This window comes from Pristis pectinata, chromosome 10, assembly GCF_009764475.1.
Source record: "Pristis pectinata isolate sPriPec2 chromosome 10, sPriPec2.1.pri, whole genome shotgun sequence".
NCBI classification, from domain to species: domain Eukaryota; kingdom Metazoa; phylum Chordata; class Chondrichthyes; order Rhinopristiformes; family Pristidae; genus Pristis; species Pristis pectinata.
In genome coordinates, this window is record NC_067414.1 from 38276043 (window position 1) to 38348131 (window position 72089).

General features: G+C 41.9%; 1 protein-coding gene across 3 annotated transcripts; it reads right to left on the reverse strand.

Annotated features, from left to right (window-relative positions):
- Positions 1 to 27482: 27482 nt before the first annotated feature.
- Positions 27483 to 49986, reverse strand: LOC127575350 (glycoprotein endo-alpha-1,2-mannosidase-like). 3 transcript variants are annotated; one of them, XM_052025166.1, is made up of 6 exons: positions 49877 to 49986; positions 43893 to 44359; positions 43268 to 43736; positions 36920 to 37029; positions 32638 to 32711; positions 27483 to 30347 (listed from the first exon to the last, which is right to left on the reverse strand). In XM_052025166.1, exons 3-6 carry the CDS (start codon positions 43635 to 43637, stop codon positions 29711 to 29713), a joined length of 1191 nt encoding a protein of 396 aa, XP_051881126.1. In that variant the 5' UTR covers positions 43638 to 43736; positions 43893 to 44359; positions 49877 to 49986; the 3' UTR covers positions 27483 to 29710. The 3 variants fall into 3 exon arrangements, with proteins under 3 accessions (XP_051881126.1, XP_051881124.1, XP_051881125.1); XM_052025164.1 differs by having other exon boundaries at positions 43268 to 44359; XM_052025165.1 differs by lacking the exon at positions 49877 to 49986 and adding an exon at positions 46829 to 47039 and having other exon boundaries at positions 43268 to 44359.
- Positions 49987 to 72089: the final 22103 nt, after the last annotated feature.

Consider the following 72089-nt stretch of genomic DNA (forward strand, 5'->3'; position numbering starts at 1 on the left):
TGCGGTATATCCCATCTGGTCCCGGGGACTTAACTATCCTAATGTTTTTCAGAAGCTCCAACACCAGCTCTTTCTTAACCTCAACATGCTCCAGCACATCAGTCTGTTTCTCACTGACCTCACATTTGTCGAAGTCCCTCTCCCTAGTGAAAACTGAAGCAAAGTATACAATAAGGACCTCCGTACCTCCTCCGCCTCCAGGCACATATTTCCCCCTTTATCCCTTTGTTGAAGCTTCCCCTCAAATTCATTTGAAATTGCCAAATGCAGTTTTCCATTGATGAATTAGGCATGGCTTTAGGTCTTCATGTAATTTTAGAAATCCACACTACAAATGTTTCATGTTTTAAATGATAATCATGTGCACTTTGATTATTATTGCCCAATTAAAAAGAATGATCAGACATTCTAGTCTTTATCAATAAGTGAACTGATTTTAAATATATGACTTCAAGAAATTATACAGAACTATTGAAGACGAAAGAGATTGCAGATGCTGGAATCTAGAACAAAGGAAGAATGCTGGAAGAACTCAGTAGGTCACGCAGCGTCTGTATAGACTGATGCAGGGTCTTGACCCAAAACTTCAACATATACTTTTTGCCTCCACAAATGCTGCACAACCCACTGTGTTCCTCCGGTGTTCTGTTTTAGGATACAGAACTATTTATTGGTTATATTGGTGCTGTCTGTTTCTTCAATAATTGAATATTTTTACAGCATCCAAATATATGAAGTTTATGTATTCATCTTCTTGCACCAAAAAATAATTTTAATTTGCAAGAGCTTTCTTGAAGACTTACAGTTGAATATCATCACTGTAAAGTTATCATGCTCATTAATTCATTCTGTGGTGGGCTAGGAGTTGCAGCTTCCAATGTGATGCTTGTAGCAAGCACAGAATATCATGGAAACTTGATTTGTACCAGATGTAATTTGCCCTTGAAATTTCTTGATCTTTTGTTGTGTTTCAGCCGACTTTGGGAAAATTATGTCAAACAAAATAGCTCTGTACACCAAGCAATCCAATTTATCAAATTCTTAGGTATTCCACAATGAGGGTACAGATTATTTTGATTCTTTTAATGAAACAGATACAGCAGTTTCTTTACATCAACACAATTCTTTGCTTCACCCAAGAATAACATCACAAATGAGGTCTTTTTTTCACAACTAAGTGCCTGCAGGCCAAGTCTGACCCACAACAATATCTGATCAGTCCTGGCAGATACCTTCATTCTGAAATGTATCAAATAAAATAAAAAATGTGCAAAAATTAAAACACTGTAAATTAGAGAGGAAACTAAAATGTTTTCCATGTAATGTGTATTAACAATGCCCTTTGATTAGTTTGAAAAAGGCTGTTTAAAAATCAACACACAATCTGCTTGATGCGCACTATCCTTATTAAATTGCTCATGTTAGAAATTATTTATTTCAGCCTGCAGCAAAGCAACATAACTGTAATAAAATGTGACATTTCCCAGGTTTCCAAGCCATTATTGCTGTGTTCAATAGTCTTTCACTTCCACTCAGGATATAGGAGTTGGATTTTCTTTCCCTCCAAGCTCTCAGAATGACTCCCTGACAGCCCAAGGAGAGGCTGAGCTACAATGACAAGGAAGATCTTAGCCTGTTATGCAGGGGTAGGTGCTGAAGTTAGGCTTGGCATTGCTTAATAAGGAAGAGGAAAAGCCAGCAGGGCTTCTACTGTATTTTTTCTGATGGAAATGAATAAGGACACCATTAGAATCGCACCCGCATCTCTGCCATTTCCCGCACCTCTGCTCTCACCCCCACCCCAGGCTGGTGGGATGAAATGTGAGGACAAGGTCCCCCTTGTCCTCACATTTCATCCCACCAGCCTACGTATCATCCTCATGGCCACTTCCGCCATCTCCAACGGGACCCCACACCAAGCATATCCTCCCCTCCCCACCCGTTTCTGCCTTTTGCAGGGACCGCTCTCTCGGCGACTTGCTGGTTCACTCCTCCTTCCCCGCCCATCCCGGTCCCACCCCGGGGACTTTCCACTGCCCCCACTATAAGTGTAACACCTGGTCCTACACGACCTCCATCACCCCCATCCAGGGACCCAAACAGTCCTTTCAGGTGAGACGGAGACTTACTTGCACCTCCCTTAATATCATCTACTGCATTCGGTGCTCTAAGTGTGGCCTCTTCTACATTGTCAAGACAAAACTCAGACTAGGTGATGTTTTGTAGAGCACCTGCGCTCCATCCATAACAGTGATCTGCATCTCCCCGTCGCCGGTCACTTCAACTCCCCCTCCCACTCCATCACTGATATGTCAGTCCTCAGCCTCCTCCACTGCCAGAAGTCCAAACGCAAACAGGAAGAACAGCACCTCATTTTCTGTCTTGGGACCTTACAGCCTAACAGCATGATGAACATCGAATTCTCCCACTTTAAGTAAACCAAAACCCCTGCCGCCCACCATACCTCTTCTTTTCTTCCCTTTCCTAGCCCCTCTCTCTTTTTTCTTCTCGCTTTTTTTTTCCTCCCCTTCCCACATGGGGCGCCTGCCTTCATACCTTCAACCCATCCCCTGGTGGATCTGCTCTCCCCTCCTCTCCTGCATCTACCTATCACCACCTTGTGCCCACCCGACCTCCCCTCTTTTGTCTACCTATCACTGCTCTGCTTTTCCCTCCTATATACTGGGCTTCCCCTTTTCCTATCTTCAGTCCTGAAGAAGGTTCCTGACCCAAAACGTTGACCATCTGCTTTTCTCCACAGATGCCTGGCCTGCTGAGTTCCTCCAGCATCTTCTTGTTTTTTCATCTAGATTCCAGCTTCTGCACCATTAGAATATATCTCTGCCATTAAACGTCAAGGCTAATGTGTGAATAATAGCAAGTTGGGTGGATTACTCTGGTCTGGCAGACCTCAGTCAGTTAGAATTGGTCATAATTTTTCATCCACCCTGACCCTCAACATTAGTGCTCATGAGGGGTTGCATGCTTAGTCTCCTGCTCTGCTTCCTGTATACCCATGGCTGTGTGGCCAAATATAGCACCAGCTCAATCTTCATGTTCACCGATGACACTGCTGTTAGCAGCTGGATCAACAACAACGATGAGTTGGACTACAAGAAAGATATCGCAAACCTTGTGTCATGGTATCAGAGCAACAACCAAGCCCTTAATGTCAGCAAGACGAAAGAGGTTGTTGTTGACCTCAGGAAGTGGGTGGTGAGGGGGCGGTGGTGTGGGGTTAGGGTAACGGTCATCATCGTGCCTCATCAGCAGAGCTGTTGTAGAGATGGTCAACAGCTTCAAGTTCCTTGGCATCCACATCACCAGCAACCTCTCCTGGTTCCTCTATACTGATGTGGTGATTAAGAAAGCGCATCAGCTTACGTACTTTTCTAGGTGTCAGAAAAGATTCGGCTTGCCCACAAAGATTTTCTCGAACTTCTACAGATGCTCTATGGAAAATATCCTGATGGGTTGCATTTCAGCCTGGTACAACAACTGCACTGCTCTAGACTGACAGAACCTGCAGACTGGTGAACACTGCTCAGTCCATTGGAGGCTCATCACTTCCTTTAATCCAGTCCACCTTCATGGTGAGTTGCATCAGGAAGGTTAACAGTATTGTCAAGGATGTCTGCCACCCTGGCCATTTGCTTTTCTCCCTTCTACTTTCCAGGAGAAGATACAGGAGCTTGAAAGCCTGGACGACCAGACTTAAGGACAGCTTCTTCCCCACTGCTATCAGATTTCTGAACCAATCACCTCTTTCACATTATCTTCCCAGGGGTGCTGCCATGTTCTCAAACCCCTGATTCTACCTCTTCCACTATTGTCACTTTAGCATTTCTTTTTGCACTACTTCACTTTTCACCGCTATACTTTGCAACATTCTGTTGCTTTGCGCTTATTGCTGAATTTTTTGTTGTATTTATTATTACTGTGTATACTGTCTACTTTGTGAGCTTCACATGAGCAGGGAAATTCATTGCACCCTGGTGTATATGACAATAAACTAATCTGAATCTGAATCTGCTGGAGATTTTGTGTGCTGGAGCATACAAAATGCTGGAGGAACTCAGCAGGTCAGGCAGCATCTATGGAGGGCAATAAACAGTCAATGTTTCAGGTCAAGACCCTTCATCAGGACTGGAAGGGAAGAGGGCAGAAGCCAGAATAAGAAGGTTGGGGGAAGGGGAGGAGCACAGGCTGGCAGGTGATTGGTGAATCCAAGTGAGAGGGGAAAGGTAGGTGGATGGGGGAGGGGGGATGAAAGGGAGTGATGTAAGAAGCTGAGGTGTGATAGGTAGAAGAGGCAAAGGGCTGAAGAGGAAGGAGTCTGGTAGGAGAGGACAGTAGCCATGGAATAAAGGGAAGGAGCTGGGGAATAGATAGGCAAGTCATGAGGGTGGGGGAAGAGGAAAGAGAAGAGGTGAGGGGGCCACAGGAAACGGAAAACGATGGGGGGGAAAGGGTGGACGTGGGAAAGAGGGGAGAGGTTACTGGAAGTTAGAGAAATCGATATTGAGGCCATCAGGTTAGAGACTACCAAGGCAGAATATGAATCTGAATAGTTAGATCATGGAAACTTAACCCATGGTGTAATTCCCCTGAAATTAGTGACTATGTGCAGGATAAGGCAGAGAAGAGAATGGATGAAGAGAAAAAAAGTTTGCACATAGTCCAGGCCTGAATCATTTCATCATCTCTAAATATTGATCTGACTTCCTTTTGTCAATTATGATTCAATACTCTGGGTGAGCCAGTGAAGCTCTCTGTCAGCATCAGTCTCCATGGAACTTTAAAGGAATTTTGATTTAGATTTGTATAGATATTCAGTGTTAAAGACATTATTTTCTCTTATTCTGAATATCAGCTATTGAAGTGACATTAGTACATTTGCATTGTCTGACTATGATTCACCATCAAATTCTGAATAACAGGATACACAAAGAATATTGAAAAAAAATCAATATGTTTGAAATAAAATTCACTGGACAGAGAAAGAACATTTCTGGTCTGAACTCAAGAGCATGTAACTCACAAATAAAACTCACTGAGTTTTTATCTGTGTGAAAACCTTGGGTTTAATGGAAGCCTTGAGGGTTTACGATATCAAGCATTGGGAAGATGGGTATCTGTTTGGAGAAAGGTCTTTTGTCTCATTGAAAATGCATGAAACATGTTAGTATATTTAAAAAAAATAGATTAGGAATGAATTGGTGAATAGTTAGTAGTATCATATTTTCGGAATTATACTCAACTAATGTGCTTGCCTCCTAAAATGTCACAGAAACCACAGCAAGAATCAATGGCCTGAAATTGGATAAATATCCCATTGATGCCCTTATGCAGAAGGTTCTGAAGAGAGTCAATTAAGAAACAAAAGCAAGGAATTACTGTCAAGATGCTTTTGTGACAAGCTCCCATTTAACCACATGTAGAATTATCTTGATAGTAATGCGAAAGACAGTTCTAGCATTCTTAATTTTGTTTTCAATTTCTTCTGTCAGCAGAAGAAGCTATTTTATTTCCATCCAGGAGACTATCTATTCAAAATTCCAAAGGTGATGAAAATGTAAAAGGCAAACCTGAGATAATATGGCACCATTACAGGAATGTATTGCATTATATTAGGCAGGAACAGTGGGAGAATTGTCACTGCAGGTGACAGAAACTCAACAGAGTCAACTTCACTCTGACCTGCTGAGTTCTTCCAGTGTTCTGTGTTTTGTTCCCGATTCCAACAGCTGTAGTTTCTTTTGTCTGAGACTTTTGGGCCCTGGGCATGTATTGGCCTGCAATCCCATCATCTTCCTGAACACCTTTTCATTACAAATATTGATTTCCTTCTGTTCCTCCTGCTCACTAACATCTTAGGTTCCCTAACATCTCTGGGAGTTTATTTGTGTCCTCTTTTTGAAGACACAGCCACAGTATTGTTCAAATGCTCTGCCATTTCTTTGTTCCCCATTATACATTCTCCTGTTTCTGCCTGTAAGATTGCCTTCACAGTACTGTAGTGGTTACTGTAACGCTACTACAGCGCCAGTGACCTGGGATCAATTCCAGCTGCTGTCTGTAAGGAGCTTGTACATTTTCCCCGTGTCTGCGTGGCTTTCCTCTGGGTGCTCCGGTTTCCTCCCACATTCTAAAGATGTGCAGGTTAGGAAGTTGTGGGCATGCTATGTTGGTGCTGGAGGCGTGGCGACACCTGTGGGCTGCCCCCAGTACATTCTACATAAAGATGCATTTCACTGTGTGTTTTGACGTACAAGTGACTAATAAAAAACATCTTAAAAAAAATCTTTTTCACTTTAAATATTTATGAAAGCTTTTAGTCACTTTTTAGCTTTCCTGCAAGCTTACCCTCATACTTTATTTTATCCCTCTTAATTAATTCCTTGTTCCTCCTTTGCTGAATTGTAAACTGTTCCTAGACCTCAAGTTTTCCGCTCTTTTACTCCAGTTTATATGTCTTCTCCTTGGATCTAATACTGCCCCTAATCTTCCTTGTTAGCTATTGATGAGCCACTCTTCCTGTTGGACAGGAATGAACATGATTTTGTGTCATTCATCTTATTATGAATACTCCAAGCGTTTGGAGTATGGGTTTCCACGTCCCTGCCATTGGAGTTTAAACCTTCCCTATAGGACATCAGTTCTTGTCTCGCCCAAAGAACAGCCCATCCAGGTAGGCTGGTCCTAATGCCTTCAGAACTAGTTCCAATGTCCAAGGAATTTGAATCCCTTCCTTTTCCACTATTCCTCTTGACACATATTCATCCGATATGTCCTGCTATTTCCATTCTGACAAAGAAGCGACATTGATAGTTGTCCTGAGATTATTACCTTTGTGGTCCTATTTTTCAGTTTTCTTTCTAATTCCGCCTGTTCTGCTTGTAGGACCTCATCCTTTTTTTTTAAACCTATGTTGTCTGGACCGATATACAAAATAATTAGTTGTTCAACCTCCCCTTCCAGAATGTTGTGCAGCCACCCTGAGATGACTTGAAACTTAACACCAGGAAGGCAACATGCCATCCCAGGATCTCAGCTGCAGCTGCAAAATGTCCTGTCTTCTCCTCTTACAATGGAACCCTTTATTAGTGTGGCTCTCACTCTCTTTTTTTCTCCCCTTCTGTAGAGCAGAACCACCTGTGGTGCCACAAACTTGGCTGCTGGTCTTTCCATGAGAAGCTATCTCCCTGAATAACATCCAAAATGAGAGGGATTGCCTCTGGAGATTGCTGTGCTGCCTCCCTTCTTCCATCATACCTGACGGTCATCCATTCCCTTCCCACCTTTATCCTTAAATGTGCTACCCATGTACATCTCAGCATCATGGATAATCCACAACAAATCCATTCAAAGTTTTAGTTCCACAATGCAGTTTTCCAACAGCTGGATACATTCCCTGCATACATGGTCAGCGGGGATGGTGCAAGTATCCCTGATTTCCCAGCATGCCACTGGCCAAACTCTCAATCCATGATTTATCCTTTAATTACCATAAATTACATTAAAGCCTATTAATTACACGAAGACTTTTTTTTATTCTCAGCAATGACCACAACTAGGAAGAGAAACAAAGGACTGCAGATGCTGGAATCTAGATGAAAAACACTATGATGCTGAAAGAACTCAGCAGGACAGGCAGCATCCATGGAGAAAAGCAGGCAGTCAACATTTTGGGTCAGGACCCTTCTTTGGGACTGAAGATAGGTAAAAGGGAAGCCCAGTATATAGGAGGGAAAAGCAGAGCAGTGATAGGTGGACAAAAGAGGGGAGGCGGGATGGGCACAAGGTGGTGATAGGTAGAATACAGGTGAGAGATAGTGATAGGCAGGTGCGGGGAGGGGGGCAGAGCAGATCCACTGGGGGATGGGTCAAAGGTAAGGACAGAAAGGAAAAAAGAGAGATAGGCTAGCAAAAGGAAGAAGAGGAGCAGCATGGTGGGAGGGGGGGGGGAGTTTGTGGGGAAGGAGTGTGGGGATTATTGAAAGTGGGAGAATTCAATGTTCATGCTGTTAGGCTGCAAGGTTCCAAGATGGAAAGTGAGGTGCTGTTCCTCCAGTTTGCGCTTGGAATTCTCCTGGCAGTGGAGGAGACCAAGGACTGACACATCAGTGATAGTGTGGGAGGGGGAGATGAAGTGACTGGCAACAGGGAGATGCAGATCACGGTTACGGACAGAGCGCAGGTGTTCACCCACGCTAGAAAAATGTAAAAGTGGAAATATTCACCTGCGTTTACTTACCAATCAGTTGTCTGTCTTGCCAAACGTCACTTTAGGGAGAGAGTTCTGGTTGGCTGGACTGTTATGACTGGTAGTTCTAGAACTGATATACAGACAGATCTTGGGGTCCAAGTCCATAACTCCTTGAAAGTGGCTGCACAAGTTGGTAGGGTGGTAAAGAAGGCGCATGGCATGCTTGCCTCTTTTCGTTGAGGCATTGACTTCAAGAATTGGGAAGTTATGTTACAGCTTCATAAAACTCTAGTTGGGGGGCATCTGGAGTATTGCATTCACTTCTGGTCGCCCCATTATAGGAAGGATGTGGAGGCTTTGGAGAGGGTGCAAAAGAGGTTTACCATGATGCTGTCTGGATTAGAGGGCACGTGCTTTAAGGAGAAGTTGGACAAAGAAGGTTTGTTTTCTCTGGAGCGGTGAAGGCTGAGGGGAGACCTGACAGAAATTTATAAAATTACGAGAGGCATAGATAGAGTAGACAGCCGGTATCTTTTTCCCAGGATTGAAATGTCTAATACTAGAGGGTATGCATTTAAGGTGAGAGGGGGAAAATTCAAAGGAGATATGCAGGGTAAGTTTTTTTTCACACATAGGTGTCTGGAATGTGCTGCTGTTGGTGATGTTCACTCCTCGGAACCTGAAGCTCTCAAACCTCTCGACCTCAGCACCATTGATGTAGACAGGTGCATGTACACCACCCCTTTTCCTGAAGTCAATGACCAGCTCTTTTGTTTTGTTGTCATTGAGGGCAAGGTTGGGATATGGACTATTGAACAGTTCACTTATACAATGAGATGGACTATGACCTCACGATCTACCTTGTTGTGACCTTCTACCTTGTCGCACTACACTTTCTCTGTAGCTGTGACACTTTACTCTGTACTGTTATTGTTTTTACCTGTACTACATCAATGCACTCTGTACACCTTAAATATTTTGCGTAGTTTTGGTTTCCTTACATAAGATTGGTAAATTGGTTTATTATTGTCACATGTACAGTGAAAAGCTTGTCTTACAAACCAATTATACAGGTCAATTTATTATACAGTGCAGTTACATTGAGTCAGTACAGAGTGTTTTTCCTACCATAATGGATAACTTCATTTTTACCTGCATTGTACTGTATATGCTACTTTATGCACACTCACTCAACTTGCCTATACCACTCTGGTCTCTTTTGACCCTCTTCACAACTCACAATTCCACCCAGATTTGTTTCCTCCTCAATATTTCAAATATTACATTCATTTTCCTCATCAACATCATTGATGTATAGCGTGAATATCCTGGCCCAAGCACTGATCATTGCAGTCCCGCACTAGTCACCGCTTGCCATCCTGAAAAAGATCCGTTGATTCCCACCAGCTTTTTCCTGATTACCTCTTCTAGTACTCTGGGATGTAGATAATCAGGCCCCGGTTATTATTGGCTTTCAGTGCCATTAATTTCTCGTGGCATTCAGTGAAGAATGAAACAATGAAGGAGGAGAAGAAAGAGTAAGCAAGACTTTTAACTTAGTGGCAGCTCAGCTGAGAAGCTTTGAGAAATTTTTTATTTAGTTTTGAAACCAAAGAAGGTTTGTGTCGGTCAATTGTATAGAGCTTCAGCTTTACACAGTGTCCACAACCAACTGCATGGTTTGCCTGAATGACCTTGGGTATCATTCTTCCGAATTTAAACCAGTTCAGCACGAGGAAATGATCTACAAGTTTGTAGAAGCAATGCCCAGCTAATAGAATTGTTAATATTTGTTATGAGTAATAGGTTAACCTTTGACAATTTATATTTATTTTAATCAAAAATAAATTATCAAGGTGTAGTCAGAATTCCATTTGTAACACCATAAGATAAAGGAACAATCTATTCTTAGTTCTAATTATATGGTGTATACTTATAGTGAGGTCAAGCACCTGTTCTTTCTGGTTGATTAACCAAATTTAATTAAATGCCAAGCAAGCAAAAGAGGCCAGTTAATAGAGCAAGTCTGCTAGCAACTAAATCATCCACCCAAGTAAAGAATTAACCTGTTACATCACCAAAGACGTGATTGGGCAATTAAATTATAAACAGTCAAACATATCTCAGTCTCCACCTCCCTTTGCCTTCTCCAGTTTCACGCATAGTTAACTTTTCTGTTATTTCTCTGTGTCTACAGTAAAACTCTGATAAATCCGCTATCCGGTTGTTCGGAAATCCCATGGTTTGGTATCTGGCTCACCAGGGTCCTGTCGTCCTTTTAAACTCACTGGGTTCTGTTACCCATGCATCCTTTAAATGCTATTTCTTACATTCCCTTTAAACTCAACCAGGGCCCCATTCCTCATGCTCTCTTTAAGTTCACCAGGGCCTTGATTCCAGCACTTCCTTTAAACTCATTGGGTTCTGTTTCCCATGCTCCCTTTAAGCTCACCTGGGCCCTGTTTCCCATGCTTTCTTTAAACACACTGGAACATTTGGAGCAAACAACAGTCTGCTTGATGAACTCAGCAGGCTGAGCAGCATCTTTGGGGGAAAAGGAATTATCGACGTTTTGGGTCAAGACCGTGAATTGCACTGAGAGTGGAGAGGGAAGATAGCCAGTATAAACGGAGAGGTGAGGGTCAATAGAGGGTCCAGTAGGTGATAGGTGGACTGAGAACCCTCTCCTGCTCTCCACCTTGTTCCATCTGCCCGTCATCCTTCATGCCTCCTCAGTCCACCAATCACCTCAAGCTCTTGTCTCACCACTTCCCCTATCCTGGTTATACTGGCTTTCTCCCCTCTCAGTCCTGGTGCAGGGTTTCAACCTGAAATATTGACAATTCCTCCTCCCCCTCCAGGTGCTGTTTGACCCACTGAGTTCCTCCAGCAGATTGTTTGCCATTGCCACGGGAAGCTCAGGGTCGCCCCTGCAGACTGAATGCAGGTGCCCCACAAAGTGATGAACTAATGTGTGTTTGGTTTCTCCAGTGTAGAAGAGACCAAATGGTGAATAGCGAATTCAGTACACTAGATTGGCAGAGGTGCAAGTGAATCACTGCTTCGCCTGGAAAGAATATCTGGGTCCCTGGATGATGGGAAGGGAAGAGATGAAAGGGCAAGTGTTGCATAGCCTGTGGTTGCAAGGGAAAGTGCCACAAGAAGGGGGTGTAGGTGTGTTGGTTGGTGAGAACAAAAGAGATATTACAAAGGGAACAGACCCTGTGAACTGCTGAAAGGGGAAGAGAGGGAAAGACATGTCTGGTGCAGGAATCTCTTTGAAGGTGGTGAAAACTATGAAGAATGATTTGTTGAATGTGGAAGCTGATAGGATGGAAGGTGAAGACCAAACTCTATCCTTGTGCTGTCCCGGAGGAGAGGGAGTGAGAGCAGAGGCATGGGAAATGGATGGGATGCAGTCAAGGGCTTTGTTAACAATGGTACAGGGCATGTCTTCCTGCTCTGCTTTTTGCAACTCTCACATTTTTTTGACTATGTCCTCACTCTCTAACTGCTCCCATTCCTCATTGACCAGGTAACTGTGATTACAGTTTATGCCCATGGTCACCCTGGTTTTACCCCATCAGACACATCCCCCTCCCCCTCCCCCACCCCCACCCTCACTGCAACTTAACAAGCTTCTTTTATCTCCTTCCCAGTTCTGACAAAGGTATTGGTATTGGTTTGTTATTGTCACTTGTACCGAGGTACAGTGAATAACTTGTCTTGCATACTGATCATACAGGTCAATTCATTTCACAGTACAGCTACATTGAGTTAGTACAGAGTGCATTGAGGTAGTACGGGTAAAAACAGTAACAGTACAGAGTAAAGTGTCACAGCTACAGAGAAAGTGCAGTGCAGATAGACAATAAGGTGCAAGGTCACCTATTAAGAGGAATAGATAGAGTGGACAGCCAGCACCTCTTTCCCAGGACACCAATGCTCAATACAAGAGGGTATGGCTTTAAAGTAATGGGTGGGAAGTTCAAAGGAGATATCAGAGGAAGGTTTTTTACCCAGAGAGTGGTTGGGGCATGGAATGCGCTGCCTGGGGTGGTGGTGGAGGCAGGTACATTGGTCAAATTCAAGAGATTACTAGTTAAGCATATGGAGGAATTTAAAATAAAGGGATATGTGGGAGGAAGGGGTTAGATAGTCTTAGGCTAGGTTTAAAGGTCGGCACAATATTGTGGGTCAAAGGGCTTGTATTGTGCTGTGCTGTTCTATGTTCTACGTCGCAACAAGGTTCCCTTCCCACAGATGAGACCTGACCTGCTGAGTATTTCCAGCATCTTCTGCTTCTTTTTTTTTACTACAATGTTTTTCCTTTAACTACAGGATTAATTTATAAGGAAAAATGTGTTTTAACACTTTGTATTTTATCTAGCGCTGACAAAACATAGTGATATAGGAGTGACAAACAATTGGCTGAAGGTACTCAGTGGGTTGAGCGGCATCTGTGGAAGCAACGGTATCGTCGACGTTTCGGGATGAAACTCTGCCTCAGGACTCATTCCTTCCCTCCCACAGATGCTGCTTGACCCGCTGAGTTCTTCCAGCAGATTGTTTGTTGCTCCAGGTTCTAGCATCTCCAGTCTCTTGCGTCTCCATGTGACACAGGAGTAGGTAGTTCCAATGAGCTTTTTCCCACTTTATTAGATTATGGCTGATTTGGAGCTCAACTCTTTACCCGCCAGTGATTGAGATTCTTTGATACCTCTACCTTATAAAAGTCTTTGATGTGAGACTTGAGAATTTCAACTGCTCAGCATCGACAGATGGGAGAAAGAGCTTAAAACATCGATGAACCAGGTTACTGATGGCAAGGTCACCATAGCAAGAATGCGGCATATCTAGATGGGGAAAATCTGCCCGCACATCTGCTTATTGTAATATAAAACATGTGGCCCATCTTGTTGGGGTTAAATCTGCACAGGCTGTGCACCCACCTCCCTTTCCCATCTCAAGTGCTGCACAATGTTCTGGGAAAGGCACAGATAAAAGTGAACTCTCAGGCATACATGGGAAAGAAAATAGATGCAAGGAAATTCCTCTCCAACTGACCTCATCCTCTGACCCACATCCTAAAGACATGCTGGTAAGTTAATTGGCTGATGTAAATTGCCTCTTAGAGTAGGTGGAGGGGAGTTGATGGGCAAGTGAGAGATAATAATTTATAGGGAATTACGTGTGGTGGGGGTGGGACTCTGAGAGCCAGCATAGAATCAATCAGCTCAATGGTCTCCTTCTGAAGGGGAACCAATATCCTCACCAGGAGGTTTGCTAGTGCTACTCAGGAGGGTTTAAGCTAGAGTGGCAGGGGGATGGGAACCACAGCAACAGGTATTGGTATTGGTATTGGTCTATTATTGTCACTTGTACCGAGGTACAATGAAGAACTTGTCTTGCATACCGATCGTACCGATCAATTCCAGTGCAGTAGTACGACAAGTAAAACTGAAAGGAAGGACAGCAACGGACAGGCTAATAAACATGGTGGGACTGATGGACTGAAATGTGTTTATTTCAACACTAGAAGTATTATGCGTAAGGAGGATGAACTTAGAGCCTGGATCAATACATGGAATTACAATGTTGTTGCCATTACAGAGACCTAGCTGCACTAGGGCCAGGACTGGCAGCTCAACATTCCTGGGTTCCGTTGTTTTAGACGTGATAGAGTGGGGTAAAAATAGGTGGAGGGGTTGCACTAGTGATAAGGGAGAATGTCACAGCAGTACTCAGAGAGGACACACTGGAGGGCTCATCCACAGAGGCAATTTGGGTGTAGCTCAGAAATAAGAATGGTGCAATTATGCTGATACGATTATGCAATAGGCCCCCCAATAGCCAGTGAGAGGTGGAGGAACAGATATGTAGACAGATTATGGAAAGCTGCAGAAACAACAGGGTTGTCATAGTGGGGGACTTTAACTTCCCCAGTATCGATTGGAACTTCCTTAATACAAGAAGTTTAGATGGGGTGGGATTTCTCCAGTGCATCCAAGAGGGGTTCTTGAAAGAGTATGTGGGGAGCCCAACTAGAGGAGAGAACATACTGGATGGACCTAGTTTTGGGAAATGAGCCAGGCCAGTTGTCAGACCTGATAGTGGCTGAACATTTTGGGAATAGTAACTGCAACTCATTATGTTTTAAGATAGTTATGAGTCAGGATAAAATTGGATCTTGCGGAAAGGTACTAAATTGGGGGAGGGCAAGTTATGACCAGATAAGACAGGAGCTAAGGGGATTGATTGGGAGCAGCTGCTGTCAGGCAAGTCCACATCTGACCTGTGGGAGTTGTTGAAAGACCAGCTGATCAAAGTTCAGGATCAGCATGTTCCGGTAAGGAGTAAGGACAAGGATGGTAAGGTAAGGGAACCTTGGATGACCCGAGAAGTCCTAAATTTAGTCAGGAAGGAAAAGGAAGCATTCACAAGGTATAGGAAACTAAAATCAGACTGGGCCCTTGTGGGATATAAAGATAGCAGGAAAGTGCTCAAGCAGGATATTAGGGAGGCCTAAAGGGGCCATGAAATGTCCTTGGCGAGCAGGATCAAGGAGAATCCCAAGGCATTTTGTACATTTTAAGAAATAGAGGATATCTAAGGAGAGGGTAGGTTCACTCAAGGATAAAGGAGGAACGAAGTTAGGGCAAATGGCTAAGGTACTAAATGAACACTTTGCATCGGTATTTACCGAGAAGAAGGAATTGGAGGACAGTAAAAACAGAGTGGGGCATGCTAATGTGCTGGGACATGTTGAGATTAAGGAGGCAGTAGTGCTGGGTCTTCTGAAAAGTATTAATGTGGGTAAGTCCCCAGGGCCTGATGGCATATATCCCAGAATAGTGAAAGAAGCAAGTGAGGAGATTTCTGGGGCTTAGGCAAAGATCTTTGTATTCTCATTAGCAATAGGCAAGGTCCCAGAGGACTGGAGAGGAGCAAATGTTGTGCCTTTGTTCAAGAAGGGAAATAGGGATAATCCAGGTAATAATAGGCCAGTGTGCCTCACATCAGTGGTAGGGAAGCTATTGGAGAGGATACTTAGGGATAGGAATTATGCTTATTTGGAAAGGCATGGCCTGCTTAGGGACAGTCAGCATGGCTTTGTGTGGGGCAGGTCATGCCTTACAAGCTTGATTGAGTTTTTTGAGGAGATGACGAAGGTACTTGATGAGGGTAAGGCATGGAATTTAGTAAGGCATTTGATAATGTCCCTCATGGTAGGTTGATTCAGAAGATAAAGATGCATGGGGTTCAGAGTGAATTGCAAGTTTGGATTCAGAACTGGCTTGGCCATAGAAGACAGAGAGTAGGGGTGGAAGACTGTTATTCTAGCTGGAAGTCCGTAACCACTGGTGTTCCACAAGGATTGGTTCTGGGACCTCTGTTGTTTGTGATATATATCAATGACTTGGATGAAAATTAGAGGTGTGGATTAGCAAGTTTGGTGGAGTTGGAACAGTGTGAAGGACTATCAAAGAATACAGTGGGATATAGGTCAATTACAGATATGGGCAGAGAAGTGGCAGATGGAGTTTAATCCAGGCAAGTGTGAGGTGTTGCACTTTGGGAGGTCAAATGACAGGAGAAAGTATACAGTTAATGGTAGGCCCCTTAATAGAATTGAAGTACAGAGGGATCTTGCGGTCCAGGTCCATAGTTCTTTGAAAGTGGCTACACAAGTGGATAAGGTGGTAAAGAAGGTATATGGAATGCTTGTCTTCATTGGTAGGGGTGTTGAGTATAAGAGTAAGGAAGTCACGCTGCAACGATATAAAACTTTAGTCAGACCGCACTTGTATCATGTGCAGTTCTGATCACCCCATTATAGGACGGATGTGGAGACTGTGGAAAGGGTACAGAAAAGGTTTACCAGGGTACTGCCTGGATTAGAGGGTATGAGCTCTAAGGAAAGGTTGGACTAACTTGGGTTGTTCTCCCTAAAGCTTCAGAAGTTGAGGGGAGACCTGAAAGAGGCTTTTAAAATTATGATAGGGTAGACAATCAGAATCTTTTCCCCAGGATAAAAATGTCAAATACCAGAGGACATGCTTTTAAGGTTAGAGGGCGGAAGTTTAAAGGTGATTTGAGCGGCTTTTTTTTATGCAGAGAGTGGTATGTGTCTGGAATGGTTTCCCAGCAGTAGTAGTGGAAGCAGGCAGTTTGCTGGAGGTTAAAAGGCTTTTAGATAGACACATGAATATGAAGGGAATGGAGGGATATGTATGATACACAGGAAGAGGACATTTAGCAAAAATTGGCATCAAGATCAGCACAGCATTGTGGGCCGAATGGCCTGTTCAGTGATGTACTGTTCTATGCTCCACGTTGCAAGGAAAAATGAAATCACATTGATTTCCATCACTAACCCTATCTAACCAGTCACCCATTATAATTTAAATGACAGGAATTATCAGCTCCCATAACATTGCATATATTGCTAACTTGCACAAGTGCAGATCAATAGATATAATAAAAGAATTACCATAGCTGCTAAGAAAGTCATATGTTGAAAAATTGGATTAGTTGGGGCCATGTTTTTGTAAGCTATCCTATTCAATTTTAATGAAAAATAAAATCTAATAAAAATTCATTGATTTACTGTGAGCTCTTTGATACATATTGGGCAACACTTCAGGGATTTTGTTAGATGTCACTGGTAGCTTGGTTCATTCACAGACCACTTATGTAAGAGCTGGTCTCACGTTCTTTCCTGTCACATAAAAGGAGGCTATTTGGTTCATCAAGTCCATGCCAGCTCTTAGCAGTAATTTAGCAGTGTGACTCAAGGGGGGTCTGACTGAACAGGCCTCGTCTGGCTCTAGGACTGTCTCTTGAACCTCCCATACCAGTAGCTGATGTACTCCCTTTCTCACTAACAAATTGCTGACCTCATCAAAACCCTTCCAACCAGTGATCAGCCAACCCTTTCGACCACTAAAGCCCCCCCCCATCTTCCCAGACTAGCAACACACCTGATTGCCCAATCAACCTTAACCCTGAACCCTCTACTAACTTCTCTACCCAACCCACTTTACCAATCCTAGACCTGCTCCCTCTACATACTAATAAGCTCCAACTTCCCTTCTGATCTATGGCCTTCCTTCACCCTAATCTCCACCTCCTTCCCACACAATCTCATCCATCTCACCCTACTCTGAACTTGATCTCACAGCCCCTTACTCAATACCCTTTGTACAGCAGGCAAATGGGAGGCCTTTGATTGTGTTAGGGCTGTTCATTCATGCACAATGCCATAAGGCTTGTCTGCTACCAAATTTCCCAGCAAACAATCTATTTGCTGGCATGCCATGAATTGGTAACTTAATATACTTTTAATTTCTAGAAAATATTAGGCATTTTACACAGTGTACACTGATGGCATAAGATTGGCACCATAATGGAGAATGGGATTGGCTCAATAGTAATCAGGACTTGAGTTCAAACCTCACTTTGAGTAACATTCATGTAATACAACTTCCAATAGAAGAGAATCTAACCACCTCCCATTGAAATTCAAAATGCAAAAACCGCAGATGCTGGAAGTCTGAAATAAAAACAAAAAATGCTGGAAATACAAAAAGGCCAAGCAGCATTTGTAGAGAGAGAAACGATTAACATTTCAGATTGATGACTTAACATTTCAGATTGATAAAACATTATTTCAGCATTTTCTGTATTTATTCTCCTTGAAGTTCAATTGCATCAACTATCAGTTCCTTCACTAACAGCATCCTGATGGTCACCACTTACCAGAAATATGACTGGACTAACCACATAAGTATGTGGTCACAAAAGTAGGTATAAGCTGGGTATGTTGGAATGGATATTTACTCCTTGGAGTCTTTTGCTCTAAGAAGGTACAATGATGGAATACCCTCCACTTGAGAAAGTGAGTGCAGGTCCAACAACATAAAAGAGAATAAAACAGCCTGTTTGATTTGTACCCTATTAACATAGAACAGTACAGCACAGGAACAGACTCTTCAGCCCACGATGTATGTGCCAAACTCAATGCCAAATTCACTTAAATCTCTTTTACTGGCACATTATCCATAAACCTCCATTCCCTGTATATTCATGTGTCTATCTAAAAGCCTCTTAAATGTCAATATCGTATCTGCTTTCTCCACTACCCTGGCAGCCCATTCCGGGCACCTATAACTTTGAGTAAAAAACTTACCCTGCGCATTTCCCTTAAACTTTCCCCCTCTCAACTTAGATACCTGTTCTGTAGTACTTGACATTTCTACCCCAGGAAAAAGATTTTGACTGTCTACCCTATCTATGCCAGACTCTGATTCTCTATCCTATCTATGTCATGCTTACCATCTTTATGCCTATTCACCACCTTAAACATTCACTTCCTCCAACATCAAAGGATTGTGGCTGTTGTGTGCAGAACTTAGAAAGATGCACAGCAACAACATAACAACAATCTTTGCCATTCTGAAGTGACAAAGGCAACAGGCACATGGGAATCCCCTCACCTCCAAATTCTCCCCAGGTTACAGCATGACGATAAGGTAAAAATACTTCATCACTGGCTCAAAATTCTGGAACTTGCTTAACAGCACTGTGGGAGTATTTTTCTCAAAAAGACTGCAAGAATTAAAAAAAAGATAACTCACCACCATCTTCTGAAGGACAATTTAGATAATAAATGCTGGACTTGCCAGCCAATGCCATCTCAGGAATGTTGCATTGTTGGAGGTGCTATTCCTTGGATGTGATATTAAATGTGCACTGTCTGCTATTCTGCTGGATGAAAGAGATCCAGTCAATTTGATGAAAAGCTGGAGAGTGCTTCGTTGACTTAAAATTCATTATAGGCAGGCAGTATATTAAAGGCCACAAAGTAGGTTGAAGTTAATTATGTTTAAGCACCAATTAGTGTGAGCTACAACACAAATCTCCCTGCACAATTTGCAACTGGAAAACTAATCTTGTAATATTGTTGACCATAAATAAGTACCAACTAGGGTGGCTGCTCTTGGATTTGACAATGTTCACATTGGTTTAATGGATGACGCTCTTCTAAGGTTGGGTAAAATGATCGACTTTTAAAACTCTGTAGGCATTGGCATATTTTGGGATCTTCACAATTTTACTCTTCAGTCATTAGGTTTTTTCCCTTACTTCTGTTGTAACAGACTAACACAAGCCTTTTTGTCCCCCTGCAACAATACTGTTTTCCTGTGAATAGACTTTTGGAAATCAGGGGCCCGCAGGAGTATTTTACACTTTTCAGGGATACCAGGGAATGTACTCATATTTGTTTATAGCGAATGGTATTCAGACCTCAATTCAAAATATTTTCTTTGAGAAACTTTTTAAACTGCACGCATGCTATTTCTCACCTGGTGCTGCTTTACACTGACCATTTTGACAAACCCAGCAGAAAAATAGTCATGAGTAAAAAGGGGTATTCATCATTCATAGCTACAGCATAGCAAGGCCTTGGCAGTTTTACTGCAGATCCCACTATCACTGGTCACGAACTGAATCATTCCATTATGCTCATCAATGGATCCATGACTTCTAGTGGATGCAAGGGAAAGAGATGACTTGGACTGTGCTGACTTTCAATGGTGTTAGTGAAGAAAGGAATTTTGCCTCATTTCAAAGTGAATAAGAAACATTCTACTATTCCTGCATTATTATTATTACTATGACTTTTCCATTCTCTACATTTTCTGGATCAGGTACTTCAGCATTGAAGGCTTGAAGAGCTTTCAAGTGGCAGACTACAAAAAGATTAGGATTTGAATTGAAGGGAAAATACAATAACATAGCTTTGCATAAGATTCAATAGAATTATGAGAATGAAAGCCTTCTTTATTTATCCCTCAATTCTGAAGTCTGCATCATAGAGGTTAAAAAAACACCATCTATCATTCATTGAAAAACATAGAATCATGTATCTGGATGCATACATCAACCAATTCCAAGTAGACTAAGAAAAGATAGAACATGGGCTTTGTTTGATGTGATTCCTGAGTGAAATAATAAAAGGGATTTGGATAGATAGTTTTTTTAAAAAAAGAGTAAAGAAAAATATAAAAATATGAGGTGTGAGTTGGCTAAGGTAGATTAAGAAAGCGCAAAGATATGATAGTAAACAATTGATGAATAATATTTAAAGAATTAATACATAATTAACAACCCCTAGTAAAGACAAAAAATGAACAGTAAAAGTGGTCCATAAGCAAAAAAATGTTGGAGACACTCAGCAGTTCAGACAGATTCAGTGGAATGAAAAAACAAGCTAATATTTCAGGTGCAGATCTTTGGAATTTTGTAAAAGTAGTCTGGATGTCTAGCTAGGGGTACAAACAGGACATTCTGTGGCTGCAGAAGAGACGCCAGGGTGATGAGTTGCCTCCCGGGTACCAGGGTCAAGGATGTCTCTGAGCGGTTGCAGAGCATTCTCAAGGGAGCGGTCGAGCAACCAATGTACACAATGGTACAAATGACATAGGTAGAAAAAAGGGATGAGATCCTGTGGAGTGAGTACAGGCACCCTGACATCCATAGTAATGAAATTGTTGGAATCTATTATTAAGAAAGCAATGCAGCTCTTAGTAAATAACGATAACATACAGCAGAATGAACAGGGGTTAAAGAAACAGAAATTAAGCTTGACAAATTAGAGTTTTTTGATATTGTAAATAGCAGAAGAGGTTAGGGAGAACCAATGGACATGATTATTGGACTTTCAGAAGGCCATCTATATGGAGCCACATAAGAGATTATTAAACAAGATTAGAGCAAATGGAATGGTGGTAAGGTACCAGCGTGTTTAGGGATTGGCTAATAGACAGAAAACAGAGAGTAGGAATACATAGGTCATTGTTTGGCTGGGACACTGGGACAAGTGGGATACAGAAGGGATTTTGAAATTTTATCATCTAGTTCTAGATACCCCCACTAGGGAAATATCCCCTCAGTATCCACTCTGTTGATCCATCTCAGAATCTTAAAATAAAAACATCCAGCATATCAGGTGGCATCTGAGGAACAAGAAACTGAGTCAATATTACAGTTCCTTTACAAGAACTGGTAGAGAGAAAACAAAGTTGCAGAGAGAGTGGGGGGGGGGGATTGTGGGGGGGAGTGGAGACAGATAGGACAAAGGAAACATCTCTTATAAGGTGAGGCCAGGGTTGCCGAAGGGATAAGCTGCTGCTGATGCCATCAGGTTGATAGGCTAGTGATGGTACTAGAAGAACATAAAGGAATATGTAATTTTTCCCCCCACACACTATTTGGCCCGTTTAGTGTTTCCAGCTGTTTCATTTTAGCTTTTCATTTTTTTCATTCATTCCTCTGAATCTTATATGTGTAAACAAGATATTGTCTCAGTCTTGTGTCCTCTAATAAGTAATGGCTCAACTTGCTGAGAGTATGTTCAAAGTCCTTCACTAGTTTGACAGTCAAGAAAGACTAAGGGTGTAGGTTAACTAGTTGTCAAAGTTATTCCAATTGTTTAATGATTGGAGCTTGTTCATACTCTTAGATAGGATGGTTGCCTTTTGAGACCAGGATAGCTTTGGACTACAAGTAGACTTCAATAGGTCCAGTAAAGATAAGTTCATCTTTACCCTGCTGTAAAGAGCAAACACAGGCAGCTGACTGTTGATAGTAAGTTTTGGCCCAAGGTTTGTCGTACTTTTCTGCTTCAACTTAGATCTTGCATTATGTTTGTTGACTTTTCTTTAGCCTTATCAGTCACTAGTTTTCAATATAATGTAAAATTACTTAATAAAAAAAACTGATCATTTCATTGTTTAGCAAAAGATATAACTCTAAATGAAAGCTGTCGAGAAATGAAAGCAAAGCTAAACATCAAAGGCATTTAGATCCTAGAAAAGCAATGTGATCAAGATATGCACTATACTTCATGTTCAGCTTTTCTTATTATCTGTGTGGTTCATAAATCAAGCGTACAACTTAGATTTTAAGAATGACATACAATCACAAAGCTGTGGTTGAAGAGAATGACAATTTTGAAATAAGTCAATAAAATGTGTGAGAAGTAAAAAAGTGCCTGGGTCCCAACCTGCAGACAATCCATCCTGGATCCTGGTCTGAAGGAAACAAACACAAATTCCTGCTTCCGAGAGGGGCAATCATTCAGTACTCCTGTTCCCTATCACTGTCCATTGATGCCAGATTAGAAAGGCAGTGGAAATTAACCATGGATTCTACTCCCAATTACGGTGCAGTCACCCACGGGTTAGGGTGAGTAGGCTGTCTTTTGATGTATTCCCACCCAAACCCTTTGGTAAAGTCTCCCAGAATAATTTAACCTTGAACTCTGTGGGTGAATTCAAGATGAATGTGTGCTGCGTATTTGCATCATTGGGATAGCAGCTCATTGTTGACCCAAGCAGAAGGAAGCAAAATAGTTTCTCTGGTGATGCATGGTTGAAGGTGGGCTGCGTGAAGGGATATTCTCTACATCCATTACTGCAACAATCCCTAAACAAATCCCACTGTCCTACTCTCTCTCCTCAGCACTGTATCAATCCCAAACTTGTCCCACTCTCTCCCAACAGCCCTATATCAATCCCAAACTAATCCCACAGCCTGGCTCTCACCCCACAGTGTAGTAATCTTTGGGACAGACAGTGGCAAAGTCATGGTTCCTGATCACGGCCCAGTAATACCTTGGGCAGTGTCGAATTCAGCCAGGGTTGCTGTTCCCAATCACTGCCCAGTGACCCCTGGGTAACAGAGAAGGGCAATCAACTAGGGTTCTTGTTCTCAATCATTGTCCAGTGATCCCTGGTTTTCAGAGTGGGAATATCAGTCAGGGTTCCTGCTCTCCATCACTGCTCAGTGACCTCAGGGTTAGAGAGAGAAGGGGAAATCACCTAGGGTGCCTGCTCCCCATTATTGCCCAGTGACCCTTGGGTTAGAGAGGGCAGCAATGATGTTGAATTGTGGAATAGGTTCTAGTGAATGGCCTTTTCCTGCTCCTTATGTTCACTGGCATTGCATGCCCACTGTTCACATTATGCATAGTTATTTTTAAGCTGCTTGTCTAATGTTTCCTTTCAAAGGATTTCTGACCCAAAATTTCAAACTTCTCTATTTCTGGTGCCAATAGAGCTGGTGATCTTTCCTTATATTTTAAGACTGCCAGTTTTTAGCAGTCTTTCCCAATCTATAAATTGAAGCTCGGAAGGGACATTATGCTTATTATCTTTGCAATTAAGAATTCAGCTATTAGAATGGACTCAAGAATCTTAAATTCACCCAACTCCCGGCATTCACAATGACCTAAGCCAAGCACCTAGAAGGCAAGGTGCACGTAATGTGCATTGGAGCAGTTGTTGGCCTTTAACAGTTTTGTGCGAGGCCTTCAGGCAACATTCTTTCACAAATGAGGCCCAGGATACTAGATCTTCATAGGTAGGTCTTATGCAAGGACACAGATAGAAATACCTTTCTTTCACAATATTTTTCTGTAATGGAGATACAATGGTGGTTGAGCAGTACTGTCAGAAGTCCAGTATGATCAGAAACCAAAATTGTATCTAAATTTAGAACACAAAGAATGAACCATTATTCAGTAAAATTCAATGTTCACCTTCTTTTACTGACTAACCAGAATTAAACATTAAAAGTTTTTTTGAACAATCTTGATAATAACCTGAGGAAAAAAAATCTTTTGAAATAACAAAGAGAATTTCCATATTGATGAGCTAATCTATGAAGAACCTCATTGTCTGGGCCATATTAACATCAGTGCAAAAATACTCTTTTTAAATTAAGTGGCTATTTCACGGTTTGCTTTTGATGGCAGATAGCTTCAAACTGTGTGACCACATTGACAAAATACATTTGTTTTTTGATTTGAATAATACTTCACCTAGATCGCACTATTTATCTTGATACAAATTTCCCCAAGTCGGCACAAATGATCAGAAAATCTGGCACAAATGTAAATGCAATATTTACAATATTATTAGAAGCAGCTTGAAGATTAATCTCCACCTCCCTTCCCCCCACCCCCAGATGCTGCCTGACCTCCTGTGTTTCCAGGATTGTGTTTTTTTTTGGGGCAAGGTTGTTTATTAGACCAGAGGGCAGTGAATAGTGGAGATCCCCAGGGGTTGGTAGTAGGACCACAATTTTTCTTAATATATCTGTAGATAACATAACACTTGAAGGTACTGTGAATAGTGTGACAAGTAATAGCTTCCAAATAAATATAGATATGCTGAAGGAATGGGCGAATGGGTGGCAGAGGAAATTTAATGCTGAGGATTTTGATTGGCTGGCAGGCATAATTTGAAAAGTAATAAAAAAAGATTTGGTGGGAGGTATGCATTGTTTGTTGAAAGCAGCAGGACAATTTGAGAAAGTGGTTAAAAAAAATTCGATCCTGAACATTATAAATAAAAGGCATTGAATCATGATGGACATTATAAAACACTGGTTCAGCCAAAGCTGGAATATTGCGTCCAGCTCCAGGTACTGCACTTTAGGAAAGATATCAAGGGCTTCGAGGGAATGAAGAGGTTTATTAAAATGATTCCATAGATGAGGGGCTTTTATGTCAATAGACCAGAGAAACTGGGGTTATTCTCCTTGGAATAGAGGAGACTGTAAAGGCAACTGGAGGTGTATGAAATCATTGGAATTGGTTTATTATTGTCACTTGTACTTAGGTACAATGAAAAACTTCTCTTGCATACCGTTCATACAGATCAATTCATTACAGTGCATTCAGGTAGTACAAGGTAAAAATACTGAATTCAGAGTAAGGTGTCACAGCTACAGAGGAAGTGCAGTGCAGGTAGACAATAAGGTGCAAGGTCGTAACAAGGTAGATTGTGAGGTTCATCTTATTGTACAAGGGAACCATTCAATAGTCTTATAACAGCGGGATAGAAGCTGTCCTTGAGCCTGGTGGTACGTGCTTTCAGGCTTTTGTATCTTTTACTTGATGGAAGAAGGGAGAGAATGTCCAGGGATATCAAGGAGGATATAAACAGTAGGTAAGAGACAAACAGTTCCCATTAGTGGATATACTAGTGACAAATATTCATTACAACCCCAGAATCCCACAATTATCTTGACTATCCTCCTACTCTGCCTCGAGGACTCCATTCCAAAAACTTTAAATAGGAATAGGCTACTTGTCGCCTCAAACCTGCACCTGCCATTCAATATGATCATGGCTGATTTGCCCCACACCTCAACTCCTCTTCTGCACCAGATCCATCAAAAATGTATCTACCTCCTCTTTAAATACCTTTAAAACGGTATCGCTACTCCAAAATCATCCATGGGAGAGAATTACAGAAATTCAGCACCCATCGCAAGAAACTTCTGCACAACCCAGTTTATATGACGACTCACTTACCTTGTAACTGTGTTACCTCATTCAGGACTCCCACAAGTGTAAATATCTTACCAGCTAGCCTGACATGCCACCTTATGATTTTACATATTCAGTAAGATCACCCCTCTTCTGTCTCAACTCCAAAGAATACAGGTTAACCTTTTTAGCAAGTTGTGATAGTTTAACCCTCATCCCAGGAATTTAATTATGAACTTCTTGCACATGCTCCCAATGTTAGCATACTCTTACTTAAATAAGGGGACCAAAATTGTGCACGATATTCCATATGAAGATCACAAACATCCTGTAAAATTGTAATAATACTTCTGATTTCTCAACTCCACCTCTGTGCCATTTGCTATCCTCACTACATGCTGTACCCGCATGCTAACATTTGTGTTTGATGCATAAGGATACCTAGATCCAGCTTTGCTGTATTACCCCCCCCCCCCCCTCCAAGACTGAATGGAGGTGTTCTCCAAGGTAGTCACCCAATCCACGTTTTGTTTCTCCATCATAGAGGAAACTGAGCAACAAATGTAAAATATTAAAAATGGAAGTGCAAAGTGAATGGCTGTTTCACTTGAGAGGACTGTTTCGGGTCCATGAATGGCAAGAACAGGTGTTGCACAGGAAAGTGCCACGGGAAGGAGAGCAGTGGATGTACAAGTGGACCAGGGAGGAATGATCCTTTAGAATTCCAATAGACAGGAAACTAGGTCAGTTACTATTAACTGAAAAGATGCTGGAATATATAATCAAGGAAGAAATAGTTTGTCATTTAGAGTTTAATGCATTCAAATCAATTTAGCATGGTTTTATGAAAGGCAAATCATGTTTGTCAAATCTACTGCAGTTCCTTGAAGGATATGCAAGGAATAGCATCTGACTTTCCATCTGAGTCTTATGGATTCAATATCAAATTTAACAAGGGCATTTCCAAGTCTTTTCTTGGTTTCTGTTCTGTCTGGCACATTGATGTGTCTCTGTTTTCCTCTCTGTTCTCATTGTTCTATCAACTAGACAGCTTCATAAACAGCATATTGCCATGATAATCCTAGGCTTCACCCTATTAGAAACAGTCTCTTTATCCTATCTATCTGTTCTCTAAAAAAGCAAAGTTTTCTCAATTTTTCAGTTCTGTTGACAGAACATAGAACACTACAGCACAGTACAGGCTCTTTGGCCCACAATGTTGAGCCGACATTTTATCCTGCTCTAAAATCCATCTAACCCTTCCCTCCCACATAGCTTCCCATTTCTCTATCATTCATGTGGCTATCTAAGAGTCTCTTAAATGTACTTAAAGTATCTGCCCCCACAACCTCTGCAGGCAGTGCATTCCATGCACCCACCACTCTGCAAAAAAACTTACCCCTGACATCCCCCTTAGACCTTCCACCAATCATATGAATATGAAAACTCCACCTGAGGCCTGGATTGAAACCATGATGCTGGAGCTGAGAAGCACTAGACGCTACTAGCTGTGCCAACCCTAAAACATTACAACCCGAAACATTATCATTAAATTTATGGTGAATATACAACTCAATGCTGCAAGTAATATCATAACTTCACGAACTACAAAAGCAAGCAGTACTACACAGTAGATAGTGTACACAAGAGTCAGTAGCCAGTGATATCAACATCTGTAAATGAAACAAGTATGCAGTATTCAGCTGAAAATCTGAAAGTATACTTTGTGTACCTGTGTACATTATTTACAGAAAAAACTGGATAAGTTAAAAAGTGATGAAATGGCATCACACACCACAGAAGTAAGGCTGAAACAAAAGTCTTAGTGTTGGAAAATATCCCATGACAATAAACCCCACACAACATATACACTTTTTCTAAAGCATTAATACACTGAACAAGTTTTTCAAAGGCAGGGACTCAAAAATATAAAGGTCAAATTGCAGTGGTAGGGATTTTATTTTTTGAATTTTAGAAGTTCATGCATCATAAACATAGCACAGTATTTTACAATCTTTTGTTTGGTCTTGCATTATACGAGTAGCAGGTCAGTCTAAAAAATGTATTCACATGATGGGAGTTACAAGTATGATTGAAATGTTAAATACAAGACATATGTGCTCTGAAAATGTTTGAACAAGATTTACTGAGTAAGGGCCCCAAGGTATTTTTCCCTTTGGTACATACCTTGTTGATAAACATTTTTCCTTTGAATATAAAAGTTAAATTTTAACCAACACAGCAGTCTAGCTTAACATCTAGTTGACCGCTTCAAATATCTGAAGCTCTGCTACTTTTAGCATTTCACACTTTACACTTTATAGAGCTATGAGCCTCCAACCTGTCTTTCTTTATAACTGATACTAACATGTTGAGTACAAATTAGAATACCAGATGATATGGTTATGTAAAATTAAGCATAAGCTTGAATTTCATAAACTTTCAATATTAACCATCATTACAAAATTTGTTCAGTACATTTCTGCTCTGGTCAACATGTTTTCCAAATGCAACTTGGCAGAAAAAAAAGCGAAAAAATAACACTGGACTTGTTCCACTCAAGTACAATTAAAGGCTGTCCATTGGTAATGCATTAGTACAGATATAATTCTAAATTTATCTTTCGGATGGTTTACCAGTGTATATTCAGTAATTCAGAATGTGGGCATTGAGATTAATACAAAAAGTTATGTGCTCATAAAAATGTTTTATCCTTACTATTACCAAATGAATTTTATTTAAAGTTGTAAAAAAAACAAAATAAATAGCTTTTACAGTGCAAAAACTGTAATTATTTTGCACTGAATTATTCAGCTTACAATCTGACAGTCATTCAACTCTTAACCAACAAATAACTGAAGAAAATCCACAGGTACAGTAAAAATAAGAAATATTTCAAGTGTTAATCTCTGGAATTCACGTTTGGCAGCTCTACCATTTAAAAGTCTATATTTCAGCCTCACAGTAGAATACAAGAAGTTTAAATAATGCCATACTTGACAGTTTCTCAAGTTTGAGAAACGTCTTAAGAAATGCAAGGAACTTTTCAATTTTGCACGCTGATTCCATTGTCCACCTGTTCTACTCATGTTCAGCTGGAACACGAGACAAACATTTTCTTAAATAATTGTCCACAAGAAACAATACAAGTAAACACTGACACTATCTGCATTATAATAAAAAAATGTAGTTAAATGAATTTTTTTCTTACCCATTACCTTCCCAGAAAACATCCTGAAATTTTCCAATATTAGCTGTGCAACTGTAGCCTAATCACCCCCAAATGTATTCAGTGTTACAACAACCAAGAAATTAAATGTTTATCATTCAAGGAATTTGATAATTAATTGTTACTAATAGCTCAACTGATAAAGTCTCCACATTGTATTAGCAAATTATAAGATGGTACAGGAAAGTCTAGGATACTTGGATTGTGCTGTGGTACCGGAGCTACAATTGCTCCCAGTAACTGTGTGACTGAGTAGGAGTGACTACTTGTGATCATTATTAGAACATTAATAGGAAAAGGTGCCTGCAGGCTGCTTTCAATGCTTGAACTGCTTGCAAATGCTCAATTAGGATTGTATATTAATGGTAACTCTAACAAGGTAAAGGAGGGCTACTGGCATCCATAAAATTGTACCTAGTATGAAGTTTCACATGTCACTTTGTGTATAATGACTTGTAAAAATACCCCATTTTTCATCTAATGTTATAGAACCTTTGTAAAATATCTCATGAACTAGTAAAGAGCAGAGTTTTCCACAATGTGCTGGTTAATACTTTTCCCTTGCTCAAATTACCAAAATAGACTACCTGGTCATTACCACACTGCTGTTTGGGAGGAACTTGCTATATTCAAAGTAATCCCTGCACTTTCTACAGCACTACTTTGGAGTACTTGTCTGTCATACACTCTGGAATATTCTGAAATACTACATAAAAAAATATAAGTAGTTCCTAAACTCAACGCGAGTACTGACTTCTTTTAATCACTGAGCTCATGTAATTTTCAAGTCACCCAAAACTATTAAAATACAAGAATTAGCAATCACTTCCTCATTTCCACCAGCCTAAACCCCCCCAAAAAATTCTTAGTTCTTCATTGCACAACTCAAAATTATTTTATTCCTTTACTAAACAAAGATTGAAAACATTCACATCAACCACTGTTCTTTCTCTTTGCGAAACTTTTCTGCCCATTTACGAGTTAACTCTAGGTACATGTCTGGCTTATGAGGCAAATAGTCCAGGTAAACTAACTGACTTGACTTCTTGGGTATAGCCTTTTCAATCTGAGTTCCTTCATGCCACTCATTAAATGACGTTATAGTGATTATTTCTGGACGAACTAGAAGGGCAGTACTTAAAGCAGTCTCATAATACTTGCCATTGACTCGGTTCCTTGTATTATGATTGTTCCAAGCTCTAATGCTGGTGTCTATATACCCAGGCCCTACACTTGGGATAAACATAAGGTTATTGCTGTCACAGAAATCTTTTATTGCTTGCCAGTTTTGATGAGAAGAACCATGGGAAAATCCATTTGTTGCAAAGTATGTATACATGCCATCAAATCCAGCCTGAAGAATTTCATTTTTATGTTTTTCTTCAACAATTAGGGCAATGAATAGTGCGTCATATTGAGTGTTTCGAACAGAATTTGATCCTGACACAGAGAAAAGGTTGGCCCAAGACCCTGGGCTTGTTATATATGAATCATAAATGTAAAACATTGGAAGGGTTCTTCCTGTGTTCGTTTTGTGTCTATAAAATGCTGGGTGGGATCCATAACTGTGAAAAGGAAAAGAAAGAAAAATATTGTTATTAGTCATAACAATTTTATCATTATTAATGTACCAAACTTCAACTACATTCAGTTTCAAAATTACAGCCTAATTGCTGTCATTATACAATACATACAGTGAAACAATGGCTCATCCAGAGGCCTGTGTCAGGGCAGTCGTGTGTCAATGCACTTTGGCCTGATAATTTTACTACAGCACAATTCTTTGTATGTCCCACAATGGAAACTGATCTAAACTGCAATCTCTAAACACTTGGGTGTTTGGCACATGTCTTGATTTTTGCCCTGCTGTCACCAAGCACTGGGTAAAAGACAGGAAGCACAGAGTATCCATGAGCAGATTTTTTTTCATATCGGAGGTAAGGTTTGGTGGGTTCAAAGACCTGCATTAGAACCTCTGCTGTTTATGATAGATTTTAATGACATGAAGTTTGAGGATGTGCAACTCAGAGAGGCAGTACGAATAAGTTTCATGAACCCATGAACACTACCTCATTACTCTTTTTTTGCACAAATTCTGTAATTTATAGATTTTATGCCTTTGCACTGTACTGCTGCCGCAAAACAAAAAGATTCACGTTATATGTCAGTGATAATAAATCCGATTCAGATGCTGAGACAAGGAACAGTGATAGTTCATCCAGAAACAATGAAGTCATGCATTTTTTTTTACAAATGATGAGAAAATGCAGCATAAGTGTCGCCTCATTCCCTGCTGGCTCTGTCCCTACATCCCAGTGGCAGAAATAGATCTATTTTCATGAAGGTAAACTCCTGGAAAGCAGTTGGACCAGATGGGAGTCCCAGGACAGGTTCTGAAATTCTGTGCCAATCAACTGGCCACTGACATTCATATCACCAGAAAGCTCACCTGATCCCTCCATACTAATGCAGTGATCAAGAAAGTGCATCAGTGTATATAGTTTCATAGGCACCTGAGAAGATTTGGCTTGACCACAAGGATTCTCTTGAACTTCTACATGCATGTAGAAAGTATTCTGACAGGTTGCACCTCAGCCTGGTATGGCCACTGCTTTGCTCTGCTCTGAACACCACCTAGTCCATTATAGGCTCATCATCCTTCCATCCAGTCTATCTTCACGGTGATTGCTTCAGGAAGGCCAATAGTATCGTCAAGGATGCCTGCCACCCTGACCATTCCTTTTTCTCCTCTACCTTCTGGGAGAAGATACAGGAGCTTGAAAGCCTGGATGACCAGAATCAGGAACATCATCTTCCCCACTTCTATCAGACTGCTGAACCAATCACCTCTTTCATATCCCCTTCCTGGTGGTACTGCCACATTCTCGGACTCTTAATTCTACCTCTCTCAGTTATGTTATTGTCACTTCAGCATTTCAGATTGCACTACTACTACCACCTTTGCGCTATTCTGCTGTTTTGTGCTTGTTACTGTATTTATTATTTACCGTGTACTGTTTACTCAGTCCTTCAAGTAAGCAAGAAATTTAATTGCACCCTGGCGCATATGACAATAAACTAATCTGATTCTGAATCTACTGGATGGTGCAATTTTAAAGGGAACGTAGTAGGATTAGAGAACAAGGAAATTATGCTAAACATTATACATCATTGGAAACGACCTCAACTGCAATCTTATGGCTAAGTCTCAACAATGCAACTTGGGAAGGTAAATGACTTCCTTTTACCAGTTTAGTTTGGCATATGCTGGTACAGTGACTTGGCATTTTCACTGTGTAGCACAACGGCATCTTCTCAAAATCTCAGTCACTAAATGCCATTGGATGTTTGATACATCGATCAAACATTTCTAGATTTTTGTTTTATCATCACCAAGGATGCGCAGTGACGCAAAACAGCATATAATATGCTTTGAAGTCATTTGTACAAGACTGTTCAGCACATGTGCAGGACAGGAGACTTGCACCAGTTTTAACTGGACTGTTAAAGTCTACATCAGAATTAGTTTAAACAGGACCCCGCCTGAGCTGGTCTGTTGCTGGCAAGTCCAAGGTATCCATTGTTTTCCAGGTAAGTTTTCTCTTTGGTGTTTTTCATTGTTTATTTGCACCACGTCAACTTGACATCATCATCGACATTCTCACAGCCCTCAAGTGACCTTGACTAATTTTCCTTAAACTCAGTAGAGCACCTAAGTGGTACCTCAAATTTGCTCAGAAAGTACATCATAATAAAATAATTGATTTACAAAACTGGCATACTGTGCTTTGTATCATCATTATGTTTTTTTGAAAGACAAATATTATGTGAATTACAATCAAGTAAAAGACTTACTTGTCAATGATGTATTTCAAATTACGGTGCAAAGTATTTTCCCTTCCTTCATATGGCTCAATGTGGAAGGTGACCTTTGAAAATAATTTAAAAAAATAATTATTGGAAACATGGGCAGTCATCAATCATTTCAGCATAATTACGTCTAGCTCATAATGGAGCAGTTTTCCACCTAAATTTTCAAATGCTGGAAGTCCAAAATAAAAGCAGAAAACACTGGATTAACACAGCAGCATCCATGGAGAGAGGAAAACGCCAGAATGAAAAAAGAAAACAAATACATTTCATGTTGCAGAAAGTGAGATGGGTGGAATGAACACGAGAACATCCCGAATGATTTCATTCCCAACCTTGGTCACTATGCAACAAGGTATCCATTATGGCTGTGTCTATTTATTCCTATTTCTGATATATGCTATTTCATTCTACTCATCAAGAACATGTCATAGCCCCCTTTAGCCCTCATGATTACCTGTTTAAGTTGTTTCCTGAGAGGTGAGAGGTGACTTGATAGAGGTTTATAAGAGCCATCGATTGAGTGGACAGTCAGAGACATTTTCCCCAGGGCAAAAATGGCTAACACAAGGGGGCCTAATTTTAAGCTGATTGGAGGAAGGTACAGGGGGATGTCAGAAGCAAGTTTTTAAAATTTTTTTTTTTTTTTTTTTTTTACACACACATAGAGCATGGTGGGTGCATGGAATGCACTGCCGGCAGGTTGTGGGGGCAGATACATTAGGGACACTTAAGAAACTCTTAAATAGCCACATGAATGATAGAACAATGGAGGGCTATGTGGGAGGGAAGGGTTAGATAGATCCTTGAGGATAAAATGTTGCCACAACATTGTGGGCCAAAGGGCCTGTACTGTGCTGTAATGTTCTATGTTTCTGCTTCCTTTGTAGTCCTCAAGGGCCCTGTCTGATTTCAGCTTCCCAAACCTTATATGTGCTTTGTTTTTCTTTTTCACTAATAAATTTAAAAATCTCTCATCATCCAAAGTTCCCGAACCTTGCCATCCTCATCTTTCTTCCTCAGAGGAACATACTGGTCCTGAATTTTGACCAGCTGCTCTTTAAATGGCTCCCACGTCAGATGTGGACTTGACCAATAACAGTCCCTTCCTATCTACTTGCCTCAGCTCCTGCCTAAAACTGTTGTAATTAGCCTTCTCCCAATTTAGCACTTTCCCCAATGTACGGTCTTAGCTTTAGCCATAACTATCTTAAAACCTACAGAGTTGTGATCACTGTTCACAAAATGCTCTCCCACTGAAGCTCCAAAGTTATCACAGAGAGCCAAGTTCAGTAACTAATAATGCAAGCCCCCTTTTAACAACATGATAATAACAGTTAATGTTTGCCATTCAAGATTTCCATAGAACCATACAGCACAAAACAGGCCCTTTGGCCCACCTCCTGATGAGAAAATAAACATTAGCAGTGCTCACTTGATTGTAAATCATTACTGGAGATTTAAATAAAGAAAAAATGGTTTAATTTTGACATTAAGTTGTCTTTATTTCCAGCCTCCTTTTTTCATTTAATTTTTCAATTAATGCAGAATACATGAGCTTCAGTAAGGCCTTTGACAGGTCCAAAAAGGTAACAGCTGATGGAATCTGGGGCAATTTGGTAAACCGATGGTGAAAGGAGGCAGAGAATGAAGGAGCATTGTTTTTGTAATTGGATCGCAGCTGGGACCCTTACTTTTTGTTGTATACATTAACAATTTTGATATAAATGTAGGAGGAATACTTAATTTCCAGTTGACTCAAAAGTTCGTAGTGGTCTGGTTGCCACATTACAGGAAGGACTTGATTGTACTGGAGAGGATGCAGAGGAGATTCACCAAGATGTTGCCTTTCAGTTATGAGGAGAGAAAGAACAGACTATGTTTGTTTTCTTTGCAGCGGAGAAGGCTAAGGGGTGACCTCATTGAGGTATACAGAACTACGAGGGTCGTAGATAGTAAGAAACTTTTTTACTTTTAAGAGATGTCTATAAGTAGAGGACATAACCTTAAGGGAAGTGGTAAGAGAATGAGAGGGAAATGGAAGAACATTTTCAGCGAGGAAGGTCGATATCTGGAATGCACCGAGGAGCAGTGAAGGCAGATGCACTTATTTAAGTAGTATTCAACTGAGCACTTGAAATGCCATAGCATAGAAGGCTATGGGCCAATTGTTGGAATTAGGATTGGTATAGCTAGGTATTTGAGGATGGTATGGACATAGTGGACCAAAGTGCCTACTTCCATGCTGTTTGAATCTATGGCTCCAACTTCTAGACCCTTGTTGCCTCCTCATGCTCCATGTATTCAGCTGTTTAAGTTACTTATATCACAGAGAATAGATTGACTGGAGAAACTTGACAACAGCAAAATGCAAAAACTGAGTTACTTTCATAGTGTTCATTTAACACATTTAGGAAATTGATATCTGCCTTAAGATTTTGACCTCAGGGGATACGAGATCGCGTTCCCCTTATGCGTAATGTCCTAATGTAAACCACTTGCCACCAAACACTTTGCTAACTCCCACCTCACCCCTGCTAACTGTCTTCCCAGAAACTCAAACTACTGTCTCCTCCCATCTCCTTCCATGATTCCTTCCCTGCTCCCTTGCCCTCTGGCATCAATCTTTTTTATAACCACTCCCACACCTGTCAAAGCCCTCTCAATACATACCAGGTACCTTGGGCCGTGTGCTCAATAGAATATTGCATCCTTGGGGCCTTCAAAATTGCTATTTTGTCCATAGTGCATACCGTAATGTTCATTTCTACATGTATTTGAATTTCTAGTCCTGTAATTTTACTGAAATGTTTTCTACCCCCACCCACATATTAAGTATTATTCAGGAATAAAATTGATCTTGACAAATGTACTTACATGTCTTTGGTCCATCTTCTATAAATAATGAATGTACCTATACAATTACAGTTTCAAATAACATACTTGGGATAACGTTCCATAAATCCCCTTTAAAGCTGGCATTTAAATACAATGCCATCCTAGTATCTATCAATAGATTGAAACAGCCACAAATTTTTATTAAAATTTCCACATCAGCTCATTTGGTTTCACAACACAGGATCAAAATAGAAGCTGTAAGACTAACAGCCAGCATAAGCCTTGCATTTCACCCATTTAAATGTTTTGTTTAAATGTCAAAAAAGTAGGCTTTGTTTATCAACTTCAATAAAGCTTCAAACAGGAGATGCTACACTCCATCCATCCACTCAACCACACCTTTCCTGTCAGTTCTTGTTCACTCAGCCAGAGAGCTCCTGCTAAGAGGTCAGGAGCATCAAAAAAATGTCCGGATTGACATAGGTTGGGTGGTTTCGAATTCCATGGGATCTCATCACAGCTCTGATGACCAGGGAAGTCAGAAGGTTGGTGGCTCAGTGCCCACCTTCCAACTAAAAATGCTGTTCAGTTCCCACAGCTATGTCTATAATTGCTGGATCGCAGTTCAGATGATCTGGCCCATTATTCAGAGTGAAGTTCTTGATAGAGCAATCCACACTAACTCCAGTGAACAAATTCAAGCAAATTAGCTATATCTGAGATACTGCTGAATACAGGTAGGCTATTAGTGCGTCGTCTATTATATAATTATATATGAATAAAAAATCAAAAATAAATAAATTCAGGTTTGAAATATCTTGGAAACAAACAGAACACCATATAAATGCATGGTTTAATTTAGCAAACATGTATTGACAGCACATCTTATAACATATAATACCAATACTAGCAGATGTGTACATCAGCTCCCACGATCATCCGTAATTCCCACTTCCAATAACTGTCATTCTAACACTACACTGTCACGCATTTATTTATTGACCCCTTCAAGGTTCTATACTTAATCAATTTCTCCATTAAGCAATTATTCTGGACCACAGTTCTGTGCACTGTAACCAGATCTGCTTATGATCCAGTCAGTGGTTAGTTCCTATATTGCCTTTTGTACTTTCAACCACCAAACCACACATTTGCCTGGAAGGAAACAACAGTTCACCGTAAACTGCAAAACAAATCTTGGAAACCATAACTGTACAACTGGCCATGTAGAAGTAGCATGAATAGGATTACTCAAGGAAGCCACATGGATTATTGTCCTCAAAAACACTGGAGTTATGTACATAGTTAAGCTGCTAAATATGACTGGTGTTGCTTCCTTCTGAATTCTTTCCATAGCTAAGATTGTCACACATCAGGAAAAAAGCCTTTTAATTTCAACTTAAGATGTAAAAGTACATTTTAAAAATACCTTTAACTGATATTTATGTGCAGCTTCCAGTATGGCCGGCACGAGATCTTCTGTGGGCTCACCATTATCATCAGACAATCCAGGTGGATACCAGGACAGGGCCAACACACCTATAGAGTTGCAGTGAACAGAATGACATCCTTACCAGTACAATTTTAATAGATACAATGGGAGCTCTGCCGAATACTTTGAAGACCATTAGCATAAACCAAGTAATTCTATATCAGGTCAGTTCACTTTATGCAATGATGAAACACCAATATTCCCATTAATATTCCCTTTCTTTCAATTTACTATAACACTACAGAGATTTTTGCACTTTATACAGAATAAGCTTGCAATACAAACATAACAATCTTAAATAAAATGAAGCAGAAAATGTGTCAAGTCCCAAAACTGTTGTAAAATATCATGTAACAATAATGCCTAACTACTTAATGGACATAATTGGAACATCATACATCCTCACTCCAATACATACATTAGGCGTACCCATGTGTAAAATAATTTTGTTAAAACCAGTTGCTAATTGTGTTGTAACGTATCCTGCTGTTAAAAATCTCTGAGGCAATACTGCTAATTCAACAGCAACATCTGCTAATTCAACAAAATAATCAAGTATTATCACAAGTCAGCAAAGAACACTGAAAAGTACTTAAAGTATGCACGCACTGTGTTCCAATTGAAAAATTACAGATTTAGTTCTTTTTACCAATATGTAACTTGGATTAGGAATGAAGATAATAATCTGCAATATTTAAATAGGGTGATTACAAGTCTACAAAAATAATTTAAGATTACTGCACAAAAGCATACAGGTACAACTTTAAAGTAGAAGAAATCAACTGTGAGCTTTTGTTAATAATACAATTGAATCACAAAACATATTGGGCAATGGCATCTACAAAAGGCTCCATATCATGTGCACGGGAAACAAGTCTAGTTACACCTCTAATAATCTAAAAAATTCTTTGCCTTTGTTATGAAATATTTAACTCCAAGTCCTTCCCTATTACTTGCACAGTGCAACCTCGATATAATGGACGTGTTAGGAGACATGTTTAACACCCACATTAAAAAACTGAGTTATAAGTGAAACTAATAGTTAACTAATTTTGGAAACCCTTTTTGTTATTTAATGCATTACTTATACAGTTTGAACAAATTTCCAACACATCCAGCTCCCAGCCCCATTCTCTCCACTATCACAATATTGCACAGCTACAATTTGTAGAACAGATTTCCAGCAAAGGATTGCTGATCTTTTTCTGAAATCTATTGCTTCCTCCTCTATACTACCAACTTGAGAGAGACTTTCGCCAAAGTGTTATATTCTGCTTTGGAAAATTACTCTCTCCTGTGGCCCTAGAATGACTGAGGTGCAGCTGAACATAGGAAATATGCTTAAAACATTAGTTCCATAGAATCCCACATAACTATACATTCCAGGGGACAGATGTACTCACAGGCCCTCCCTGGGGGATGGATCTTATGCACACCCACTGTTCCTGGGGGATGAGGGCCACACACTCTCTCCTTGGGGTACAATTCCACACACTACCACTAGGTGACAGGTCCACAGATATTGACTCACTGACTCTCATGACTCAACATTTACCTGTATTAGAATCCATTTGCTGTAACTTCACCAGTCACTTGCTTTGTACATCTAATACAACCTAATCAAGTTAACAGAGAACCGAACAGCATAACGTACCCATCATAGCATACTACAAACTTTGCCCTCTATATTGCAATGAAATAAAACATATCCAATTTGGGGGATATGATACTCACAGTATGTCCAAAATTTGCAGTATAACTGGCCACATTATATTGAGGCGGCACTGTATTCTGAAAAATGTCAAAAATCCACACAAAGCTCTAACATTTCACACAGCAGGTGCATCAACAAGTGGTTCCTCTATCTAACTGCCACTCAATACAATATGAAAAAGTACAGAGATGTTTGCCTTGCAAATATCTAATCTTCTTGTGCTTAAGTATCAATTTCAATAGTTTGGCCATGGACAAAAAACAAAGTAAGAGCAGCTTTTGACAGCTTCTGCTATTCTTCAATTACTTTTCACTCACGTGCAACTAACAGGTTTTTGCCTGCAGCCTGGTCATTAATAGAAACAGAAAAACTACAGCACAATTCAGGCCCTTCGGCCCACAAAGCTGTGCCGAACATGTTCCTACCCTAGAAATTACTAGGCTTACCCATAGCCCTCTATTTTACTCAGCTCCATATACCTATCTAACAGTCTCTTGAAAGACCCTATCGTATCCACCTCCACCACCGTTTCCGGCAGCCCATTCCACGCACTCACCACTCTCTGAGTAAAAAACTTACCCCTGACATCTCCTCTATATCTACTCCCCAGCACCTTAAACCTATGTCCTCTTGTGGCCACCAATTCAGCCCTGGGGAAAAGCCTCTGACTATCTCCCCTATCAATACCTCTCATCATCTTATACACCTCTATCAGGTCCCCCCTCATCCTCCGTCTCTCCAAGGAGAAAAGGCCAAGTTCCCTCAACCTGCTTTCATAAGGCATGCTCCGCATTCTAGGCAGCATCCTTGTAAATCTCCTCTGCACCCTCCCTATGGCTTCCACGTCTTTCCTGTAGTGAGGCAACCAGAATTGAACAGAATACTCCAAGTGGGGTCTGACCAGGGACCTATATAGCTGCAACAATACCTCCCAGCTCCTAACTTCAATTCCCCAATTGATGAAGGCCAATACACCATATGCCTTCTTAACCACAGAGTCAACCTGCGCAGCCGCTTTGAGCATCCTATGGACTCGGACCCCAAGATCCCTCTGATCCTCCACACTGCCAAGAGTCCTACCATTAAGACTATATTTCGCCAACATATTTGACCTACCAAAATGAACCACTTCACACTTATCTGGGTTGAACTGCATCTGCCACTTCTCAGCCCAACTCTGCATCCTATCTATGTCCCTCTGCAACCTCTGACAGCCCTCCAAACTATCCACAACACCCCCAAACTTCGTGTCATCCGCAAACTTACTAACCCACTCCTCCACTTCCTCACCCAGGTCGTTTATAAAAATCACAAAGAGTAAGGGTCCCAGTACAGATCCCTGAGGTACACCACCGGTCACCGACCTCCACTCAGAATACGACCCTTCAACAACCACTCTTTGCCTTCTGTGGGCCAGCCAGTTCTGGATCCACACTGCAATGTCCCCTTGGATCCCATGTCTCCTCACCTTCTCCATAAGCCTCCCATGGGGTACCTTATCAAATGCCTTGCTGAAATCCATATACACTACATCTACTACTCTCCCTTCATCGATGTGCTTAGTCACATCCTCAAAAAATTCAATCAGGCTCGTAAGGCAGGACCTACCCTTGACAAAGCCATGCTGACTATTCCTAATCATATTATACCTCTCCAAATGTTCATAAATCCTGCCTTTCAGGATCTTCTCCATCAGATTACCAACCACTGAGGTAAGACTCACCGGTCTATAATTCCCTGGGCTATCCCTACTCCCCTTCTTGAATAAGGGAACAACATCCGCAACCCTCCAATCTTCTGGAACCTCTCCCATTTCCACTGACGACATAAAGATCATCGTCAGAGGCTCCGCAATCTCCTCCCTCGCCTCCCACAGCAACCTGGGGTACATCTCATCCAGTCCCGGCGACTTATCTAACTTGATGCTTTCCAAAAGTTTCAGCACCACCTCTTTTCTAATATCTACATGCTCAAGCTTTTCAGGCCGCTGCAAGTCCCCACTACAATCCCCCAGATCTTTTTCCATGGTGAATACCGACGTAAAGTATTCATTAAGTACCTCTGCTATTTCTTCCGGATCCATACGCACTTTCCCACTGCTGCACTTGATAGACCCTATCCTTTCACATCTCATCCTCTTACTCTTCACATACTTGTAGAACGCCTTGGGGTTTTCCTTTATCCCGCCTGCCAAGGCCTTCTCATGTCCCCTTCTGGCTCTCCTAATCTCTTTCTTAAGTTCCTTCCTTTTAGCCTTGTACTCCTCCAGATCTCTAACATTACCTAGCTCTCTATACCTTTTGTATGCTTTTATATTCCTTTTGACTAGATTTATTATAGTCTTCGTACACCACAGTTCCTGTATCCTATCATGACTCCCCTGTCTCATCGGAACATGTCTATGCAGAGCTCCACACAAACACCCCCTGAACATTTGCCACATATCTTCTGTACTTTTCCCAGAGAATATCTGTTCCCAATTTAATCTTCCAATTTCCTGCCTGAGAGCATCATAATTCCCTTTACTCCAAGTGAACACCTTTCTAGCCTGTCTGTTCCTATCTCTCTCCAGTGCTAACGTAAAGGAGATAGAATTATGATCATTATCACCAAAATGTTCACCCACTGAGAGATCTGACAGCTGACCAGGTTCATTTCCCAATATCAAATCAAGCACAGCCTCTCCTCTTGTAGGTCTATCTGCATACTATGTCAAGAACCCTTCCTGAACACACCTAACAAACTCCACCCCATCTAAACCCCTCACTGTCTGGAGATGCCAATCGATGTTTGGGAAATTAAAACCCCCATCACAACAACTCTGTTATTCTCACACCTTTCTAGGATCTGCTTCCCTATCTGCTCCCCATCTGCTCCTCAATAACCCTGTCACTATTGGGCGGCCTATAAAAAACGCCCAGCACAGTTGTCGACCCCTTCCTGTTCCTAACATCCACCCACAGAGACTCCGTAGACAATCCCTCCATAACGTCCACCTTTTCCACAGCCGTGACACTATCTCTAATCAACAGTGCCACTCCCCCACCTCTCTTGCCTCCCTCCCTGTCCTTCCTGAAACATCTAAAACCCGGCACTTGAATCAACCACTCCAGCCCCGGAGCCATCCAAGTCTCTGTAATGGCCACCACATCATAGCTCCAAGTATCGATCCAAACTCTAAGCTCAGCCACCTTGTTCACAACACTCCTTGCGTTAAAATAGACACACCTCAAGCCTGTCTGAGCACGTCCCTTCTCTATCACCTGCCTATGGTACTTACTCCTAGCCTCCTCTATCCCCAGTCTCTCCAGTACGGATCCCACCCCCCAACAATTCTAGTTTAAACTCCCCCCAGTAGCCTGAGCAAACCTCCCCGCCAGTACGTTGGTCCCGCTGGGATTCAAGTGCAATCCATCCTCTTTGAACAGGTCATACTTGCCCCCAAAAGAGGCCCCAATGATCCAGAAAACTGAATCCTTGCTCCTTACTCCAATCCCTCAACCATGCATTTAACCTCCTCCTCATTCTGTTCCTATACCCACTGTCGCTTAGCACAGGCAGTAATCCGGATATTACTATCTTTGTGGTCCTGTTTCTCAACTTCCTTCCTAATTCTCTATAGTCTCTTTTCAAGACCTCATTCCTTTCCCTACCTATGTCGTTGGTACCAATATGTACCATGACCTCTGGCAGTTCTCCTTCCCCTTTCAGGATATCTTGGATGCGATCAGAAACATCCCGGACCATGGCACCTGGGAGGCAAACTACCTTCCGAGTTTCTTTCCTGCGTCCACAGAATCGCTTGTCTGCCCACCTAACTATAGAGTCCCCTATCACTAGTGCCCTCCTCACTCCTTCCCTACCCATCTGAGCCACAGGGCCGGGCTCTGTGCTAGAGACACTGCCACTGTTGCTTCCCCCAGGTAGGCTGTCTCCCCTGACAGTACTCAAGCAGGAGTACTTGTTGTCAAGGGGTACAGCCACAGGGGTACTCTCTAGTACCTGACTCTTCCCCTTCCCCCTCCTGACTGTGACCCAATTGCCTGATTCCGATGGTCCCGGCGTGACCACCTGCCTATAACTCCTCTCTATCACCTCCTCACTCTCCCTGACCAGATGCAGGTCATCGAGCTGCATCTCCAGTTCCCTAACACAGTCCCTCAGGAGCTGCAGCTCGACACACCAGGCACAGACGTAGCCTTCCCAGAGGCAGGGAGACTCCGGAAACTCCCACATCTGACACTGAGTACAGGAAACCGCACTCATACTCCTTCCTTAACTCAAGTCACCTACCTTTCCTCGGCCCTTTACGCCTAAGCCCCTTGAGCCAAAGCCCAGAACACTCTGCTACCTCTCACTCTGCTGCCCACTCCGACGCTGCCCGCTGGATATGGCGGTTGGCTTTAATGTCAGAAGCATAACAAATATGAATCTTTCAGCTGCTGTTGACATATAAAAATGTTGCTCAAATTCTGAGAAAAGGCAGGTGTGGGGAAAAAGAACCAATAATTTCACTAAATAAACAATATTAAACTATTTGTTCAACATTAACGTGATAACAATTACATTACCTATTGCAGCTGCTCGAAATTGCTTCATGTGTTCATCGAGGACTACTGGATCCCTGGAACTATAAGCTCCTAACTCAGGATAGAAATTGGAACTAATGTCTTCAGGAGGATTATGCCTTCCTTTGGGATAACTGCTTGCTATTTTAGGATCCCAGTGGGGAACCAGTGGATGATTCCAGTGTATGTATTTACCATCAAACTGTTGATTTCCATACCACGAGTAATAAAATGCATGTAAATCGTAATTCACTTCAGGAAAATGGTCAAGTTTTCCATCAGATGTAGGACTGTGTGTCATGCTCCGTTGTCCTTCCATTTTTGAATTACGAGGAAGAGTTCCACTTTCTGCTGACTTTTCAGTATTGGGCATATTTGCTCTCCGGTTACTGACTGCAGCTCGATGTCGAAGATGTGGCAGTAATTCAAGTCCTACACCATCTACAAACCCAACGCCTTCAGGTCTCAGGGTCTTCAAGCCCATCATGACACCAAAAACAAATAAAAGAAAGAGCAGTAAAGTGATCCACATTTTTCTCCGAAATCTAGCCATGATGACATGCTCCAAATGTTAACTATATCCACGAGTATATGTTGAGTACAAGAAAAAAATTGATAGAAAAATCACCTGTTTTGGAGTCTCACAAGCACTTTAGGGCTTGGTTTAGTAGGTGGACAAAATTAGAGTTCTCAAACAAAGCAAATTAGCCATTTGTTAGAAGATGGGAAGAGGATTTTTCTGTTGACTATATTAAAAATCTTAACATTTCTGAAAATCTAAAAAAAAAGTTAAACTTTTTCTCAAAAAAACAGATATCAAAGAAACTAAGTAATTGTTTTGCTGCACTGAGCTGTATTACATAACATTCTGGCTATTGAACAGATTATTTCCAAATCATCAGTTCCAGTGCATTTAAGTACATTGTGATTATCAGTTACATCTTCAAAATCTTCTCGGAGCTTCTGTAGTGGATATTTTTAATGCTCCATTTTGTTTGAATGGAGGCTACAGCATGTAGATGTGGAGACTGGACAGATCACATCAGGTTTAAAATGGCCTTTTCTGCAAATGTAATTTGTACATGGATTTATCACCTGCAATGAAACAAAAACAGATTTACTTTCATTTGTTCTCCTGCCCAAATATTAGAGATTTTCTCAGAATACACAGAGAAAGTGAATGAGAGAGAACTGTGAATGTGAAGAGACAGTGAAGCATCAATGATTAGTTCATTTAAAGGAAACAAAGTAGAAAATAACTACAGTCAAAGGAAGATGAATTAAAATGAATATTCTGATTAGGAGACAACATTAGGTGACACAGGGAGGCCATATGTAAGTAAGTTTATATTGCATAAATTTAGACAAACATGAAACCATGAACTATACACAAAAAAATAAATCCATTATTCCTTCTGAGAGGAAACTAAATCACTTCGGAGCAATATTCATAGTCTACAGGATGGAATCTCAAAAACAAACAAAAATGGAATTTCTATCATTAGGAGTAATAAAGATCAAGAAAACAACACCTTCACTGGAAACAATCATGCCCTTTAATAGTTTTGCAATAGAACAAATAAATCCAGAGACTTGTTTAAAATGTGGATATGGTCAACATCAGATAAATGGTTCAACTCAATGGCCAAGCATTCAAAATACTAAAAGGCAGCATTTATGAAGTACAGAAACTTTCTTTTTCATAACATATCCCTAGGACTACTCAGTTTTCAATTTTGTACAAATTAATCAAAAATACATGATGATTCAATTTTAGCATTGTACTAACAGAAAGTGTCTGTACAAGAAAATGTGCTTTAAAAAGCACATCATCACAAAGTCTATTATGTTTAAATTTTGTGTCACTTTAGTTATTTTTCCAATGCACAGGTCGTGGCTTTGGCTAAGCTAATACAACATAATGAATGAGAGAACAGTTATTTTCACCCCAATAAATGGGTGGCATGCAAAGCTCTGGGACCAAATGAGCAACTTTCCTAAATCTTTTCTTGCTCAGCATATCCTTCCCAGGGTGTTAAAAGTGACTATTCCGAATTAAAAAAAAGGTGAATAATAACACCAACTTTATAGCCAAAATGAGCCACATGGTGCTGGCCTGAGTAATACTAAGTGCTACTGCACCACTGATGCAGCATTAGAAACTAGGCACCCATCTCTCCATCATCTCGATATGCACTTTACAATGATTGATGACAAGGGAGTCAGTTCTTTAAGAGTCCATCTGCATTTTATAAGCACACTTAAGCTTTTTGCCCTTCATTAAAATTTGTGTACATAACAGATTTTTTTGACTGCAGACTTGGTTTTCTCTCATCAGGTACTGCTCTCTAATTCACTCCTTCAAATTTGTCATTGCCCTTTTCAAAATTAAATCCTTGACTTACTCATCCATGTCAACCACAGTCCCTCAACCCAATGCCCATTTCCTTTTCAGAGCTGTCAAACAAGCTACTCCTAAATTAGGACTCTTACACAATCACAATTTATATCCTCTCTCATTGTGACAAATGAAGTCAATCCTTCCTTGTATTCTTAGTCTGTCTTCAGCCTTTAGCATGATTGAACAAGTCCTCCTGCAACACTTCTGCACTGTTGTTTAGTTGAACAGAACTCAACTGGTTGCATTCAGCATTGTCAGAACTACCTGCCAAGGCTCACCAAAAGAAAACAAGAAATTCAAGTAGGCCAGACTACCCCTTGAGCCTACTCAGCCATTCAATAAGATGATCAAGTTTCCAAATTGCTCCTCGCAGAGTAGCAGTATGTATTCCATCCACCAAGAGGCAAAACAGACATAATTTCTGCCACAATATAAATCCAGGAGAACAGGATGCAGCACCAACTATTGCTCATGGCCTTTTTTGATCTCATGTTTAGTAACCCAGTCCTAGCTCTGCACAAGGTCTCCTTTTTCATTCTTGAATCACCCCTATTCTTCCATTAGAGTATCCATTAATGATTTGAATTTCAACCATTTTGGTATGGTCTCTGGATACCCCCAAAATACACTACAGCCAATTAAGTACTTCTACTCTGTAGCTCTTGGTGTACTGTAGGACTAAATGGATCCCTTTTGCTTTTAACCTATTAATTGATTCCAATGTATTCTCTGTGCACCCTCCTCCTACCCATATTCGTCAGTAAATTTTATATTAAGCCTTTTTTTCTACTAGAATATACAAAATTAACATCTATCACAAGCTTATTTTTCCAGTTTGGTTTCAATCTCCATTGCTTTAATCATTCAGGGAGCTCTGCTTCTGAAGGTTCCTTTTCCAAGTTGAGAAGGTGACTAGTTTGTGTACGAATCTTTTCCTCGGAGAGAGCACTTTAATCATTTTCTTTTACTTGCTTTCTCTTCCAATCTATTTGTCAAGTTTCCCTTTTTGCTGTCTTTTTTTTATATTTAGCTTTTCCTATCTTCTAAAGCTCAAAATGTACAATGAAAGTAATCACTATTTCTCAAATGCTTGTCTGAAATACCCCACTTCTTCACACAGAACAAAATTTTTCACAGTATCCTTCACAATATTGTTCTCTTACCCATTGCAGAAACTTTCTGTCCTTTATGGGTGTTCTTGTCTTAAAAGCTCTAGCATCTTTCTGCAATGCCCTTGAAAATTTATTCCATTTCCTGCCTACTTTTTGGTGGCTTATAGCATACGAACAATATAATACAATACTTCCACTGCTGATTCTCCCACTGAACCTTTAAAGACATCATCTCTTTCCAGAACACCAAAAATATCTTTGATCAATATTACAACTGGCCTTTTTCCTCATTCACCACAACCCCCCCCCCCACCAAAATATATGACGAACATAGGTTCACTTAACATAAACTTATTTTTATGCCATGCAAATTTATTTTTTTGGATGTGGGTGCCACTGGCAAAAATCAGTACTTTCCACCCATCCACAGTTCTCAAAAGAGGCTTGTGGTTACTTGCCTACTTGAACCTACTTGCACTGCACGTCAGCCCCACCAGAAAGAATTTACTTTACCAGCACCTAATCTCACCCAACCCTACCCTAAACAAGGCCTCTGAACTTTAACTGACAATCTCAACCCACCAATTTGCTGCCACAACAGGGATTCTTCCCATCTAACAGCCTCTCAATCCTGAATGCAACATTGTCTATTTCAGTTGTTACTCCCTTCCCTCAACTATTTGCAAACCCCAGGAGCCTGTCCCTCAAGTAACAGCATCCCAACCCCTCTGGTATGAAATGGCACCTAACTGATCTCCAAACATGTGTGGACCAACACACATCCCACCCCACACCACACACAATGCTCCCGGGGGTTTCCACGCCCCCTACCCACTGCTCCTGGGTGCATCACCCTCCTGCACTGCTCCGGAGTGAATGCCCCCACCCCAGCCCCTGAACTGCTCCTGGGTGCATCACCCCCCACTTCCCCCGCACTGCTCCCGGGTGCATCTTCCCCCCGATCCCACCGCACTGCTCCCGGGTGAATCTCCCCCCCCACTGCTGCCGGGTGAATCTCCCTCCCCCTCCCCCCGCGCTGCTCCCGGGCGCATCTTCCCCCCCCTCCCCCCCGCGCTGCTCCCGGGCGCATCTTCCCCCCCCTCCCCCACGCGCTGCTCCCGGGCGCATCTTCCCCCCCCTCCCCCCCGCGCTGCTCCCGGGCGCATCTTCCCCCCCCTCCCCCCCGCGCTGCTCCCGGGCGCATCTTCCCCCCCCTCCCCCCCGCGCTGCTCCCGGGCGCATCTTCCCCCCCCTCCCCCCCGCGCTGCTCCCGGGCGCATCTTCCCCCCCCCTCCCCCCCGCGCTGCTCCCGGGCGCATCTTCCCCCCCCTCCCCCCGCGCTGCTCCGGGGGGCATCTTCCCCCCCCTCCCCCCGCGCTGCTCCGGGGCGCATCTTCCCCCCCTCCCCCCGCGCTGCTCCGGGGCGCATCTTCCCCCCCTCCCCCCGCGCTGCTCCGGGGCGCATCTTCCCCCCCCCTCCCCCCGCGCTGCTCCGGGGCGCATCTTCTCCCCCCGCGCTGCTCCGGGGCGCATCTTCCCCCCCCCTCCTCCTGCGCTGCTCCGGGGCACATCTCCCCCCCCCCCCCTCCCCGCTCCGGGGCACATCTTCCCCCCCTCCCCCCGCGCTGCTCCAGGACGCATCTTCTCACCCCCTCCCCCTGCGCTGCTCCCGGGTGCATCTTCCCACCCCTCCCCCTGCGCTGCTCCCGGGTGCATCCTCCCCCCTCCCCTGCTTGCATCCCCCACCTCCCCCCTGCGCTGCTCCGGGGTGCATCTTCCCCCCCCCACCTCCCCCCGCGCTGCTCCCGGGTGCATCTTCCTCCCCCTCCCCCCACGCTGCTCCGGGGCGCATCCTCCCCCCTCCCCTGCTTGCATCCCCCACCTCCCCCCTGCGCTGCTCCGGGGTGCATCTTCCCCCCCCACCTCCCCCCGCGCTGCTCCCGGGTGCATCTTCCTCCCCCTCCCCCCACGCTGCTCCGGGGCGCATCTTCCCCCCCCTCCCCCGTGCTGCTCCGGGGCGCATCTTCCCCCCCCTCCCCCGTGCTGCTCCGGGGCGCATCTTCCCCCCCCCTCCCCCGTGCTGCTCCGGGGCGCATCTTCCCCCCCTCCCCCGTGCTGCTCCGGGGCGCATCTTCCCCCCCCCCCCCCTGCGCTGCTCCGGGGCGCATCTTCCCCCCCCTCCCCCTGCGCTGCTCCGGGGCGCATCTTCTCCCCCCTCCCCCTGCGCTGCTCCGGGGCGCATCTTCTCCCCCCTCCCCCTGCACTACTCCCGGGTGCATCTTCCCCCCCCTCCCCCTGCACTGCTCCCGGGTGCATCCTCCGCCCCTCCCCCTGCACTGCTCCCGGGTGCATCCTCCGCCCCTCCCCCTGCACTGCTCCCGGGTGCATCCTCCGCCCCTCCCCCTGCACTGCTCCCGGGTGCATCCTCCGCCCCTCTCCCCCTGCACTGCTCCCGGGTACATCCTCCCCCCCCTCCCCCTGCACTGCTCCCGGGTACATCCTCCCCCCCCTCCCCCTGCACTGCTCCCGGGTACATCCTCCCCCCCCCCGTCCCCTGCACTGCTCCCGGGTACATCCTCCCCCCCCCCCCCCGTCCCCTGCACTGCTCCCGGGTACATTCTCCCCCCCTGCACTGCTCCCGGGTACATCCTCCCCCCCTGCACTGCTCCCGGGTACATCCTTCCCCCCCCCCTCCCCCTGCACTGCTCCCGGGTACATTCTTCCCCCCCCCTCCCCCTGCACTGCTCCCGGGTGCATCCCCCCCTCCCCCTGCACTGCTCCCGGGTGCATCCCCCCCTCCCCCTGCACTGCTCCCGGGTGCATCCCCCCCCCCCACTGCTCCCGGGTGCGTCTTCCCCCCCCCCCACTGCTCCCGGGTGCATCCTCCCCCCTGCACCGCTCCCGGGTGCGTCTTCCCCCCCCCACTGCTCCCGGGTGCATCCTCCCCCCTGCACCGCTCCCGGGTGCATCCTCCCCTCTCCCCCTGCACCGCTCCTGAGTGCATCCCCCCCCCCCCTCCTCCACCGAACTGCTCCAGGGTGCATCCCCCCTCTCTCCGGACATGCTCCCCCCGCCACGTCCCAGCCGTCCCGGTCTCACCTCCTCGACACCCAGCCCCTCACCAACACCAACCGTTCCCCAAACGGAACAACCACCGCGCAGCCCCGACTGCAGCTGCAAACATCCGGCCACGTGGTTCCCGGAGGAACTGCTGCAGAGCGGGGGCGGGGCAGACCAGCCACCACCTGTCAATCACTCCGCTGCCAGAGCGCTCCATCGCCTTCCTTCTGCCCTGCTGCTCTTGCATGCGTCTGAATAAATTTATCTCATGTAATTTAGCTGCTTCTTCAGCTCTCTTTCGTTCATTGGGGTTGGCAACGGCTTGCTTCCACTTTTGTGGATTTTCTGGTGATCATAAGAAAAAGCAGAAGGACGTCCTAAATTATAATAAATAAAATAATGATCGCTCATGGATATTGCTGTATCAAGGTAAGTCTTTCTCTGTACTGTTTGTAAATCATGGACAAAGCACATTGCCTTTTGGCTCATTTTTCCCACTACAGACAACCAAAAACAATCTCATTGGTCCCACACTCCTTTCAAGTTCAATATATATTTCTGGTGGAGATATAGTTAGAATTTAACACAGTATTCCAGAAAACATACCTTCCAAGTGATGTAACATTTCACTTGCTGCACTTACGACTTAGTGTCCTGTATTCTCCCCCATGATAACTTTCCAGCAAGGAACCAATGTTGGCACTATGTTGAATGGTGCAGTGGCCATGTTGAATTGGTCAGTGGTTGATGACCTGCCCTGGGCCCTGCAGATAGATGCGCACCAGCATGTTTATTTTCTTAGGAGGTTAAGGAGGTTTGGCTTGTCACTGAATACTTTAACAAATTTCTACTAATGTACTGTTCAAAGTGTCCTGACTGGTTGCATAGATAAGATCTTTATTAGTCACATGTACATCAAAACACACAGTGAAATGCATCTTTTGCATAGAGTGTTCTGGGGACAGCCCGCAAGTGTCTTCTGGCGCCAACATAGCATGCCCACAACTTCCTAACCCGTACGTCTTTGGAATGTGGGAGGAAACTGGAGCACCCGGAGGAAACCCACGCAGACACAGGGAGAACGTACAAACTCCTTACAGACAGTGGCCGGAATTGAACCCGGGTCTCTGGTGCTGTAAAGCGTTACGCTAACCGCTGTGCTACCGTGCCTGCCATCATGGTCTGGTACGGCAATTCAAATGTGCAGGAACGTAAAAAGCTGCAGAGAGTAGTGGATTCTGCTCTACACATTACAGGCACATCCCTCCCCACCATCGGTAGTATCTACAGGAGGTGCTGTCTCAAGAAGGCAACATCCATCATCAAAGATCCCCACCATCAGGGCCACGCCATTTTCTAGCAGCTACCATTGGGCAGGAGGTATGGAAGCCTGAAGTCCCACACCACCAGGTTCAACAACAGCTACTTCCCTTCAACCATTCAGTTCTTGAACCAACCGACAGAACCCTAATCACTACAGTTTAGCAATACTATGATCACTTTGCACTAAAATGGATGTTATTTTTTGTTCTAATTGTGTTCTTTCTTGTAAAAGTTGTGTATAATTTATGCTTAATTTATGTTTTTCTTGTGAATGTTGCTTATATGATGCTATGTGCCTGTGATGCTGCTGCAAATAGATTTTTCATTGCACCTGTGCGTACATGTACTTATGCATATGACAGTAAACTCAACTTTGACTTTGGCTATTGGAATGTTTGTGTCATGGCACCGAGAATAACTCCTCAATAATATGAATAAAATCTAATTTATCGCTTAAAAAAAGCTGAAGAGTAAAACTTGGATTAGGTGACCCAGTTCAGTTGTTGTGTTTCTGGCAATTAACAATCAATGTGTGAGGGTATGATCCTGAAAAGAAAACACCTCTTCTTAAAGCTCCCCTTCCATTAGCATCTTCTTAGCCTGTTCTTAAATTTCAAACAACCAAAACCTGGAACCAAATGGATTTTGTTCTATATTTATTGCAAGCTTTGGGACCCAGAACCTCTAACACAAAGAAAGTATGTGTGCAGATATGTTGACTATGTATTTCAATTTGCATAATCAATGAGTATAAAGGATGAAAAAACTAGACATGATTTAATGAAATCAGCCTTTGACCATTTATTATATGTTTACAACTCCCTGTTGGATCTCAGTAATCAGCTCATCTTTCTTCATATGCATATTCACTCTTAATTATCAATATTAACTTCTTTACAAGCATTAAATAACAGGGTTATGGTTTCCTGGTTTCTCTTGCTTCCCTTTGTTATATAATATGGGGAGAAAAATAGGACCACTACAGGATTAGTGTAAATGGGTGCTTGATGTTTGGTGCAGACTCAGTGGACCGAAGAACCTGTTTCCTTCCTGTGTGACTCTGTAACTCTATAATTTTATTAATCTTTTAATTCAGAGACCAACTTGAGCTGGAAATTTTATTGCCAGCAAGGTGCATTGGATTGCATAGAAGCTAGGCATCAACAACCATTTCGGAAGTTGTGCACCCACTACAAACTTCAGTTGTGTCTTATCTGAATTATTCATATGATGAGGCTGGGTTTAAGGACTGGGGATGACTGGCAGCCATTGGATTAATCAGGCCTGTTTGTAATGGATTGGGGATTGGGGTATGTTATCACAGTGGTCATGGAATGGGTAACAGACACCTCTGCTGTTGCCATGGCCTGGAGAGGACGTGGTGGGTGATGGTGAAAGGAGACTTGAAGACATTGAGGGCTTGTGTTGTGCTATGGTCAGTGGGGTGAGGTGTTAGAAGAGATAGCTGTGGACCTGTACTACCTCTGTAATGGCGGAGGGAGCTGGAGGGAGAGATATCAGGGGTCTTTTGTTTGGGAAGGAGGTGATAATGGGGAGAGACAACGCAGGCATTTGCTGTGCTGAGGTTGAAAGAGGTAGTGGTGGTGGGGAGAGATATCTGCAGCCTGGCTGTGGTCTGTAAGGTTAAGTGGTGGAAGAGATATTGAGACTCTGTGTTCTGCTATAATTATGGGAGATGGGAGGGGAAACACTGGAGGTCTGTGTGTCTCCAAGTAGCTGAAGAACTGCTCACAGAAGTCTGAAGTCCCACACCACCAGGTTCAAGAACAGCTTCTTTCCTTCAGCCATTTGGTTCTTGAACCAATCTGCACGGCCCTAATCACTACAGTTTAGCAAAACTTTGACCACTTTGATCACATTGCGATAAAATGGACTTTGTTTTTTTTGTAATAATAGTGTTCTTTCTTGTAAAAATTGTGTATAATTTATGTTTTTCTTGTGAATGCTGCTAATATGATGCTATGTGCCTTTGATGCTGCTGCAGTTAAGTTTTTCATTGCACCTGTGCATATGACAATATACTCAACTTTGACCTTGACAGCATGGATTACATCCATCCAGAGGCACAGTCACCTTGACCTTCACTAAGTGGCAATTCCAAGAAAAATGCAGGGACCTGCACCAGCCATTGTATATATTTGTGCATTCATTGGGCAAAAACAGAAGCCCAAGGATACCAGGAAAATTTCCAGAGCAATGCAAAACAATCCAGAAATGGTTGTTAGTGCTTTCATACAGGGACTGAACTTCCTGGCATGTACAATGTGCCTAAATTAGGAGCATATTTCAAGGTTAAACTATTAACGGCCTGGTAAGGCCAAGATTACAATCAATGCCTTGTGGAGCACACTGTTGTAGACAGCTTTGAGTGAACTGAAAATGAAAATGTAACACTATATTCTGCCTTTGTTTTTATTTCCTTTTATACTTCCTCGATGTACTTATGTATGGAATGATCTGTCTGGATGGCATGCAAACAAAATCTTTTCGCTGTACCTTGGTACATGTGACAATAATAAATCAATTACCAATATTTGCTCTACCCCTCTGGTAGAGACAGGGGTTTGCTTAAAATCAAAGCCACGGTGACTTAAATGTGCTGAATGAGTGCATCAGTCACCTCACAGGTCTGTTATTTTTTTACCAGCAGGTTGTCCAAGTTATTCAGCATGGAGGTTGCGATGCTGCATTAACATTAGCTTCTAACTTAATTGTTCATGTTTTTTGCACAGGTTTCTCATGAGTGGAGAAGCTATGCTGTGAAATTATAGTTCATAGAGTCAAGAGTCTTTTCCAGGACTTTGTGCCAACCAGGAAAAGAATAAGAGCGCCCACCATCCTTTCACAGAAACATCCAGCCTCCCACCACTGTGGCAAAGGTTGTCTGCCTTCCACATTCCCCCCCCCCCCCCCCATGCTCTGCTCCTCCTTCACCCACCCCACACCCGTATTGCTCCATCTCCCCACCTGCCGGTTTTCCTCCCTTTCACTCGCTGAGCAGTTCATTTGGCTGGCAGCTTTGTAAAACCAGAGCAAAATATTATAATGTGAGCCTATTGTTAAATTTTGCCTTGCTAGGGTCCTTCATCATTATCAGCCTTTTCAGCGTACTTCACATCTCCCTGTAAAAGATCTAATAAAATGTTGATGATTTGGGCACACCTGAGGTCTCTGAGAGCTAATGTGGAGACATACCTCATGCAAAGGAAGATGCAAGAGATCCTCAGTGTAGTGTTCTAGGCCCAACCATCTTCAGTTGCTTTAGCAATGACCTACCATCCCATCTTGTCAGAAGTGGAGGTGTTTGCTGATGATTGTATATTCACAGCTCCTTAGGTCCCTGCTTGCAGTCAGCAACACCTAAACAACATTCAGGCAGGGGCTGATAACTAGAAAGTGAGATCTCTGCCACACAGATAATAACTAGGTCCAACAAGACAGAGGCTAATCATCTACTGTTGAGATTCAATGACATTACCATCACCATGTCTCCCACTATTAATATTCTGGGGATCCCATCAACCAGCAACTTATCGGAACCAGCCGCATAAACCATGTGACTAGAAGAATAGGTCAGAGACTGCGTGTCCTTGGTTAGTGACCTTCACGGCATTTCCATGATCTACAGGGCTCAACTCAGCAGTGTGGTGGAATACGCTTGACTTGCCTGGATGAGTGCAGCTCCGACACACAAGAAGCTCAATATAATTCAGGGCAAATCAGCTCATTTGAGTGGCACTCCATCCATCTCCCTGAATGTTTACTCCCTCTACCACCAGTGAACAGTGGCTCATCTGCAAAATATACTGCAGCTATTTACCCAGACTACTCTGAGAGCAAATTCCAAACCCAGGACTTCTATCTCCAAGAAGCAGCAGGCACAAAGGAACACCTCCACCTACAGATTCCCTTCCAAGTCATACACTCGCCTTGTTGTGAGAAAGGTTCTTTTGGTATCTTAAAGATAAAGGTCTGGACACACAGTCTTTGTAATTTAAAAATGGTTTATTAACAAAGACAAACACGGGGACAGAATGAATGGGAACAGATGCACACACACACTCTCAAGCAGGAGATCACGAATGTGGAGGAAAATCGCGACAGAGGGTGAGGTGCACACACACACACACACACATATACACAATAACTGGGTACAAATGATCAAGGAATAAACAGTACAATATTTGGACACCCTGATTCTGGACAAACATTGGCTCTTTGGTCTCGGGAGTCCTTAACTAACTGCCCTGAAGTAGTGCACAGCTTACCTCAACATCCTCGGAGACAGAAAGAGATAGAAAACCAAACATGCAGCACTTTTATGCTGCTGAGGGGCTGGGTGGTCCAGCAGGACAAAGGTGTTTTAAATGGGCCAATAGTAGATGTGCCCAGGACAAAGGTGCTCGCACAGACCAATCCGAGTGGTCCAGCAAGACAAAGGTGTTTACCTAATGGGGTGGAGCCAAACCTTGATTGACAGTGGTGTAGCTTCTGACCTAATAGGCAATGCTATCATCCGACCATGGGGGTCAGTAGTGTTGTCACTGTCACCTGATCCCTGGCCTTTCAATACTACACCCCTACGATTGCCATTCTTTCATTGGCACTGGATCTAAATCCTGGAACTCCCTACCCTCTTTCACACCTACAACTTCTATACCCTGGAACAATGAGCAGCCGGTCCTGCCCTTCCTTCAACCACGTATCTGTAATTGCAACAGTATAATAATCCCATGTCCTGATCCACAGTCTCAGCTCATCTGTCTTGCCTGTGAGACTCCTTGCATTCAAGTAAATGCAGTGGAGCTTACTGGCCCCCTCATGCCTCCCTTCCTATGTCTGCCTACTTTTCCCAAAGGATTTGCCAGTTCTATTTTCTACAGCCTCTCTACTTACTGCACTGTTGTTGTGACTATGAACTGAGTCACTCGGAGACTGAAGATAGTTGATATAACAGGTCTTTATTCATCACAACAAGCAGGCATTCTCTTGGAGACCCTCTCAGAAGAGTCTCCCCAAACTGAAAGAACATCAAGTTTTTATACTCTTAAGAACAAAGGTAATAGCTGGTGATTCAACACAATTTCATTAGCCCCAATGACATTGTTTATTTCAATATTTTGATTCTGACAAATAGTTCCATTGAATCACATACTTACAATGGGAGTACACTGTAAATGACAAGACACCCCTGAAGGTTCAAACACCTTTGTTGGCACAAAGTAATCCATATTGATGGTCTAAAAGCTTCTGAAGACAGAGAACCATGACACCCAAGATTTGGTTACACAAATATCCCAATTATTGATAGACAACGCAAATATGCATATGAGCATGTTTGATGCGCTGGTCTGGAAGTTTCCTTGATCTCTTTCATGATAAAAAAATTTTTGATGCCTGATTTGACGTAGGCCAATTAACATACCCCATTGTCTTATACTTGGCTGATGCATACAAGAATGTGTCATGGTCATGTCAGTTTACATCCATATCTCTTGAGCAGCCTGTTATTTGTAGACAGCACTGTTTGTTTTCAAAGGTGTCACGTTAATTTTAAATTGATTACTGCTTACTTGAAGTTTCCTGAAGTTTCAGGAACTGCTTTCCTGAAGACTAGCTCTTGTTTGAATTAGTACCTTCTAAATTCACATAATTCCATAACTCCTGAATCTCTATCAACTGTCATTCTGAGTCCCACCACTCTGCCTCATTAGTTTAAACACTTCTGAGTTGCACTAACAAACCTCTATGCAAGGATATTGCCCTCTTCCAGTTCAGGTGTAACCTGTTCTTCTTGAGAAGGTCACTCCTATCTCAGTGATCTAAACATCTGAATCCCCATCCCACACCAGATCTTTAGCTGAACTTCTGTCTTATCTTCCTATTTCTGTACTCACTGGCATGTGGCACAGGAAGTAAACCTGAGATTACAAACCTAGAGGTCCTGCTTTTCAACTTTCTACTTAACTCCCTAAATGCTCTTTGGAGAAACAAAGCAAATATTTGTGAAAGCAAAAGCAAGAAAATGGCAGACAATAGAGGTAATAAACCTCTCTCTTCCTACCTATGTCATTCAATATGGACCTTGACCTCTGGCTGCTCATCCTCCCCTTTCAGAATATCCTGTACCCACTCCGAGACATCCCTGACCCTGGCACCAGGAAGTAAACACACCATCCTGGAGTTTTGCCCTTGGTTACAGAAATGCCTATCTGTCCCTCTGACTGTTGAGTCCCCTATTGTTACTGCTTGTCTCGACTTGGTCCTTCCCTGATTCACAGCAGAACCAGTTGTAGAGGTTGTTGCTGGTTTCCTCTGAGAGGCCAACTCCCCCTCAACAGTATCTAAAGTGCCTGCTTGTAGAAAAAACTTATTTGCTGAGACTATCTGAAAGATCTTCTGACCACGAAGGAGATGTTTAAATTATTTAAGCCAATTCCTCTCATAACTATTACACACATTTTTTGTGTCAATGTGATGCCTTGCTAGAAAGGCTTACTCTGTTAAGTGCAAAGTGGATTGGGTTCTCTAAAAACATCCCAGCTGCCATTTGAGTGAAATTGATGATTCATGCATGATTTTACACATTTCACCAAAAATTTAGGCATGAATATTTTTTGCTCTAACTTCTTTTAAATGCAGCGCTAACTGGTGGAAAATACCAATTATACTGAGGTAGAAAATTGCTTTTAATTATAGCAGAATACCAGCCTTTTGTCAAAATATCATGGCAGCACAATCTGTGTTTCTCTTCTCCTAGATTTTACTTGCTGCTTTTATTATGAAAAAAATCATTCGCAGCATTTGTAAAGCTATTGTAAACATATGGACAATGACAGACTGATCCAATCGGTCTGTCCCATGTATCGTGGTGGCCTATCCATCATAAAATGTATATCCCACTCCACCTTCTGGGAGAGACAACAGAAAAAGAGGAAATTTCAGGCTAAATGAAAGAATAAAATCTTGAAAATTCCTCCATGACTCCCTTAGAGTAATTGAAACCATCCAGATGATCACTTTTCCAATTAATGCTATAGAATGACTACACCTAGCTCAGAGCGATCTCCACCACAGCCAGAAACAAATGCAGCTTCAGTGGTGAACAATCATAATTTATGATAATTATCACTGGTTACACCACCCTTTCCCCCAAACCCCCAGTCCCCACACAATATCTATTTACTTGAAAGAAGGTGTTAAAAAATGTCCTTAATCACACAGCATGCATATTTTACTTTGCTTTTGAAATTTTGAAAGCAAAATACATTGCTGCTCCTATATTGTGCATGCTCAAAGACTAATATTTACTGTATGATTTAGAAAATAGTGCAAACTTCCCTTCATCAACCTATGAACCTTATTCAGTTCTTCTCCAACTCTTTCAAATACACTAGCAGTTTTAATAGTTCTTAATAATTGAGATGTTTCAAACTGGGAATTTATAATAGTCAAAATATCAGCAATATTAATAACTTACAAATGAGCAATCTAATGGAACTTCCAAGGTGCAATGTCTGTAGTCCTGAACTTTCAATAGTTTTGTATCATCTATAAACTTGCGTATTGCCAATAAAAATTATAAACAGTAATGAATTTAGCAGCAATTCTGGCAGAAGCCTACTGGTTACTGGTCTGCAGACAAATCCAAATCCAGCAATAACCATGCTCTGCCGACCTAGTTCTGTCACACCTTACACAACTTCCACCCCCTTTAAATCCAGATAATAATTTCTTTCCTCGGGTAGAGTTTAATTCCATCTCTGAGAGAGGATGGATGAGGGCCTTGGTTTAGCATCCAGGCAAAACACCAAATTGCTAATAATGCAGCACTCTGTCCATGCTGCACTGAAATGTCAGTCTGCATCATGTGCTTAAGTCTCTGGAATAGTTCTTCAATTTGCAAATATCTGACTCAGGCGGGATTGCCACCAATGAACAAAAGCTGACAAATAAAGTAGAAATTAGAAAGGCAAGAATAGGAGAAGCAGAAGAGTTGAAACAGATCATAAAAGCAAAAAGAAAATGAGAGATATGAAATGTGCAGTTAGGTATGGTGAAAAGGGGGCAGAAAGGAAAGGAGCAACAATGTTTAAATCTGGCTGGACAAAGACAAAACAGAGAGCAAGCCAGAGAGAAAATCAAATAACAAGATAGAACAGAAAATGGTAGACTAAAGTAAATGGCATGCAGAAGTAATAAAGTGCAGAAGGACAAGAATGATGTCTGAAACACAGAAAATGTAAAGAAGGAAGGAACACATGAAGCAACATGAAGGTGATCGTGAGGCAAAGTAGGAAAACTATTACATGAATCATTGTATAAAATATTCCAGGCCTCAAAAAGAGTGCAAGATGCAATCTGGGCGGTGCAGCCTATAGTGGCTCTAAAAGGATTCTACCACTGATCCCATCAAGATTCATTTGTCAGGAAGGCGGATCCAGAGTTTGTAGTGATAATGCATCTGCTGTGACTTCCTATCATGGAGGTATACGGGGGAGTTGCCTGTTCTGGGAAATGACGACTGGAATCTTTCTGGGCATCTACCCTGTCAAGCCCCATAAGAAATTTGTATATCTCAATGATATCAATTCTCATTTTTCCAAACTCAGGCACCTTAATCTCTCTTCATATGACAAACCCACCATCCAAGGAATCAATCTGGTGACCCTTTATTAGACTCCCTCTATTACAAAAATACCCTTTGTTTAGTAGGGAGACCCTGACCTGTGCAAAGGATTCCACATGCTATCTCACTAGGGCTCTATGTAATTACAGTGACGAGTAATTGTCCTCAAATCCTCTTGCAATAAAGGCAATATACCCTGCAGAACTTCCGCAGTCTGTGCAGAAAAGTATCATTGTAAAATAAAAAAAACACTTCTGAATGTAGGTTCTCTTTGGTGTTAGATAATACCTCATCAAAGTGAAAGTGACCCAGTTTGAAAAAAATCCATTAATTCAGTAATATCAATTTGCAAGTATTTAAAATTTAATTTAACAACTTACAAACATGAAGCTAAAGGGAAAATAATAATATGATTTAATACTCTACATTCTAATTTATGAATTAGTTAAGGATCATAACTAGTTCATATTTATTTCTATGTAGAATGCCTGGAAATCCATCAGACTTCAGTCAAACTAAAAAGCCAGGACATTCAGACCAAAACAGATTAATTTTAATATAACTAATACATTGCCTGTCTTTTATCTCCATTGGGTCTAAATCCTTGAACTCGCTTCCCATCTTCACTCTGGGAATACCTTCACCTAGAGACTGAAGACAGCTAACCATCACGTTCTCAAGGATGATTAGAGATGGGCAATAAATGTTGGCCTTGGTGCTGAAGGAACCCAGATCCCAAAATTGAATTAAAAAAAATACTATTTTGAAGGAGACCTGCCAGTGTCTTAGTTAATATTTATAGCCTAATCAATATTAATTAAAAAGTATTTATTGCCTCATTACGTTGTGTGTAGAAGCTTGTTGTGTGCAAGTTAATTGCAGCATTTCCTTCAATGCAACTGTAATTGTCCTTCAGAAAGTGCATTGCATATCATATGGCCTGGGATGTCCTGCGTCATATCAGTGAAAGTCTTGCTTTATTTTTTCACTGTTCTATATTTAAACAGCATTAATCATCCTAGTATCTCAACCTCTAAAACTGATAGCATGTTTAAAATTAAACTAGAAACCCGGTGCACTTACTGGAGCAACACATTCTGTGAAAATTGCCAAAGGTTCCAGCACCTCGTCTCCAGTTACAAAAGCAGACAATGCTGGAAATACTCTCCAGGTCTGGCGGTATCTGTGGAGAGGGAACTAGAATTAATTGTGGTTGCCAGTGTGAGGGGCATCTTCTACTAAGTAGCAAGCCACCCTAGTTCGTAGTCCTTGGAGTGAGTTTCTTCTTGAAGTAGGCCCCCAGATACAGTCCGCTGCTGCGAAGCTGGGTTCTGGTTGATCAGAGAGGCCCAGTGGAATGTATTTGGAAACATCAAGGACAACTCAGGCACTATTAGAATAAAAAATACTTGTAAAAAGTTTAAAATTATTAAAATTCTTTCAAAAAATAAAGCACTAAAAAAAAGCACTAGCACACAAAGAAATGCATTTAAAACCATTGAACTGTCAAGTGAAAAGCTAATGCACTTATACTTACTGTTCTGTGGACAGCCATTTCTTCACATAAAATCAGTGGGTCTCCTGGACTTGCACCAGGTTAACTGCATGGGCTCAGTGGGCAGATTACTCTGCCTGTGCTAGGAATTGTGAAGCCTGTACCTGGCTGTCCCGTCCACTGCACTTTGCCGAGTGGAATACTGGACTTCAGCTTGAGCTCAGGAACCCCAAGCTTCGACCAAGTATGTGAAGTGCTTCAGGTCTGAACAAAAGTCTGCCCACTGTTTCATGCCAACTGGTGACCTTTCATCATAATTTTCCAGTCATTTCACAATACTATATCTGCCCTGAGTTATCTTGCTTGCTTATGCTCTAAATCTAATATTCTAAGACTCGGTTCTAATGATGTTGGTAATAGGTGGCTGGGGTGGTCGAAATGTAACATTAGGGATGAAAAACGCTATGATGCTGGAGGAACTCAGCAGGGCAGGCAGCATGCCTGGAGAAAAGCAGGCAGTCAACGTTTCGGGTCAGGACCCTTCTTCAGGACTGAAGATAGCAAAAGGGGAAGCCCAATTTTTAGGAGGGAAAAGCAGAGCAGTGATAGGTGGACAAAAGAGGGGAGGCGGGGTGGGCACATGGTGGTGATAGGTAGATACAGGTAAGAGATAATGACAGGCAAGTGTATGCCATTCCATGAGAGCTTCATAAGAACCAATATATCAGAATGATTAATATACAAATATACAAATAATGGAATTAGGAGCCCCTCATACTTGTTCTGGCATTTAATATTGGTTGTAACCTCAATTCCACATAGTTCTCTCCATTGCTTTAGTGACTAAAACGCTGGTAAAAATCCAAAACTGCACATGCATACAATAAATCTTGCACTTTTTACCCTGCTGCTGATCCCAGGGCCCACTTTGTAAAACTCTTGCGGTTCCCTTGTCATGTTTTCTTTGCGTATGTTATACTTAGAATTCACGCATTCTGCTGAAGTTATTAGACTTTGTGAAATATTAAATGACGTATTTTAGTGCAATTGTGAGAATTCTTACAGGTGGAAATATTAGTAAGTAGACATTAATGCAATCAACTTGACTCTCTTAAATTGGAGTTAGGTCAGGTCAGGTGTAGATCACTCTCATTATTTTCCTTACCAGAGGCCCTGTACACTCAACCTCTTCAAAATTAATTTCAAGACATTGAACTTTTTCTTCCCAATAGATAAAAAGGCAAGGGATATTTCATACGTTCTCTATATATGAATATTTAGATGTTTCAATAATATCTTCAGGGTTGTTTTTGTGGGGAAGGGTGAAAACATGCAAACGTGGTAATGCTTCAATAAGAAAGACCTGTTTAAAAGCCTAAATATATTCAATAATTCTGAGGCTAATTGGTGACTATTATTACTTAATAATAATATTACTCAATTGTTCTCCTTAAGATCTTGAAAATCTTAATAAAAAATTACTTCCTAATATCATCAATTTAAGGGAAAACATACTTAGTTTGTTCAATCTCTCTTCATAATTTAACCCTGGGAGGCCAGTATTATCCCATTAAATCTACAATGCTCTCCCTGCAAGGCCAATATATCCTTTTCAAGGTATGGTTTGAAGCACTCCAGGATCTATTAGCTGTTGAATAATTTCTATGGCCTCGAGAGACCACTCTTTTGGATAAATTCCATGAGCATTTTTTTTTAATTTTCTGCATCTGAACTTGACGCTTTACAAGCAACTTCCATTAATTTAATGGCTTTAACATGGTGGATGACTTCTCATTGCAAAAACCATTTTGATGCTTTCTATGGTGAACCTGTAAAATTGGTGAAGGTCATTGGAGACGTGCCGAATTTCCTTAGCCTTCTGAGGAAGTAGAGACACTGGTGTACTTTCTTGGCCATAGCATCTATGTGGCTGGATCAGGACAAGCTATTGGTGATATTTACACCAAGGAACTTGGCATTGATATATCAGTCCAGATCATGCTTAATCTTGATCACTCCTCACAATATTCCTGTGCTCATTTTTTGCAGCCCTCCAAATCCTCCAGGCTTCACTTCATTAAGAAACATTAAGAACTGTTAAAATTTATTTAAATAACTAAAAAATACTAAAAATGAGAATAAATGTAAAAAGTACTTAAAAATTACTTAAAACACGCTTAATTAATCAAAATTAATTAAGATGATGTAACAGAAGAAAGAATGACCTCAAATGCACTGATGACATGAGGGACTGCAGATACTGGAATCTGGAGCAAAATATGTCCATTTCCCTCTACAACCCACTGACTTCCTCCAGTAGGTTGTCAAATGCACCTGCATTTGATCTCCAGCTTGCTTGGAAGCCAGGCATGAGTTAATCTACATCCTGCTGCCTGCTAGTGGTTCTCTGTGTAAACAGCAGCTAACATGCAGCATTATCCAGTCTAGTATTCTGGATACCACAAGTAAGTAGCAGTTACAGTCAAATTCTTTAGTGCATTGTAATAATATTGAATATGTAAAAATAAAATTGTTTGCACATTTTGAAAATTACTGCAATAAATGGATGCAAACAAGCAGCCTCTGGTGGCAGGCCAGATTGGGTCCCACTTTTCCTTTATTTTCATTGTGATACAAAGGTTTTGATTGTGCTAAGGGTCAGTTTTACATATAAGAGTCATGGTCTGATCTTAAATTACCATGCTTCTTGTTTTATATACATCAGGAATCTTACTTATAAAAGCAATGCCGTTACTTCCTCTGAAACAAGTTATGCTGGAAACACTGAGCAGGTCAGGCAACACCTCTGGAAAAATAAAGAGTTACTGCTTCAGGTAGAAGATTCTTTGGCAGAACTGAGAAAGAAGGAAAGCAAGTTTAAATTGCAGAAGAAGGTGAGGGAGAGATGGATAGGGCAAAAGGAATATGGCCGATAGGGTGAGATCAGCACTGTCATGGGGGATAAGTTGTAAAGTTCATCTAGTTAGTGGGTTAATGGAGGCAGTTAGAACAAACATAGATCTTAGAAAAGTACAGTACAGGAATAGGCCCTTCAGCCTACTATATCTGGGCTGATCATGATGGCAATTTAATTTGCACATCTGCTTGCACATTTCCTGCCTGTCCATGTGTCTGTCTAAATGCCTCTTAAACATTGTTATTGTATCTTCTTCCACCACTTCCCCCAGCAGCACGTTCCAGACCCCTAGCACTCTCTGTGGAGAAACTCGCCTCGTAAATCTCCTTTAAACTTTCCCCCTTTCACCTTGAACCGATGCCCTCCAGTATTTGACATTTAACTAAAGCAAAAGAATTTTAACTTAACTTCCCATTTCTTGGATCCCACACCAGGCCTGACTGATGAATCTCAGTAACACGGGGCCGTTCTGTTGGACCTCTATTTCTGTGAAAACATTGCGGATGTCCACATTTCACCATGGGTGTGTGGAACTCTGGGAATAGTTAAATGCTAATCTGATCAGAAGCATAGGCAGGAGTCAGTACCATCCAGTTAATAAATCCTCCTCTTTTTCTGTATCGGTTGTAATTATATTACTCTGTAAACAACTACTATCAGTGAAGTGAAATAGTGAAGTAAAGCTGAAAATTATTTCAACATTGCACACTAGAGGGCTCTCTCGTCAAAGTGTCTGAACAAGTTCAAATGATCAATTTCCTGGCTTCCACAAATAACTTACAGAGCAGGAAAAGGTCAGGGATGTAATCAGTGGAGAAAGTAGAAATAACAAGAACAAGAAATAACAGAAAGCATAATCCAGATCATAAAGATATATGGAATGCATGTCATGACAGAAACTTTGGTGATAAGAAATAGCAAGGATATTGTGAGCTTTGTTGCTTGACTGGTAAATTGACAGAGCAAATTGCTCATCCTCCATTCGACAGTGCCTGATTTTTCAATTCAAAGAAATGAAAACTTGGAAGGTTCCACTAAAGGAAGGAAAACCAATTTACTGTGTAAGCAGGGATGGTGAAAATGACTTCCATTATTTTTCTTCACCTCCCATGGGGAGTTTTTGATCATATGCAGTTCTTGAAATGTTATATTTTAATATGTAATAAAAGATGGAGGCTAAAATTGTACACAGAAACACCTGATCCCAAGAAAATAAGAGCAGGGGTAGGCCACCAGGCCCCTCAAGCCTGGCCCACCATTCAAAATGATCATGGTTGACCTATGTTGCCCTCAACTCCTCTTCTGCACGAGTTCCTCATAACCCTTAATCCCTCAATCTTTTAAATGTTTATTGCCACCTAAAGTACTTCTAATAATCCAGCCTGCTGCACTCTGTAGGACAGAGAATTCCAGAGATTCACTAATCTCAGAGAAAAAAAAATCTATGCTACTTTTCCAAAAAGACGTACAGGTTAGGAGCTGTGAGCGTGCTATGTTGCACTGGAAGAGTGGCGACACTTGTGGGCTGCCCCCAGCACATTCTCAGTAACACAAAAAGACACATTTCGCTGTGTGTTTCAATGTATATGTGGCTAATAAATAAATATCTTTTCTTATCTTTTAAATGATTAGCTCCTTGTCTTGTAACTATTTCCCCTTGTTTGTGATTCTCCCTCTGGTGAAAACATCTCAACATCCACCCAGCCAAGTCCTCTTTGGATCTTATATGTTTATATAAGGTCACCCATCATTCTTCTAAGCTCCAAGGCATACAGACCCAAAATGTTTAGCCTCTTTAGGGAGTTTATTTATTTTCTTTAAGCCTGCTGAGTGCACATGTCTGTAAACGTAGCCCTTATAGAAAGCAATGAAAATGGCATCTGCTGAATATCAAAGCTGTTATGTAGGATAATCTCCCCAAAATCACCATGGCCCCTGCTGGTTTGGAGGGGAACTATTAAAAATTATATAATTCAATTATATATATTACTATATAAATGATGTGCATCACTACATTCGCACCCTAAGCTAATGTAATGCAATTCAACAAAATCTATTAAATACACTGAGGAGCTCCATTCTCAGATAGAGCTTCTGATGGCCACTTGAAACAGAATGGGATCTGTTGCTGTCCATTGTGTGTTTAGCGCAGTACGCACATGCATATTGCCCAGCTCCTCAGTTCTTGGCTCTGTATTCCTTGATCGGCAGTTGTCTCTGGCACTAGAAGACGACTGAGAGGAAAGAACAAACTGCTGGAGGAATTAATGGGGGATAATGATGGACAGATGGAGTCAGGTGGGCAAAGGGGAGGGGGCAGTGTTGAAGCAGAGGCTGGTAGGTGATAGATGGAAACATAAGAAATAGAAGAGGAAAATAATAGGCACCCACTCCCCCTGTGTTACTTTCCTACTCCCACCAGTTCACACAGGTTCTCTCTCCCTTTGTTCACCTTTTCCATCCCTCCCGCCCTGTAACCTAGACATCAACCACCCCCACTTTGCCCCTCTACCCATAACCCAGTACCTATCTACTTGGGTTTCTTCTCCCTTAGTTCACTTTTTCTATCCCCTCCCGCACACCTGGTTCCATTTGCCCTTCACCCCCCCCCCCCCCCTCATCTGGTTCCATCTATCACCTACCAACTTCTGTCTCAATACTCCCCCTTCCCCTCACCCACTCGGTTCCATGTGCCCATCACCCCCTCCTCACCTGGTTCCACCTGTTGCCTACCAGCCTTTGTCTCGCCACTCCCTCTCATTTCTATATACTGAACTTGTGGGGATTACAAAATGACTATGAACCAAGCTTCATCCCTGGAACACTGTCCCATTTCTAGAATAGAGGACTTGTTTGTAGTGTTGTCTGGAGGGCAACAATTTACAGGGTTGGATATGATTCATGTATATCAATAGATAATATTTCTATATACTGACTATGTACTATTTCTATATATGTATATATGCTGATTATCATAGTATATTTCTATAAACTGACTAACATCCCTCCACACTCTTAGTCCTGATGCAGGATTTTGACCCGAAACAATGACCTTTGCCTCCACAGATGCTGCTTGACCCACTGAGTTCTTCCTGCAGCTTGTTTTTTGCTCCATATTTCAGCATTTGCAGTCTATTGTGTCTCCACAATTGGGAGTACATGCTACTTCTCTGCTTTGAAAACAATAGTATACTCAAATCCTTTTAAGATCAAAGCCTACCTTTGAACTTGCAGTAGAGCCGCTTGCAGCACTGGCTTATTTTTGTGGAACAAAGAAATCAGGGGTTTGTGATCCATGCAAGTGGTGAGGTTATGTGCAAAGATATACTAATGAAAGCAGCAAATCTTTTTTATCCACCTGAGAGTAAATCTTTTGCTGCTGCAATCCTTCTTCTGGATATCAACCTTATCAACTTTTCAAGACCATCTTCCAAACAGAATATCATCCAAATATACAATGAACTGGAAATGGCCTGCGGCAAACCCCGCCATGCATAGAGAACTCTGAAGGATTGTCAGCTACATGTGAACTAGCCCCTGTGTGCATTGCCAATTGAAATCTTTTTAGACTGTTCCTCAAACATTATCTATTGATATGCATGACTCATATCCAACCCAGTAAACTGTTGCCTTCCAGACAACACTACAAACAAGTCTTCTATTCGAGAAATGGGACAGTGTTCCAAGGATGAAGCTTGGTTAATAGTCATTTTGTAATCCCCACAAGTCCCCATGGACCCATTACCACTGCTACAATGGGTGCTGCCCTTTCAGAATATTTAAAACAGTTCAATTATTTTCTCTCAGAGAAGCCTGTAAATTTCTGCCTCCAAATCTGGTTTCATTGCATAAGGCATTGACCTTGGCTTGAAGAACTGTGGTGGAACATCAGGATTAACTAGAATTTTGGCTAAGTTCCCTTTCAATGTGCCCATTTCATCTTTGAAACCTTCTTCTTGACTCCTGAGCTCCTCCTGTAATGTCCAGTAATGTCCCAGCTTCACTCATGATGAATGTCCCTCCAATCGAGGGGAATTTCTTTTAGCCTCTTCCCAACAGCTCGGTCCAGAGCCCTCAACAACTAGTGGGAATACTTTAACCTGTCTTTGATATTTCACTGTCATATCACCAACTCAAGCTACTAAAATGATTTCAGCTGTATAGCTTTTCAGGTTTGGCTATGTCTTTTTAATTTAAGGTGTGTTTTCTGGGCACCATCTGCAAATTCAGCCTGATCCATCTGTGTAGGTTTGCACCAGGGATCAAGGTCAATGTCATATCTCTCTGTTATTCACTTTCATAACAAAAAACAGTGGTTCTGCTTTTGTTAATGCTTCTGTTTTTGAAAGATCTGGTAAATAAGAGTTATGAGGATATGGCACAGAGGAGGGGTTGAGGCCTGGGATAGATCAGTCCCCATTATATTGAATGGTGGGAAAGACTTGAGAGGCCAGGTGCCTACAATTGCTGCTATTGTGTTTTTGTGCTTTTTCTTTTAATTCAGGCCCCTTTTCGTTAAATATGAACAATTCTTCTGTATTACTGTTTTCACTTGCTTCCTTTACATTGGTGACAATGGTAGAAATGCCTGGAATTTTGAGCATCTTTCTTTAATTTCCAACTTTTATTTTGTTTGCTTAGCTTTACTTAATATTTATTCCAACAGCTCTGGCAATGTGAACCTTTTGAACCATATAGGTGAAAACTTTTCTTGTCGGAGCCAGAGTCCAGGTGGCATGTGTTTCTCTCTACAGCAATAACAACCTTTGTTTAACTTTCCAAAATGATGTTCACTTTGCTTCAGATCAGTGTTGCATGGCTTGTCCAATGTACATGCTTTTCCACAAAGCAGTCAATCTCACCTGCAAGTTCTGCATGTTTGTACTTACAATTCTACAGCTTGGGCAATTTTCAGTGGGTTCTCAAAAGTCAGTTGCACCTCTGAATTCAGTATCATTTATAACTAACTTGTTTCTTAGCATCTGACTGCACGTATTGCTTTAATTTCTTCAATTTAGCTACGTACCTGTCTTGTAATGTGAATTAAACTTAAACCGTTGCACAATCACCCTTGGCTTTGGGTTGAACTGATTCTTCAACAAATCTGCCAATTCCTTGTTTCTTTATTAACTGGTTTCTCTGGACTCAGCAAGTTTCTCATTAAGATGTAAACACTCCCACCACACGAATAAGGATAGACTTCTGTTTATTTTCATCAGTGAAGACGTCTGTAACAAAGAAACGCCATGGTATCTAACAATATTCCTCCTATGTCTGGGTTTGAGAGTCAAATTCTGCAATTGATCTTTACCTGTGGCCATTTAGCTGTGGCCATTTTCCTTAATTTTTTGAAACAAATGGTTGTTGGATTTTCCTTTGATCCTTCCTGACTTCAGAAATAATTTTCCTAATCATCAATATGTACAACTTAACATACAAAAATAAGGCTGAGTTTTGTTCTTTAGGAAGTTTATTTACTTTTCTCCAAACATGCTGAGTGCAAATGTCTGCAAACACAGCCCTTACAGAGATCAACCTAAAATCAAAGCAATGACAAAAGATGAGTCCTCAAAGGCAACATGACCTCTGCTGGCTCTGAGGAGAACAACTAATATCTACCACATAAATTGTGTACATTGCTACAGGAAAAAATATTGTTTTAAAGTGAAGAATAAGTGATGCATTGGACACTATACCTACTGCATCTTAAATTTATCTAATTTAATTCCTCCTGAATTATTATTAAACTAGGATAAATATAATGCCAAATACAATTCTACATTCAATGAGGTAATTGTGTCATTCTGTTTACTGATCCATTAAAATGTGTTTCAAGATTTCAAACAAAGTTCAAAACAACTGGAATAAATGTTGCCTGTCCATCATAAAAAGAACCTAAAAAAATATGCCATTTGGTTAATCAATCACGTTTGTTTGATAGACCATTTGTTCTCTGCTTTGCTATGGACTTGGTCTGCTTAATATCTTGAGGAAAACTTCTACAGACTACTTAGTGACTCCAATGTAGATCAAGCTTATTGACTTGAACTTCACATTATAAATCCAAGACCAGCACTTTACATGTCGTAAAATTTGTTATCATTTCTTTATCCTCCCTGCTCATGTCTGGATATTCACCCAGCTCACTTTACAGTTGTCAATCAGCATTGTACTAAATGCTATAACTGTTGCTTCATTCCATTATTCCAATGCTATGAGCTTTAAAATCTACAAAATCTCCAGGCTATTTCTCTTTTATTAATTTTATGCTTATGCTCTTCACTTTTACAATCTAAAATTTGGGTGACACAGTGGTGCACTGAGCAGAGCCACTACCTCACAGCTCAAGAGACTGGGTTCAATCTTGACCTCAAGTGCTGTCTGTGTGGAGTTTGTACGTTCTTCCTGTGATCGTGGGTTTTCTCTGGCACTCTGGTCTCCTCCCACAGCCCAATGACATGCGGGTTAGCAGCTTAATTGGCCTCTGTATACTGCTCATTATGTGTAGGTGTAGGTGAGTGGTAAATTCTGGGGGGGAGTAGGGAGAATAAAAAATAGGATTAATGTAGGATTAATGGAAATGGATGTTTGATGGTTAGTGCTGACCCCATGGGCCAAAGGGCCTGTTTCAGCCCTCTCACTCTATGCCTCTATGATTCCATGAAAAATCCCAGGACCTGGGTTCAAACTCCACCGTGGGAGCGGAGAAATTAAAATTCAACAAATAAACTGAGATTTTTTAAAAAATGTTAGATTTAGTAACAAAGCTACGAGATTGATGTTGAAAAAAACATTTTGTTCACTAATTCCCTTCTGGGAATAAATCTGCTGTTCTTACCTGCTCTGGCCCTTATGTGAATACATACCCACAGTAATGTGGTTGATTCTTTAATGTCCTCTGAAATGGCCTAGCAGTCTAATCTGTTGAAGAACAATTAGGAACAGACAATATCAAAATCAGAGCTCAGAATCAGAATCAGATTTATTATCACTGGTTTATGACATGAAATTTGTTGTTTCGCGACAGCAGTACAGTGCAAAGACATAAAATTACTATAAATTACAAAATAAATAAATAGTGCAAGAAAAAGGAATAATGAGGTAGTGTTTATGGGTTCATGGACCATTCAGAAATCTAATAGCAGAGGGGAAGAAACTGTTTCTGAATCGTTGAGTGTAGGTCTTCAGGTTCCTGTACCTCCTCCCCGATGGTAGTAACGAGAAGAGGGCATGTCCTGGATGGTGAGGGTCCTTAGTGAGGGATGCCATCTTCTTGAGGCACTGACTCTTGAAGATGTCCTCGATGGTGGGGAGAGTTGTGCCTGTGATGGAGCTGGCTGAGTCTACTACCATCTGTAGCCTCTTATGATCCTGTGCATTAGAGCCTCCATAGCAGGTGGTGATGCAACCAGTCAGAATGCTCTCCATCATACATCTGTAGAAATTTGCAAGAGTCTTTGGTGACATAGCAAATCTCCTCAAACTCCTAACAAAGTAGAGCCGCTGGTATGCCTTCTTTGTGATTGCATCAATGTGTTGGTTCCAGGACAGATCCTCCGAGATGTTGACACCCAGGAACTTGAAGCTTCTCACGCTTTCCACTGCTGACCCCTCAATGAGGACCGGTGTGTGTGTTCTCCTGACTTCCCCTTCCTGAAGTTCAACAATCAATTCCTTGGTCTTGCTGATGCTGAGTGCGAGGTTTCGTTGCAACAGCACTCAACCAGCCGATCTGTCTCACTCCTGTACACCACCTTGTCGCCATCTGAGATTTTACCAACAACAGTGCATCTGCGAATTTATAGATGGCATTTGAGCTGTGCTTAGTTACACAGTCATGAGTGTAGAGAGTATGCTGGCCCAGCCA

What these genes read in the sequence shown, in the direction of transcription:
- LOC127575350 (XM_052025164.1), bottom strand. Translation starts at nt 43,817, where the DNA reads ATGGCTAGATTTCGGAGAAAAATGTGGATCACTTTACTGCTCTTTCTT. An exon ending in CACATAAATATCAGTTAAAG is followed by an intron (nt 32,712 to 36,919) that starts GTATTTTTAAAA and finishes TTATTTTCAAAG; the next exon opens with GTCACCTTCCACATTGAGCC. An exon ending in TTGAAATACATCATTGACAA is followed by an intron (nt 30,348 to 32,637) that starts GTAAGTCTTTTA and finishes TCCTTTTCACAG; the next exon opens with TTATGGATCCCACCCAGCAT.